This window comes from Leopardus geoffroyi, chromosome B2, assembly GCF_018350155.1.
Source record: "Leopardus geoffroyi isolate Oge1 chromosome B2, O.geoffroyi_Oge1_pat1.0, whole genome shotgun sequence".
In the NCBI taxonomy this organism is placed as follows: domain Eukaryota; kingdom Metazoa; phylum Chordata; class Mammalia; order Carnivora; family Felidae; genus Leopardus; species Leopardus geoffroyi.
In genome coordinates this window covers 119747081-119819169 of record NC_059332.1, presented here as the reverse complement: position 1 = coordinate 119819169, position 72089 = coordinate 119747081, and the positions used below count along the sequence as shown (strand labels likewise).

General features: G+C 39.8%; 5 protein-coding genes across 6 annotated transcripts; 1 reads left to right on the top strand and 4 right to left on the bottom strand.

The window, feature by feature from the left end:
* The first annotated feature begins 2664 nt into the window (after positions 1–2664).
* LOC123609816 (trace amine-associated receptor 6-like) lies at positions 2665–3690 on the top strand. Its single transcript, XM_045500879.1, has one exon. It carries the CDS (start codon positions 2665–2667, stop codon positions 3688–3690), a length of 1026 nt encoding a protein of 341 aa, XP_045356835.1.
* Positions 3691–27027: 23337 nt separating this feature from the next.
* LOC123609815 (trace amine-associated receptor 6) lies at positions 27028–28065 on the bottom strand. The gene has a single exon (XM_045500878.1). The coding sequence runs from the start codon at positions 28063–28065 to the stop codon at positions 27028–27030; it is 1038 nt and encodes a 345-aa protein (XP_045356834.1).
* Positions 28066–37764: 9699 nt separating this feature from the next.
* LOC123609953 (trace amine-associated receptor 6-like) lies at positions 37765–38911 on the bottom strand. The gene has a single exon (XM_045500937.1). It carries the CDS (start codon positions 38800–38802, stop codon positions 37765–37767), a length of 1038 nt encoding a protein of 345 aa, XP_045356893.1. The 5' UTR covers positions 38803–38911.
* A 9175-nt stretch (positions 38912–48086) lies between these two features.
* On the bottom strand, positions 48087–52259 carry TAAR8 (trace amine associated receptor 8). 2 transcript variants are annotated; one of them, XM_045500877.1, is made up of 2 exons: positions 52227–52259; positions 48087–49082 (listed from the first exon to the last, which is right to left on the bottom strand). In XM_045500877.1, exons 1-2 carry the CDS (start codon positions 52257–52259, stop codon positions 48087–48089), a joined length of 1029 nt encoding a protein of 342 aa, XP_045356833.1. The 2 variants fall into 2 exon arrangements, with proteins under 2 accessions (XP_045356833.1, XP_045356832.1); XM_045500876.1 differs by lacking the exon at positions 52227–52259 and having other exon boundaries at positions 48087–49118.
* A 4687-nt stretch (positions 52260–56946) lies between these two features.
* TAAR9 (trace amine associated receptor 9) lies at positions 56947–57993 on the bottom strand. Its single transcript, XM_045500875.1, has one exon. It carries the CDS (start codon positions 57991–57993, stop codon positions 56947–56949), a length of 1047 nt encoding a protein of 348 aa, XP_045356831.1.
* Between the last annotated feature and the right edge of the window lie 14096 nt (positions 57994–72089).

Genomic DNA, 72089 nt, shown 5'->3' with positions numbered 1-72089 from the left:
CAAGTGTTCAAAAGCTGTTTGCTACTGTTATAGTGATAGTTGCTTTAACAATACGGTAGCATGTTTTGCATACCTGAATCTGTGCCCCGTGATTCACGAAGATACTTGTGGGTTTTTCCGGCATTTCTGTAATGTTTTAGGAAGGATTTCTGTAAAACAGGTTGTTAAAAGCCATAACAATCTGATAATGAGCTATTATCCGAAATGTAAGAATATTCATACAAAGATGTTAGGTAGGTGCTCTGCAGTTATAGTAGGCTGAGAAATACCTGATTGCTATGACGAGACAGAGTTGAAAGAGAACTTCAGCATGTTTTCAATATCCTGAAAGTAATTAGCAGAGGCTGAGGGGAGGGGAGAGATGATGGAAGGAGGGAAGGAAAACTAGAGAGAAAATGACAGACTACTCTGACATGACTCAAATCTCCAAGTCTTAGCTGAGGACGCCGAAAAGGAAGGCCTTGAAGGCAGAGAACTAAGAATTAATATCTCAATTTCAACAAAAGTGGCATTTTTCTTGGAGACAGAGGAAAGATTGATGAGGGTACAGTGGCTGTGAAATCTGAAAAAGCTAAAGCAGCATGCCCCTCACTGTGCCACACGTGGGTGGTCTGGAACGCGCGTAAGAGACATCGGATTCGTAGTCTAGAGGCGGCTATTGTTAAGCACATTATGCAGAGTTTCGGGTTGTGTGTACATCCATTTTTCCATTTGGAGATAGATGGCCATTTCATCCTAGAAGACACCTACAGACACAATCCTAATCGATTCGTGTGGAAATGAGGCAGACTACATAGCTACTCTGGGAGAAGTGAGTGGGAAACCCAAATTGACTGAACTTAAGTCTATTGCATCCCATGACATGGGGGCTTATAAGAGAGGTAAAGATAAGTTACAGAAAAATCAAGAAAATTGCCTTCTGTGGTAGTTGAGATCTTCACCTGCTAATCAATATGTTTTCTCTACCTGCATGCACTAGTCATAGGATAAAATCTAAAATGATCATTGGGGTGTTCAAAGCTGTGCAGAGTTTTGAAACTTTCCCTGTTCTTTACATTAATACCTTCCTGGAAGGTATTAAGAGCCTTCTAGATCTGGCTCTCAATCTATACCCCCAGTGAATTCTATGTATTCACCCAATTCTATTAGTTTCTGATGTCATTTTTCACTTTACCCTTTTTACATGTGTCAACTTTAACTCAGAGCACAGTGAACTGTTATTGTTTTACGTCTGTCTCTCATATTAACATGGATACCCCCTGAAGTGCAGGACACATTCCTTGCTTATTCTTGTATCTTCAAGACTCTGATACAAATAGATGCTAAATAAATAAGCATGGACAATGCATGCATGAATGATTGGACTGCACATGAATTTATGGGTATTGTGGGAGGACTTACCCTCTGAATCTTGTGATTACTGAAGCATCTTTGCCTTGTCACTCAAAGAGAATGCTCTCAAATAGCACTTTGGAGTATATTATATGTAATAGGCATTTTCAGTAGAGACCTTTATACCTACAAAGATTTCTTGTATTTTTATTTTGCTAAAATTTTTAAAATGTTTATTTATTTATTTTTGAGAGAAAGAGAAGCACAAATAGGGGAGGGGCAGAAAGAGAGAGAGGGAGACACAGAATCTGAAGCAGGCTCCAGGCTCCAAGCTGTCAGCACAGAGCCCGACGCGGGGCTCGAACCCATGAACCGTGAAATCACGGATGCTTAACCAATTGAGCCACCCTGGCTCCCCGCTAAGAATTTTTTCAGTAATGAATAAGTGTTGAACTTTATATAATTTGCTTTCCTCCTTCAGATATGTTAAAATGGTGAATTGTATTATTTTACTTTCTAATGTTAAGGCAAACTTCCCTTCTTTGTGTCGACTCCAATCATGATGCATTATCATCTCGTATATTTCTAGGTTTGGTTTGTTAAACTTCTGTTCAGGATTTTTGCATTTATTTATATGAGTGAGGTGTCCTTTCATTTATGTTTCTCACATAGTCTCTGTTGGGTTTTAGTATGGAGGCTATTCTATGTCAAAATATGAATTTTAAGTGGAGAATATTAAGTTTCCGCTCTCTATTCACACCTTGCCCTACAGGGACTCCACTTGATTTGCGATGACTTGAGATATGGGATTTGGTGGTGCTTCTTGGGATCTTTTTTGTCATTAACGTCACAGACAGTTTTGTGGGGGGTGGCAGTAAAAGGTAACTAATAAAACACAAGTCACACGATTATCGCTAACTGGCAAAAAGGAATATCCCCTATATCAAAAGCAGGTAATAAAAGACGTTCGATAAGTTGCAAGATAAACAAAATCTTTTGTGGCAAAAGCAAATTTGCCACAGTCTTACGTGAAGTAAAATTCGTATTGGATTAAAAAAATTGGCTCAACTGCATGCCAAAGAGTAAAAATAAAAATGATACTAATAGCTAAGATTTACTGAGCATTTAAATTGAACATAGTACTATTTTATATGTTGTGAGCTTAAAATAAAATGCATATGACAGGGCACAGTGATAATATCTGATAACTACAACAGGGGTATCAGTTAAAAAGATCTTTTCTCCGCCTTAGGAAATAAGAAACCGCTCTGCTTGGTGCGACTGGCCAAGGGCAGAACTTCTCCACGTTTACAAGCTGTTTGCAGCAGCACCATGAGCACCAACTCGTCCCCCTCTGCATCCGAGCAGCTCTGCTACCAGAACGTGACCGGATCCTGCGTGAAAGCCCCCTACTCGCCCGGACCCCGGCTCGTTCTCTACACACTGTTCAGCTTGGGGGCTGTGCTGGCCGTTTTTGGAAACCTCCTGGTGGTGATTTCAATCCTGCATTTCAAGCAGCTGCACTCTCCAACCAATTTTCTCATCACCTCTCTGGCCTGTGCTGACTTTCTGGTGGGGGTGACTGTCATGCCCTTCAGCATGGTCAGGTCTGTGGAGGGCTGCTGGTACTTTGGGGCCAGCTTTTGTAGCCTGCACAGTTGCTTCGATGTGGCGTTTTGTTACTCTTCTCTCTTCCATCTGTGTTTCATCTCCATCGACAGGTACATCGCTGTTACTGAGCCTCTGGTCTATCCTACCAAGTTCACGGTGTCCGTGTCGGGGACATGCATCGGCATCTCCTGGATCCTGCCCCTTGTATACAGTGGTGCCGTGTTCTTCACAGGTGTTCATGATGACGGGCTGGAGGAATTAGTAAGTGCCCTCAGCTGCGTAGGCGGTTGTCAGCCACTTATAAATCAGTTTTGGGTTTTGATAGATTTGCTATTATTTGTCACACCTACTTTTGTAATGATGATGCTGTACAGTAATATTTTTCTTGTGGCTAGAAAACAGGCTATAAAGATTGAAAACATTAGTAGCAAAACAGAAGCATCAGGGACATACAAAACCAGGGTGAGTAAGAGAGAGAGAAAAGCAGCTAAAACCCTGGGTATCACGGTGGTAGCATTTTTGATCTCCTGGTTACCGTACATGATTGATTCATTCATTGATTCTTTTGGGGGGTTTATAACACCTTCTTATGTCTATGAGATACTTTGCTGGTTCGCTTATTATAACTCTGCTGTAAATCCTTTGATCTATGCTTTATTTTACCCTTGGTTTAGGAGAGCAGTAAAACTCATTATAAGTGGTCAAGTATTAAAAGACAGTTCCTCAACCATAAGCCTGTTTTCTTAATGATCCTAAATTTCAAATCGAGGAATCTGTTGCTCGAGTGCGAATTTCCCCAGAACTGTGGCATGAATCACGCTGTATGAAGATGACCCATCAAACTGCAGAGGAGAAATAATGCCACAGTTTCAGTAGCATAATTTTATGTTTTTACTTTCTCAGTGAACACCTTTACGCATTTGAAAGAAATATGTTTACTAAAAAATGGCTGACATAAGTTCATATTTTCTAGTGTCTTCAAATCTGTGCATTCCCTGCTTTGTCAATTGTTAATTATTTTCCTTTTCAAGGCTTCTCGTTAGGCTTACCCTTGTGTCACTTTCAAAGGTTGCCTGGTTCCATGTTCCCTGTGAAAGTCGCACTGTCCCTGTCATCCCTGGACTCTGAGCACTTGACTTCCATTTTAAGCAGCTTGTTTCTTGGGTCTGGTCTTTTTCTGTAGCTCCTATAGTTCTCTGAGGCTTATTTCAGACTCCGAAATGGACTCGTGTTTTATATTTTGGGGCATATTTTATGGAATAATTCTGAACAGATGATGCAATTTCCACACTGGTGATTGTTCTTTCATGGGACTGTTTTCTCACCCTACGCAGTGAGCTATTTTACCTTTCTGCTGTTGTGGAGGGCATTTTTCTGGCATTTTTTTTTCTATAAAAAATATCCAAAGTAGTACATTGTTGATGACAAAAATAAGAATGCATTGCAAGTTATGGAGAAAGAATGGATTATTTAAGAAGTGATGGTGTGGCATACAGCTTTTTGGAAAAGAATGTTAAGCATCTTGCCTCATATCATGAACAAAATCAAAACTAGTATTTCCAGATGTTAAAAAAAACTAGTGTTTTTAGAATTTTTCGTGGTAGAAATCATGACTGAACATCTGTATAGATTCAAGCACTCAATTTAATTTTTTTTTAATTCAAAGGAAACGAAGCCTAGTTCGGGAAAAATTAAAAAGTTACACTTGGAAAAGTCTGGGCAGCACACATGGTGAAAGTTAATAGATTTAAACATGTAAAGGCTTTAACATAACAGTAAGACAAGGTTAACACCTGACTGGGCATGTGACTGGTGATTCCACAGAGAAAAAATATACGAATGTTTAATAAACACATTAAAGTGCAAATCTAAAAATAACTTTTAAATGCTAATGAATGTGTGATATGGTATAATATACCAAATTGGCAAATATTTGAAGTTTCTATAATAGCCGATATTAGAGTATGGGAAATTGGATACTTTCATGCAAGTAGATTATAATTACATACATCTTGGGAGACTATAACTTAGTATCTCCTTTCTGAGAGGAATTAAAAATTTAAGGGGCGCTTGGGTGGCTCAGTCGGTTGAGCATCCAACTTCAGCTCAGGTCATGATCTCACGGCTCATGGGTTCCAGCCCCACGGCTGGGCTCTGTGCTGACCCCTCAGAGCCTGGAGCCTGCTTCAGATTCTGTGTCTCCCTCTCTCTCTGCCCCTCCCCTGCTTGCACTCCCTCTCTCTCTCTTTCTCTCTCTCTCTGTCTCAAAAGAAACATTAAAAAAATTAAAAAAAAAAATTTAAAACATATGTGTCACTTGACTCTATAGCTCCATTTCTAGAAAGTAATCTTAAGAAAGGAGCCAGCCAAGAAAGCAAACATGACAATAACATTCATTGTATAACTTTTAATTATTAACTGGGAAAAGCCAAGGTCAATATGGGATAAATTAAATAAATTATGCTCCACCTATGTAATGGAACATTATGAAACTGTTAAAAAGTGCTAATGAGTTCTGTATAAATTGACATGGAAAAACAACCACAATATATTTTTTGACTAAAATCAAAATAAAACAAGGGCGCCTGGGTGGCTCAGTCGGTTAAGAGGCCGACTTTGGCTCAGGTCATGATCTCGCGGTCCATGAATTCGAGCCCCGCGTCGGGCTCTGTGCTGACAGCTCAGAGCCTGAAGCCTGTTTCAGATTCTGTGTCTCCCTCTCTCTGACCCTCCCCCCTTCATGCTCTGTCTCTCTCTGTCTCAAAAAAAAAAAAAAAACAAAAAAACAAAACAAAAAAAAAAACATTAAAAATAAAATAAAATAAAATAAAAATAAAACAAAACCCAAACACCCTGATTGTAAAACCCCAGATTACATAACAGTATAAGTAATATGGCCCCTACATATGTATATTTCCATATGCTCTTTTAAAGTCTAACTTTATGTATAATGGACAATGTGTGTATATATGGAGGGGTTACTGTGTCATTTATCTTTATCATTGCGGTGTTTGTGATGAAAAATTAATGTATCAAAATTGACATTACTATTTCACAATATCTGTTTTACTTGGGTACTGAGTCAGGTTTGTCTGTTTGCTTGTTTTCATCAAATGAGGATTTTCATCGAGTATATATCCCAGCATATTTTGTCTTACGTAAGGAAACTAAATTGTAGCTGCATTGGTATATTTTAGGAAGTACCTCTTAAAAGTGGTTAAAGTATCTTAAGAGTTACATCTTAATGTTATCAAAATATTTTTAATATTGTTTTGAGTTGCACATTTTCATGGATCACCTTTGTACTTCTCTCTTTGGGGCTGCTGGAATTGAGTGTAATTACAGTTCTGGAGGCAAGAAAAGGTGTTAAGGGAAGTCCTGAGGAGGGTCAGTGGTGCGCTGTAAGGCAATTTCCCCAGGGAAGGCCATTATAGCTTTTTGAAACAAAGGAGAGTGACCTCCTCAGGCAGAAGTGGACCAGCTGCCTCTTCCAGCAGAGAAAGGCTTGTGAGAATTAGAGGGCAGGGGTAATCAGTTTTATCAGGACCTGCCATAGGTCAACATTCTAATATTTAGAATCTTTATTTCCTAACCAATGCCAGAATTTTAGCAAAAGATGCTCTGGGAGTTTGAGAAATCAGCTTGCATGGTAATTCAGCCAGCTATAGAATTGGGCCTGGGGCTTGGTTCTCAGAAACTCAGTGCTATGGCTATGGCAGAGAGGGGATTCTTTCGAAGTATTCAGCGAAGTTCCAATCCTTCATATGGGCCTTGAGCAAAGAATTCAAAGACTCTCAAGCTCATCATTTTCTTTCTCCAGGTTCTCCAGAGCAGTTAAAAGAAACTAACCAATGTATTACACTTCTATTTTAACTAAAATGTGGTATGGCAGCAAATCCTTGGTCACCAGAGTCTCGTCTTCTGTAGGCACTTGATTACAGGTATCTACAATAATAATTTGAGTAAATGTTTTGCCACTGTAGGCTATGGGCTAAAAATTCTCTTTCTACCTCTGGAAATGGGGTCATGAATGCATCAAAGAACCAATTCCAGGAAACCCAGAACCTATTCAGAGAACTCATCTTAAGATTCAATTCCTCTGGAATATAGTTCTTTTATCATTTTATGGACTCGGTCTTTATTTCTGAAGGTATGATCTGTCAGGATTTTTATATTGTCCAGTATTTATACAGCCATAACAGCATTCTTATGCTCATTATGTGAATAGCATATATTTTTTTAATTCTTTTTTCCTTTAAACAGTGTGTCTCTTCTAGACAGCAATAGTGGAGATTTACTATTTTTATGCAGCCTGACAATTTTTGTCTATTAATTGGAGAGTTTAATCCACTTACATCTGATATAAATTTTACATATTTAAGTTAATTCTATTATCTGATATTTGTTTCTCATTTGTTACTTTTGTATTTTGTTTCCCTGTTGCTCCTTTCTTGCCTTAGTTTTTGTTAAAAAAAAAAGAAACACTTTTAGTTACCATTATTTTCTTCTTTGGGCTTCTTATACATGGAGAAATATAATATGTAGACTTAGTAGATTCAATATTATTAGGATGTCCAATCCTTAAATGTTACCAGGAAAATATAACAATCTTAAATATGTATACAGTTAGTGGTAGAATATCTACACTCGTAAACCATAAATGACAAAACTAGAAGGAGAAATGAGCAAATTCACTGTCCTGATCAAATATTTCAGTATGTCTTTCTGTAACTTTTATAGATGAAATTTTACACCAATAACAAAACCACAGGTTTTGTTTTTTTCCTAAAAATTGACAAGGTGATTCTAAAAGTTGTGTGAAACATAAAGACAACAGAATAGCCAAAACAATTTTGGAAAGAACAGCAGGGTGGAAAGCTTACATAACTTGACTTTAATACTTACTATCATGTTTCGGTTAAGACAATCAGGTATGAACCTAAACACAGAAACAAGATCAACAGACTAGAATAGAGAGTCCAGAAACAGGTTCACATGTACATGCTTGACTGGTTTTTGACAAAAGACCAAACATCATTCACTGGAAAAAGAATAGTCATTTCAAGAAATGCTGCTGAAAGTGCTAAATACCCATATCTTACTACTGCTAATGCTACTAAACCTCAAATAATAATAATAATAATAATAATAATAAAATTCCTCACAATATATTTAAAATTAATATGACATGAATCACAAAAGTAAACATTAGGAGTAGAATTACAAGAATTTCAGAAGGAACATAGAAGAAAATAGTTGTGACAATGAGGCAAAGGCTTCTCAGGTAAGAAACAAAGTCGCTAACCAAAAAAAAGTTGAACTTCATTAAAATTAAAACCTTTACTCATCAAAAAAACACTCTCAAGAAATCGAAAAGTCCAACATTCATAACATATATTTAGAAAGGACTTGTACCCAGTCCACTCAGTAGTAATAAGAACTCTTAAAACCCAATTACAAGTGGGCAAAAATGTTAATGAATAGTTCACCAAAATGGATACATCAATGGCCAATAATAACATGAACAGATTCTTAATATCACCATTCATTTCACTAAAAGCATCGCGAGATACTGCTAATCTCCTGGACTGTTTAAAACAAAAAGAAATGGGAATACTGGTATTGAAGACAACTTGGAGCAGGTGGAATGCTCACAGATTGTTTTGGGGCACGTAAAATGGTGCAATTACTTTCCAAAACAGTTTGTAGTTTCTTGTACAGTTAAACATAAGGTTCCGATATGATCTAGCAATTCTGCTCCTAGGTATTTCCCAGAAACACATGAAAACATATGTCTACGCAAAGAATTACACATGAATGTTGATAGCGAGTCTGTTACTAATAACCCCAAAGTAAACACAATAAATGTCTATCAACAGGTACATGGATAAAGTAATTGTGATTTATTCATATAATTGATTGCTATTTAGCAATAACAACGAACCACTAAATATCGCCAATAAACGGATGAATCTCCCAGACATTAAGCTGAGAGAAAGAAGGTCACAGAAGAGTACATGTTGTGTGATTCATTCCCTGAGTGATTTTTAGACCTCACAAACTAATCTGTAGTAGTAGAATGAAGATCACTGGTTGCCTAGGGCAAGAGAAGAGAAATGGGTGAGATCTACTACAAAAGGCTCAGGAAGTTGCTGCGGCATTGAAAATGTTCTATATTTTGATGGCAAAGATGGATCTATTTATTGTAAGTCATCAGCCTGAACACTGTAAAAGTGTAAATTTTCCATACACAAATTATCCCTCATAATGAAAAAGCTGGTTTTTAAAAATGACCAGAACTCATTTATTTAAAAACAAAAATCTTTTTCAAAGCCGAAAGCTGAGCTCTGTTCTAGAAAGCTAAGACGAAAAAGAACTTTGTCAATGGTAAAATCTAAAGTATACTGTAGGAATATCCGCATTCCAAAGATTTTTCGTCTTTAATATCTTCCCAACAGTTCCCATTTAGAAACAAACTACCAAATAAACAAAAACAAAAAGCCTTGGGGCGCCTGGGTGGCGCAGTCGGTTAAGCGTCCGACTTCAGCCAGGTCACGATCTCGCGGTCCGTGAGTTCGAGCCCCGCGTCGGGCTCTGGGCTGATGGCTCAGAGCCTGGAGCCTGTTTCCAATTCTGTGTCTCCCTCTCTCTCTGCCCCTCCCCCGTTCATGCTCTGTCTCTCTCTGTCCCAAAAATAAATAAACGTTGAAAAAAAAAATTTAAAAAAAAAAAATAAAAAGCCTTAGCAGAAACCTGCTTTTTAGGTGGACATATACTTCCTTTATGTATTTCCATGAAGAAAACGCTATATTTCTATACCCCCATTTTTCCAAATCAGAATTATTAAAACTCAACCTTAGACATTCCAGATTTTAATAAATGATTATGCATTTAATTTCTTTAACACAAACCAACAATGAAAAGGAGAAAGAGTTTATTTGAAGGTTTTAGTGACAAACGGGAATCATAAATAAATGGTTCTTACAAAAATGATAATGTAGTCTCCAGTAATTGGTAAGAATGAACAATATGGCTTTCAAGTTCTATACAAAAGTTTTGAAGGAGAGGCACTATTTCTTTTTCTTTTTCATGAAAAAGTCAGATGTCATCTGGAAATTAGAAGAGTATAAACTTATTTTTAGCCTAAAGATAATCATTATTTAGATTTTTTTTTTCTTTCCACACCTTGCACTATGGGGATTCAATCTTCAGGGCTCTGGGTATTTGGAATTATTTGGCTACTTTCCTGAGGGGGCAGAGTGATTTGGGCATTGATAAAGCTCTGATAAATTTAGGGGGAAAATGCTAATAAAAAGTGGCATTATGCATACATCACATAACAGCTCTTTGATGACCAATGCTTCTCAGATATGAACCAGTAGGCGATACGGGGAAAATATTTTTTAATTAAAATAAACAGCATCTTATGTAAAGATGAAAACTAACCGCTTATTCATTACAAAGTGAAATATTTTATAAGGTGAGGATATAAATCAATCACTTTTTAAACATGAAAATAGGGAATTTTACTCACAAAAAAATAGGGAAAGAATGTACTGGCAATTACTGGTATGTTGTATGTATCTTTTTTTTTTTCCCTAAGGATTTTTGAAAACTGGAATGCCACTCTTAGCCGTAGAAGACAGTTTCCCGGGTATCGAAACGAAGAATCATGAGCAGTGATTTGCTCCCCCCTGCAGCTGGGCAAAAGTGCTTTGAGAACCTGCATAGATCCTGTGTCAAAACTGCCTACTCACCAGGCCCCCACATGATTCTCTATGCAGTGTTTGACTTTGGGGTCACGCTGACCATATTTGGAAACCTCTTGGTGATGATTTTGATTCTTCATTTCAAGCAGCTGCACACACCTACAAACTTTCTGATCGTGCCCCTGGCTTGCGCGCACTGACTTCTTGGTGGGGGTGACTGTCATGTCCTTAAGCACAGTGAGGTCCGTGGAGAGCTGCTGGTACTTTGGGGAGAGTTACTGTAAATTTCACTCTTGTTTCGAAGGGTCTTTCTGCTACGCTTCTATCTACCATTTGGGTTTTATTTCTCTCGATAGATACATGGCTGTCACTGACCCTCTGGTCTACCTGGGAATCACCTTCCTGTGATAGCTTTTGCTATCACTGATAGGCTACCAGTGATAGCTTTCCTGATTTCATGGGTGCCATGCTTCATTGATCCAATAATCAATGCCTTCTTGGGTTTCATCACACCCACATATATTTATGAAATATTGGTTTGGATTGCTTACTATAACTCAACAATGGACCCCTTAATTTATGCTTTCTTTCATCCTTGGTTTCAAAAAGCCATCAAACTGATGGTCACTTGGCAGAGAAGATCTTGAGAGAGAATTCCTCAACAATAAATATATTTTCTGAGTAAGTGTAAGTGATAGATTGAGAATAGATTCACAATGAACATGGCATTGGGAAGAAGAAAAATGAATCATAACTGTGCAAGATCTTCTCATGTGACATAATCGCAGTATGCTTCAGTTTTGACCCAAACACTTAAATTCAGGCTCACAGTTCAAGTTCATAGTTCTTTGGTAAATGCAACATCAAAACCCATTTGTGGAAGGAAACGGCACGGCCTTGGAGCCAGAAATGCCTGGACTGCAATGCCAACTTTGCCATTTAGCACCATGACCTTAGGCTGCTTCATTTCCTCTGAGCTTAACTGTACTTTTCTGCTTACTAATCACTCCCTGGTAGGATTTTTCAGAAAGATTAAGACAAGAATATAAAGGACCTAGTATATTTTTGTTATTCTAACCCTGCCTTTGATTACTTTATATTAGTTCAGCTCAAGCTATATCTTCTCTTTGTTTCCTTGTAATATTTTTTTAATAAACTGTAAATACAACTAAGAGACACTTAAGGAGGCAGTGGCTCTTTGCTCTGACAGGGTAAAGGAATGGGTCTGCACTGCCTGGTGTTCAGATTGATGGGTCCAAACGTGTGATTTCAGAGTCAGAAAAAAATCAGTCAAGAGACATATCTCTTAACTGTAATATCAATGCAGGCATTTACAATGGGAAAGATAAATGGCATCATAAAAAAACATTTATTCAGTTAGCTTCTTCCTGGTAAGTCTCCGCATAGAATTACAGTAGGCTTCAGAAATTTTGCCAGTTAACATATGTTTAAAGAAAGGGTTTTAAGATGGTCATTCATCATGTTACGATTAATATTCAAATTAATTTATGTTTTATTCATGAAATTGAACTTTGTTCCAAAAACTACTTACAGAAGCCTTCAAGGATATAGGTGAAAATGTAAATTAAAAGTATGTTCAAAAGGAGAAAGAAAACTGAAATATAGGGCATAAAAAGAAGCCAAGAAAGAATCTGCAAAATACGTTTCATATGACCCACAAACTTGGTTCATGGGTGAAAAAACAAAGCTGCACTAGTCATGCAATTCACCATGGATAAACCAAGCCAGTTATTTCAGAGACTTTTCTTGGTACTAAGACTGAAGGGTGCTTTATACCCCACGAACAATGTGATACGTCACTTGATGTTGTTACAGCTCTACTTTTATTGCCATCAGACACGGAGATTTTTTTTTAAATATTTTTTTAACATTTATTTATTTTTGAGAGACAGAGAGAGACAGAGCATGAGCAGGGGAGGAGCAGAGAGAGAGAGGGAGAGACACTAAATCTGAAGCAGGCTCCAGGCTCTGAGCTGTCCGCACAGAGTAAGACATGGGGCTCGAACTCACAGACTGAGTATCAGATCTTGGGAGCAGGAGTGAATATCTATCAGAATATTCTTGCTGTATTTTTCAAATTTCTAGAATAATTTACATCAACAGTATCTACTACACAACTTTTCTGTTCTTACACAAATGCTGTGAAGTGGGAAACCTTTCCTGAAATAGTGTATCATTTCCAATTCTACTGTGCTTATGAGAAACTCTCTTATCTCTCTCTTGTCTTTATTGGATTTTGTATATGATTAAAGGCACCCTAGAATGTTTAGTATCATTTTACCCACAACTCTTCAGTTCCAACACTGAATATCGTCAATGTCTTACGATCCCAGTGGTTTTAGTGTAACGACGTTTTCTCATTCTGTTCCACAGCTAGAGAATCCTCCTCCGGACTCATTTTAAAGATAAAGAAGCTAAAACAAAAGTGTTTAAGAACTCTGGTGAATATCATAAAGCTTCTGGATTCAAGCAAGCGCTTTCAACATCTAGTTTAATACATTTACACTTGTCTTTTCTCTCTCTCTCTCTCTCTCTCTCTCTTTTTGGGGGGTAGCCTCTCAAATAGATTCGACAAACCATTCCATTTTTACCACTTTCTTCCTAGACCAACATACTATGGTACTTTTATAAGTGTTTGAAACTTTCGCTTGGAAGACACCAGCTACTTCCCTCATTGTCCTCTGCTGTGAACTTATTCTGGTTGCGTGCTGCCTTTGCTATTGGCCTTTGCATCAGTGAACATTTATTAAGTGCTTCTGTCTGGTATGCAACATGTGGGCTCTGGAACTGGAAAGATATAACAATAAAGCCTTTTCATTTCATAAATGAATGATTTCATAAATGAAATGAATAAATCATTTCAACCTAATGATGATGTATCCATGTCACGGAGCCCTCTCACTGGGTGCATGGGATCCCTTACCTGCACTCTCAGTCTTCTCAACAACCCTGCAAGAGGGCCAATGTTATTACTTCTGTTTCCTAAGTGAGGAGCCTGAGGCTTAAAGAAGGGAGTAGAAGGCCAAGGTAGCGTATTTGTGCAACAACAGGATCTTATTCATAGCCAGGCAGAGAGTAAGTGCAGCAAACACCAACTATTCTTCCTTACAGAGGAGACTGTGGCCCGACCTCTGTATTCAGGTCATTGGGAGCCATTTGGAACACGGGACTTTCCTTCTACCAAGGGCAAGTGTGAGCATCATAAAGAAAAGTGCAAAGTTCTTTGGGGAGATGGGGACGTCGGAAGGAGTAATTGATTTGCTCTGGTGTAACACAATTTTTTTTTAACATTTATTTATTATTGAGAGACAGAGACAGATGGAGCATGAGCATGGGATGGGCAGAGAGATGGGGACACACAGAATCTGAAGCAGGCTTCAGGCTGAGCTGTCAGCACAGAGCCCGACGCGGGGCTTGAACTCACAAACCACGACATCATGACCTGAGCTGAAGTCAGACGCTTTACTGACTGAGCCAGGCACCCCTATAGTGTAACATTTTAATCCATAGTTTTCCACTCATCTATACTCCTTCATTCTGGAAATAGTATTTTTTTTTTAATGTTTATTCATTTTTCAAAGACAGAGAGAGACAGAGCACAAGCAGGGGTGGGGCAGGGGTGGGTGGGTACACAGAATCTGAAGCAGGCTCCAGGCTCTGAGCCTGTCAGCCCAGAGCCAGATGCAGGGCCCAAACTCACGAACCGCGAGATCATGACCTGAGCCGAAGTTGGATGCTCAACCGACTGAGCCACCCAGGGGCCCCTTGGAAATAGTATTTGACTGTACAAAGCTTTTCCCCCTGAGACTGAAGGGAGGGCCATTCAGATAAACTGTATCTTAACTGCTAAGTCAGGGTTGGCCTACACATCATGCACAACCATGATCTTGTTGTTTTTTTATACTATTCATTCTTTGGCTCCTTTGCACCTTTTCTCCACACAAATCCCCCCATCTCATCTAATCATTGTTGAGATTAGAAGTTTCATTTTCTTTTTTCCACGGATCAATTGTTAGTACGTTATTATGAGTAACAGTATGATTATGTTTGCTCGTGTATTTAACAGTCCCTTGCAAAGTCTCTCTTTGTTTTTCCATGTACAAAGATGAAAACAATAGAGCTTGTAGAAACATTTCTGTATGTCCTCCTTTCTCAGGAACCGCCACGATCATTGTGTCCATGACATTACTCTCTGCTTTCTAGTGATCTGTTGTTCATAGTTGTCTATCCCAAAAAACTTCATGACTTAGGAGAATGTCCCTCTTGTTCTTCTTTATACCCCCAGCTGGACCTTACACTGTACTTGGAAATAATGGATAATCAATAAATGTTTACTGAATAAATAGATGTGTATTCATTTAAATATAGAACATTTTTAATAAGTTTATATTGAGTGTGCCTGGTCACATTGAGAAAATAATAGAATTTCCTTCAAGCTCTATTGATAGGAATGGCTCTTACCTCTTTAAAAACCTTATACTAAGGGTTTTTTGGGTTGTCTTTCTCTCGACTCTGATTTTCCAGTCGATTGATCCTATCTGACCGTTCGGATTCTGTATGGATCATTCTTTATGCCTCAGTGCTTATTATTATCAATGCTGCAAAAACATACACGCTTATTTGTAGTATACGAGTGTGACCATTCATGGTTATGAATTTTATTTGAATTACCCTCTGACAAGAGTCTCATTCCCTAACTATAGGGCATTGGTGGTTGAATTCAAGGGACACAACAATCCCAAATCCAAACATGTATTTTTCTACACTCCCGTTACCACCTAGACATTAGACTGTGAAGGTAGACTCCTCATGGCTTGAAACTGAAAGTTATCTTTAAAATAATCTAAATTTGGGGCGCCTGGGTGGTGCAGTCGGTTAAGCGTCCGACTTCAGCCAGGTCACGATCTCGCGGTCCGTGAGTTCGAGCCCCGCGTCAGGCTCTGGGCTGATGGCTCAGAGCCTGGAGCCTGTTTCCGATTCTGTGTCTCCCTCTCTCTCTGCCCCTCCCCCGTTCATGCTCTGTCTCTCTCTGTCCCAAAAATAAATAAACGTTGAAAAAAAATTTTAAATAATCTAAATTAAACCATCCTCTGTTGGATGCAGGCTGCGGCTTATGTAACCCCCACAAGGTCTGATTGCAGGCATCTCGTGAATTCGTGTAGAGTGTCGGCCACACTCCAGCAGCATCCAGGTGTGCACAGGGCCGGAGTCGATGCACCCTCTTGTCCTCCAACACAGGCTCACAGTACAACCGCTCCTTCCTGAAGGTTGCCTCAACTCTCCTCCATTCGATCTGGCTCACCTGGTTCTATAGATTCATGGTCTGCTCAAATATATACACAGACACATGGGGTTCTCAGTTAGCTTTGAAGAATTTTACAGGACTTCAGTTACAATGACAATTTTAACCAGAATTAGAATCCTGGTTCAGAAAAGAAAGTCCCTGAGAACTGGAAAAGAATTTCTCCATGGCCTTCGAGGACAAGTACTCTGAGGAGCAGCGTGATGCCGGCATGATGGCCATCCCTTAATTTTAAGCTGTTTCTTGGTGGTCCCTGTTTAGGAGCTTTTAAGATTTTCTTTTTGTATTTGTTGCATTGCTGCCTGTGTGATCTTTTTTGTTTGTCTGTCCTCTTCGCATTTTCAATGTGAAGCCTCGGACCTTTCTTTTACCCAGAAAAAGCTTCCCCTACAATTGCTTTCAATATTTCCTTCCATTTACTCTTTGTGATTGCTCTTTCTGGAGCTTAGGATTTTTCCCAGGCTCTGTTGGAAAGAACAGCTCTTACGTCTCTGGTAACCTTATACTGTGTGTATCTTGGGTTGTGCTTTACTCTGGTTTTTCAATCAATTTGATCTCATCTGGTTTTTATCTTTCAGAAATACTTTTGGGGACAAGTCCTCCCCAGACTGCAAAGGCTCCTCCTGATCCAGCTCTTGAAAGATCAATGCAAGGCTGGGGCACCTGGGTGGCTTGGTCGGTTAAGCATCCGACTTCGGCTCAGGTCATGATCTCACGGTCCGTGAGTTCAAGCCCCGCGTCAGGCTCTGTGCTGACAGCTCAGAGCCTGGAGCCTGTTTCAGATTCTGTGTCTCCCTCTCTCTGACCCTCCCCCGTTCATACTCTGTCTCTCTCTGTCTCAAAAATAAATAAACGTTAAAAAGAAAGAAAGAAAGAAAGAAAGATCAATGCAAGGCTAAGGAGGACGTCTCCAGGGCTGGCTCTGCCTGTCAGCATAGCTTGCATTCTGACCGTCATTGCCTCTGTCTGCTTTACAGTTTTTTTACTGTGTTGAAATATCAACCCTGACTATTGAGCTGGAAATCAAGTGGTCACATGCTGAAGAGCACTTCATCAATGATAAATTTATTTTAGGTCATGAATGCTTAAATAGGGGAAATTTAAGAATGAATTCAGAATTACCGAATGATCGTTTAATTAATTATCATTTGTTTCTAAGAAATGAATGCGATCTCTCAAAATGTGTGGTAGGGTGGTGGGACGTATTCTTCAAATTAGTCAGGAAAAGCATGAAGGAATGAGTTTCTGGTCATCAGATTCATCCTTCCTGCTTGCTAGTTTAATTGGAAGTCTGACTCATTGAATATGTTACTAGATTTGAGACAGTCTGAGCTTGGTTACATCACAAACATCAAATGGCTTCACCATTCTATCTACTAGAGCAGGCAAACACCCTTTGACTCTCCCTTACTCATTTTTAATAACACTCTAAGCAAATCTTACTGCTTTCCACTCAACTTCCACTACTTATAAGCCCATAATAAATTCTAGCTAATTCAGATTAAAATTTTAAAATCACACCCAGTTCCATATTCTTTCAGTGGTGTCGAGGCCCAGGCCCTTGGGCCCTAGAGTACAGAGGAGTGTAAATCTACTTTTCATTCTTTCTTCCTCTCTCCTTTTCTGCTTCTGCTTCCACCCGCCCTCCAGAGCAGGGCAGCAAGGGAATAAGGAGAATATTACTAATGGGACAAAAGCTGTCCTCAAGCCTGGTAGGGTCACTGTCTTGGTGGACAATGCCCTGAATGTGCCAGGTACCTAAGTGGAGGCTCTGTGATGAGGTGTATACATGACTTCTTCTGGGGGGCCGGGGAGCCTGCCCGCCATCTGGTCCCCTGATATCGGTGAGCCACACCAGTTGAACTTCCAACTCCTCCTTAGAGTCTGTCCATGAAGGGAAACCTTATAGACCTTTCTTTCTAGGGTCTCTCCATCCAGGGAACCACTCCATTGAAGAAGGTACTGGCAAGATGATTCAAACTGATTCCCTGTTTAGATCTGCTTATCCAGTAGCCCTGCTGACCTCCCCCGTCTTCATGTCAAGTAGGGGAAAGTAGAGTTGGAGGAAGATGGCTGTGAGGCAGACAGGCCAGCAGGAAAAGAGGCCTGTCTTGTCACCTTCTCAGGTGGCACTGATGCATGCCAGGGAGCAGAAGGATGGACTGTGTCCTGCAGGGCTGCCTGAAGAACCCGCATACGCACTGCACAAGAGGGATGTTACTGGAAGGCTCACAACACCAGGGTCATGAGCATGAAGCAAATGTGACGAGGAAACCAAATTCGGTGTAAAATTATTGTTCTCCTCTTCTTCTACTCTACGTGTTCCCTATGGAGTGGAGCAGAAAAGGAGGATGCGGTAAGGAATGAAAAATCAGATGCGTCCCATCCCGAAAACCAGGCTTTTTAAGTTCAGACTTGGCTAGCATTGGAAATAGCGAGGACAGGGATATTCAATTAGATACAGAGGACAGTTTTAAACTTGAGTTTAAAATTGGAGTCATTTAATTTTTAGAAATTGAATTCAATAAAATTGAATTTTTAACACTCACGAGTGACTGTAGAGATATGCCTGAGGTTTAATGAAAGAATAAACAGGGAAGATTTGCTAGAGCCCATTTTAGAGACTGCGATTTGGGGAAAAATTAATTTCATGCTGCTTCTCATCCCAAAGTTTTCCATAAGCAATGAAGACACATCTCTAAGAAATACTTGTTAAACACAAATTAATTATGTGATGAATCAAAATGAGAACTGATTCAGTTATTCATTAACTTGAAGGATTGCTTGGACTGGCAATTGAACACATGGATTTTGTAATCAATGCCAACCACTGTTCATTTACAGTTTAACCCTCTGACTCTGATTAGTGTTTGGTTACCTCTAGCCTCTAGTCCAAAGAGACAAGAGTACAAAACATTTCTCCCCCCTTCCTCTCATTAACAAATGTATGAATGTGAGCACTGGAAAGAACACAGAGATCATTAATGCATCTTTCTCCCTGATAATGAGAATTGTCTCACACTTTCAGTCACTGGGGAGATGTTTATTTAATGACTTTTTATTTTAGGAATGTCTGAGAAGTTCAAAACTTTCAAACTGATTGTCGAGTGCAGAAAAGAGACTGAACACTTTGTATGATGCAAGATAATCAAAAGTTTGCCTCCAAGTCCTGCCCTTGATGTTAGAAAATATAATCCCTGAAAAGCATTGATTGCCACTTACCCTTGATCGTTATCTGACGCATTCCCTCAAGATGGTCTTATGAGCAAGATATGAAGACTCATACATGTGCAAGAATTGTAGATTTAGGAAATGCCTCTAATTTACATGGCATCTCAGCTCTGGGCTAGTTGCTATTTATAGACTAACCCCAGATATGAGTGTATAAAATAACCTAGATTCTGCTAATAAATTTCAATGATATAGAAGAAAGAAAAGAAAGAAAGAAAGAAAGAAAGAAAGAAAGAAAGAAAGAAAGAAAGAAAAAGAAGAAAGGAGGGAGGGAGGGAGGAAGGAAGGAAGGAAGGAAGGAAGGAAGAGAGAAAAAGAAAAAGGAAACTTGCATAAGAATCCTTTTTCTTAGTAGAAACTTCATATTTCTTTCTCTAGAAGGTTGATTTCTTGGACATCTGCTTCCATTGGATCATGTCAGATTTATCAACAGTCCTTATTACTTCATTGTCTTTATTTAGCTTAGAGTTGACCAAATGCTGCCCAGGTTTATTTGAGGGAGTAATAAAAGGCTTACCTGCTGAAAATACTATGTTTGCTATTAAAAATATCAGTGGGGGGGCGCCTGGGTGGCGCAGTCGGTTAAGCGTCCGACTTCAGCCAGGTCACGATCTCGCGGTCCGTGAGTTCGAGCCCCGCGTCGGGCTCTGGGCTGATGGCTCAGAGCCTGGAGCCTGTTTCCGATTCTGTGTCTCCCTCTCTCCCTGCCCCTCCCCTGTTCATGCTCTGTCTCTCTCTGTCCCAAAAATAAATAAACGTTGAAAAAAAAATTAAAAAAAAAAAATATCAGTGGGGAGCCCCTGAGTGCCTAAGTCGGTCAAGCGACTCTCGATTTTGGTTCAGGTCATGATCTTGTGGTTCATGAGTTCAAGTCCTGCATCAGGCTCTGTGCTGACAGTGTGAAACCTGCCTGGGATTCTTTCTCTCCCACTCGGTCTACCCCTACCCCCTCACTCTCTCTCAAAAATAAATAAACTTAATCTTTTTTAATAGTAATGGGTCAAGATAGTGGTTTCTAGAAATTTGGATCAGAAATAATAAAACTGCTTAAAAAAATTGGAGAACTAAACAGATTAATTACCAAATTTTAACTTTGCCAACTTAAGGTCATGATAAAAAAGCAGCAATAGCACCAGGGACAACTTCCAGGTACTTTGCCATAATTTCATGTGAATAATGTTTTAATATCAAAAGTTGAAGAAGAATATAACCTAAGAATAAAGGACAGTCCTGTAAATTGAATAAAATTTCCATCATGCGACACATGTCCCATTGTTATTTTTCTCATCTTTCTCCCCCCAGTGAGAGGTTTGCCAAAGTCCAGTGCTGTTCCCAGACTGGCATCTCTGGATAAGACAACACCAAAATGCATAACTGTTGAGAAATGACATTAGAGACATGTTTCCTTCTGTGTGAAGTCCCTGCACCTTCCAGAAACCTAGCCCTCACCTGATGACTGTGCTTCCCAGCAGGCAGGTGATGAGGTGGGTATCCACCTTTGTTCGTCCTCGGGGTCCTAGAACATTCTTTCTTCACCCTCCCTGAATACCCATCTCCTATGCTCTCCTCAGTATTGTCCAGCATGGACCCCAGGGTGCTCTTTCCTTATTTCACGTGAATGTTTAATACCCTGCACTCTCTCAGTCTCTCCAGCACGGCTCTCAATACATACCACATATAAAACATAAATACCTTGCTGTATTAGTGCTTGAGAAATAGTAATTCGTAAATAACATAAAAAAAAATAGAACTGTCATATGATTTAGCAATTCCCCTGGATATATACCCAAAAGAATTAAAAACAGGATCTCAAAGAAAAAAGAAAAAGAAATATTAATTCCTATAATCATCAAAATAACTCCACGAAGAAGGTAGTATTGGTATCCCCCCTTCACAGCAGAGAATACTGAGGCCCAGGAAGGCTGAGAAGTTGGGGAGAACTGGATTCTAGCCTAGACCAACTGGACCCAGAGACCATGTTCCGGTCCATGTGCTAAGCTGCCTTCGGGGTCCTGGAAATCTTCATCCCACCTCAGTCTCTCACTCACACCCTCATAGACGTTTCCAAATTAGGGCATCATGAAAAGGGGTGATTTTTTTTTCTCTTTAAGCCGCAGGATACCGTCTGGCTCTCAGACTAGAAAACACATTCACAGAAACACTAACTTTGCCATTCAAATTTCCCCACAGGACCTGAAGGGAGCCAAAGCATGCCATAAGAGTCCCCTTCCATTCCAAAGCCTTTCTTGCCAGTGAGGCAGGGTACACACGAATAAGCAACCAGTGTAGACTCACTCCGCTTTGCCTGAGTACCAAACTTAATGACGGGGGCGCCTGGGTGGCTTAAGTGTCTGACTCTTGATTTAGGCTCAGGTCATGATCTCATGGTTTGTGGGATCGAGCTCCATGTGGGGCTCTGCACTGAGAGCACAGAGCCTGCTTGGGATTCTCTCTCTCCCTCTCTCCCTCTGCCCCTCCTCTGCTCACGCTCTCATGCTCTGTCTCTGTCTCTCTCTCTCTCAGAATAAATAAAGAAACATTTTAAAACGTATAAAAAAACAAAACCCAAATGACATTCTCGGTTACAGAGGCACAGGTTCAGGCCATCTTAAAACAAGCAGTTCTTTTCTGTGTAGAGTCTGATCTGCCCACATCACCCACTGTTCAGAGACCAGGAGAAGCACGTGCTCATATGCTCCCTAACTTCATGGGCAGAAAGTAGTGTGGCCGTGGCAGTAGCCTCTCCTTCTGATGCAGCCCCTAAGGGTGCATGCATGACTGGACACGTATGCACACAAGTGCACGCACATGCGTATGCACATATGTGTGCGGAAATGGCCCAGCCTTTGGGATCTCCCTGCATGTCTTCAAGCAGAAATGCCACACATTCAGCCCCGGAGGCCCCTCTGTGCTCTCCCAGCCCAGCAGATCCTCGCGGAGTAATTCTCTCTACTCCGGCGCCCAACAAGGAAAAGAAGACCTAACCCATCGGTTGGGTGGCCCGTGCCCCTCAAGACTGTCGAGGCCGTGAGAAATGAGGCCCAGACCAGAGGTGGCTGGGGAGATGCGACAACGAAGTGCGATCCTGGATGGGATCCTGGAAGAGGAAGTCATTAATGGAGACGCTGGTGGCATCCAGATAAAGGCCGGGGTTCGGTTAACTGTATTCTACCAATGGCAGTTTCGCAACCTTGACAAAGGTCCTATGGCAATATGCTAACAATGGGGGAGACTGAGTGCACGTATTCAGAAATTCTGTACTAGTTTTGTAGCTTTCTGTAAACCTAAAATTACTCCAAAATAAATTTACTAAAAACAAAAACAAAACCAGGCAGTATGGGTGGGAAGGCCCCCTCTACTGAGGGCAGGACTTCCGTGCTGGGAGGAAGTAGAATTACCCAGGAGAGACCCCACAGCAGCCGCTTGCCTGGGGACTGCTACTGATGCCTCGTAGGGCCTCTTCCACCTCATTAGTTACAGTTTGAAGGGAAATACGTCGCTTAACCATGAAGGTTTAGGAGTTACTTATTTAAACAACATCTTTTTGGATCAGTGTCACCAGCTGGGACTTTGAAGGGAGAAGGAAAAACCTTTTCAATGTCCAAAGGATGCCATGCCATTTGAGTTCCCACAACTTTCTTCCTTCCCACTTTTAGGTGCAAAGATTGAGGTGTGTGCCCAAGCCAGAACAGCTGGCATTTCTGGCATCTATCCATGGATCCCCTCAACTCCCAAGTTCTCCCAAACCTTTATTTTCCCCTCTGCAAAAAATAGGCTAATCTGATTTACAAACATTCTTTCCCCCTGGTTAAAACCCTAAAAAACTTCAACAGCATGGCAATGTTATGGTTAACAGATAATGAAGGATCCAATGATCTAGTATCTTCACTGTTATAAAATTCATCAAGAATCAACTATAATAGCCACACTTGCTCAGCATGGAAATCATCCAAGAAGAAAATTTAAATGTCTACTGGCATGTTTATAGAAGTTAAAAAAATTTTTTTTTGTAATGTGGCCCAAACGTAACAGCTAATACATTATTGTATTTGAAATAGATGTTTAAAGAACCTGCAACAATAAAAAAAAAGAAAAAAAAAAAAAGTAGTCCCTAAAAGATACCAAGGAAGCTGCAATTTAGTTTCATTAGGTTAAGAAAAAATATAGCAAATATATATTTTCAAAAGATATTCTCCTAAAATAAAGCAAGGAAGCAAACAGGCAAATCTAATTTCAATGTTCAGATAAGAATAGAGATATGTGTTAGAATATCAATTTTAGTATGTTTATTTCATCACAAACACTAAAATGATAGAGGTAAATGCAAAGAAACCCCCCTCACAAACTGCCCATTATATATAAAGCTGGACTTTGTAAAAGCATATAGAAATATGTGCTTTAGGGGCGCCTGGGTGGCTCAGTCGGTTGAGTATCCGACTTCAGCTCAGGTCACGATCTCATGGTTTGTGAGTTCGAGCCCCGCGTCGGGCTCTGGGCTGATGGCCCAGAGCCTGGAGCCTGCTTCCGATTCTGTGTCTCCCTCTCTCTCTGCTCCTTCCCCGTTCATGCTCTGTCTCTCTCTGTCTCAAAAATAAATAAATGTTAAAAAAAATAAAAAATAAAAACAAACAAAAAAGAAATATGTGCCTTATATATATGTATATATAGAAATATACATATATGGGAGCCGTGTTACATCTACTGTTTTATAATCTGAGTCAGAGTGTTTTGCTTTTGTTTTGATTTTAATAAAAAAATACATTGTGCTTGTCTTTCCCTGTCAAGAGTTATACAAAGAATGCCCTGGTCATGCTTATTTCCTTGCCTGGCTCTTTTCTTAGGATTACTTTCTAGAAATGGAACTACAGAGTTAAGTGACATGTATGATTTAAATTTAATATAAAATATTTTAGTTCACTTCAGAAAGGAGGAATTAAATTATAATTTTCCCAGATGTGTAGGAGCATGTTCAACTCTTATGAGGGTGCATAATTTCCCACACTCTAATTAACATTGGGTTTTATGGATCCTTCTAATATTTGCCAATTTGATATATGAAACTCTAATACATTTTTATTAGTATTTTAATTATTTGTATATTTGGTATTTTAATGTATTCGTTAGTCATTTGTATTTTCCCTCTATAAAACTGTCTATTGGCATGTTTAGTGTAGTATTTGTCTGTGTCTTACTGTATTGTAAAAGGCTTTTATGTTTTGAAAGCTATTAACCCTTCTTCATCATGTAAACTGCCAATAGTGTTTTCAGCGTTGTCTTTTTTTCCTTAGCGCGACTTTGTTTTCTTTTAAAGTTTAAAAAATCTTAAAGTAGTGCATGAATCCCTGAGGGTTTTCTGTTATTATTTCACCAGTGAAAAATTATAAAAGCTTTATTTTCTTTAATTTTTATAAATCTGATAGAAATCCATTTTGATATTATGAAATACATGAAGCAGGATGCTGAACAATATTTTTATCAGAAAGTTAAATACGTCAACATTTCTTTTTTTTAATATAATTTTTAGTGTTTATTTATTTTTGAGAGAGAGAGAGACAGAGTGCAAGCAGAGGAAGGGCAGAGAGAGAGGGAGACAGAATCGGAAGCAGGCTCCATGCTCTGAGCTGTCAGCACAGAGCCCAATGCAGGGCTCGAACCCACGAACCATGAGATTATGACCTGAGCTGAAGTCAGTCGCTTAACCGACTGAGCCACCCAGGCACATCAACATTTCTTGAATCCTTTTCCCATAAACACAGTGTTACTTCTTTTTATCATGGAAAACATATAAACTTTGGATACTGTTTAATAGAAAAAAAATGACATAAATTTTCCTCCATGGTGATTGAAGATAAAAAAAAAAAAAAAACCTGGTGATAAGAAAACTATCATATCAATAGATAATCACTATTGAAGAAATTGTGCCATCTGCTCATGATTATTCCCACATTTATATTATATGCCCCCAACATGTAAAATATGAGTCTTGTCCTGAGTTTGAAATAGCTCACGTATATGGTTGGGAGACATCTTAGAAGCTTCAGAAAACTGCCCCCCCGCCCCCCACCGCTCCAAGAAACAAGCTGTTCAAATGAAAACAAGTTAACCCAGTTCAATAAAAGGCAGGAAATACAAGACACTAACAGGGAACATGGGACCAGGAAATCTTTCACAGTGAAAGAAAGGTAAGAAAGGAACGTGAGTCCTAGAAGACAAAAACAGCAACTGACAAAGCAGGGAACTGCACAGATTTAAGGACCCTTGTGCCAACCATTATTGAGTAAATACATTTCTATCAAATGCTTAAAGATGTTCACTTCACCAAGGAAGTAAAAGCCTGTAGGGTATGCTACTAAAATTGAGGTACCATTTCTCCGCCATCATTTAAAATGTCATTTTAATGTGCTATAATTCACATTTATAATTATTAGGAAATTTGCAACATGTCACCAGATTGATGTCTTTTTTTCTCAAATTAACAATTTAGGTTAATTTAGAAATTAAATTTGTGGTCGATGAATGCTCTTTTGCTTATAATAAGTTTTTCCTGCTCTCCCAAACCAAGGGTAAAGTAAAGCATATATCAAAGAATTTAGAGCAGAGTTACAATAACCAACCCAATAAAATATCTCATAACACATGAAGGTGTCATAAACCCTTAAAAAGAATCAGTGAATGAGGGGCGCCTGGGTGGCGCAGTCGGTTAAGCGTCCGACTTCAGCCAGGTCACGATCTCGCGGTCCGTGAGTTCGAGCCCCGCGTCGGGCTCTGGGCGGATGGCTCAGAGCCTGGAGCCTGTTTCCGATTCTGTGTCTCCCTCTCTCTCTGCCCCTCCCCCGTTCATGCTCTGTCTCTCTCTGTCCCAAAAATAAATAAACGTTGAAAAAAAAAAATTAAAAAAAAAAAAAAAGAATCAGTGAATGAATCAATTGCATGTGGTAATCATGAGACCAAAAATGCTACACTGTGCCAGGGTATCAGCTGTTTTTCTGTCTTTTAGCCGTCCTAGCCTCGCAAGTTCCTGATCATGATTTTGTTTTGAACTAATATTTTCAATCTCTTTAGTATGTTTTCTAGCCACAAGAAAAATATTACTAGATGTAATATTAAGAAAGCTAAATGTGAAAAATAACAGAAATTCTATCACTATCCAGAATTGATTTATAACCAGCTGGCAACCATGTATGGAACAGAGGGCACTTACTAATTCCTTCATCCCGTCCTCAGAGGCACCCACTGTATACACTGTATACAAGAGGCAGGATCCAGGAGTTGCTGAAGCAAATTCCTGACACAGACACCATGCAGACATCCAGCATAATAGATTTCACTGCTGCCCCAAGTTTTCCTTTGGGAAAAGCAGCAAAACAAAGCCAAAAACAAACAAAACAAAAGCAAAAACAAACACAAACACAAGACAACAACCATGTGAAAGCTAACCACAGAGAAATTTTTGACAAGTTGGGAGTGAGCAGAAAACTTTCTAAGGAAAAGAGGAAAGAATTTTTTTTTTAAAGGTGTTTTCAGGCTACGAAGGGAAGAATCAATGAAATAAAAGAGCAAAAGGGAGGGAGGGAAGTGTGTGCAGAAAAGGAGGTATGGTGAGCTCTGTAGCCGTTAACAAATGGGATTTGACATTTACCAGTCATGCAAATTGTGTTTTGAGAAATGACAAGGAAGTGCACCGTTAATACTGGAAAGCATTGATTTATCCTGTTAAATTTGAAGAGTAAATGGTTTTCTCTTCATTAATAGTCTTACCTGCTTTTTACCAACTCATGTCATATGGAAATTGTAAAGACTGAACTTCGTCAGTCCAAATGCTTACATTTGTTCAGAGAACAAATTCATGGTGGCTGAACTGTCCTCGAAAACCCAACCACTTATGATAATTTTTAAGGCCTTCCTGAACCACGGGTAAAATAAAGCATAAATCAAAGGGTTCATGGCTGAATTATAATAAGCACACCAACAGCAAATCTCATAGATGTAGGCAGGGGTTATGAAGCCCATATAAGCATCAATTAATGAGTCAATACTGTACGGTAACCATGAAATCATAAATGCTACCACAGTGATACCCAGGGTTTTTGCTGCTTTTCGTTCTCTCTTGGCCACTCTGGATTTATAACTAGCTGATGACAATTCTATTTTGCCCCCAGTATCTTCAATCTTTTTAGCCTGTTGTCTAGCCACGAGAAAAATATTGCTATAGAGAATTATCATAACGAGGGTAGGTATAAAGAAGGATAGAAAATCTATCAACACCCAGTTTTGATTTACAACGGTCTGACAACCTCCTACGCAGTTAACGGCACGAGACAATTCCTCCAGCCCATCATCATAGGCACCTGTGTAGAACACGGCACCGCTGTATACAAGGGGCAGGATCCAGGAGATGCCGATGCATGTCCCCGACACAGACACCGTGAACTTGGTAGGATAGACCAGAGGCTCAGTAACAGCGATGTACCTGTCGATGGAGATGAAGCACAGGTGGAAGAGGGAAGAGTAACAAAATGCCACATCACAGCACGTGTGGAAGGTACAGAAACTCGGCCCAAAGTACCAGCAGCCCTCCACAGACCTGACCATGCTGAAGGGCATGACGGTCACCCCCACCAGAAAGTCAGCGCAGGCCAGAGAGGCGATGAGAAAATTGGTTGGCGAGTGCAGCTGCTTGAAATGCAGGATTGAAATCACCACCAGGAGGTTTCCAAAAACGGCCAGCACAGCCCCCAAGCTGAACAGTGTGTAGAGAATGAGCCGGGGTCCGGGCGAGTAGGGGGCTTTCGCGCAGGATCCGGTCACGTTCTGGTAGCAGAGCTGCTCGGATGCAGAGGGGGACGAGTTGGTGCTCATGGTGCATGTGGAGACGTAAATACGCCAGGTTGTCTAAAGAAATTATCAGATACTATTACTAATGTTTTTCCTCTTTCCACTTATTATTATAAATCTTAAATGCTTTCTATATGACAAACTAAAATTGAACAAAATTATATTGTAGGGGCACCTGGGTGGCTCAGTCGGTTGAGCATCCACCTCTTATTTTTGTCCAGTCGTTGTCTGGCATTTCCTAAGTTTGAGCCCTGTGTCCCCTACTTGGGGTTCTCTCTCGGTCCCCCTCTCTCTGCTACTTCCCCACTCAGGTTTGCTCATGCTCTTTCTCTCAAAATAAATAGACATTTAAAAATTATATTGTATAAGGTTAGTGGTGTTAATTTCAACTAAATAATGCCTGGTTTCTTTAACTTGATAAAATTCCCTTTTATTCATTAAAAATACGGTTTTCTTTTTACCTCTAGTGTTCTTCTTTGCAACAACTGCTGATATGGGATGTAACTGTGGAGTTGAAGGATCACCTCCTCTTTATCTCTGTGTTGTCTGACCTGTGTTACTAAGACATGCAGTCCTTCCACATAAATAGATGCTATCAATGGGGAAATCCCTGCATGGAATCCCTATAGTATAAGGTGTGAACTTAGAAGATTATTTTCAACAGTGATGATTAGGAAAGGTATTCTATAAAACAACTCTTAACATTAAATTAGCTTAGTCATCACGCTTCTTGGGTCAAAGATATCTTTTTTCTTAGACTTGAATCTTTCCCCTATTGTCAGTCCTGATGAGGTACCTCTTTGGATTTTTGTACAGAGACACAATATGGTGTAAATAGTGAGAGTTAATACTTGGCTTTTTCTCTCTTGGCAGGAGCCATTATTGTATCTGCACTGGCTACCAAGAAACAAAAAAAGGTAACATACATTAAGGACGGCTTGAGATTGGTGAAATACATCACACAAAGCATTAAAGAACAGCATGGTATTTAGACACACCAGCACTTCTGAGGTATTATGACTATCAGTACTGGTAGAAAGGAGATCGGTTCTCTGCTCAGACATTGTCACTGGAAGCATATCTGTGATGTCTCTGTCCACGTGATAAATGGGCAGTGAGCCCTCTGACTACACACATTTGTGGTTCTAACTGATAGAACTTCTGTTCCGATGCTGAATGAATTCAAATAAGGAATAATGACCAGAAAGTTGGAAAATGGGAACACAATTCCTTGGTAATTTCCTAGCCCTGCAATGTTGAACTCCACAGAGCATTACTCAGACTTCTCGAAGAAATGTTCAAGACTCTTGCCACTGCAAGGATGTGACCTACACATGTGTGAACTTGCTTTTCAAATTATAAAGTGCCACAGGTATTATTATTAATCCCTCTGTCCATCTGCTTCCTAATCTAGAAAATTAGATTCTTTCTAATATTATTTCTAATATTTCCTGAGAATCTGGTTTTGTGAAATAATAATAATTGTTTCCATAGGCAAAGGTCTAGGCCAGGCTTTCTCAATTTCAGCACTGTTGACATTTGAGATCAGATAACTCTGATGTAAGGATCTGTCCTGTACATTGAACAGGATTTAGCAGCGTCCCTGCTACTAGATGCTGGTAGATTTCAGTAAAATTTCCCCAAGAGCGTAAATCAAAAATGTCTTCAGACATTGACAAGTGTCCTCTGGAAGATAAATGTCTCAATGACCTGTCTATTGAGAAACATTATTCTAGGCAAAAAATAATGATACATGATGCACACATTTAGGACAGAGAAATAACTTTATATCTCCCTTCATATTCTGAGATATATTCATTTATTCATTAATCAATTCAATATATATTTGTTGAGTGCCACGAGTTGGGTGAAAAGCAATGAACAAAGGAATGAACAAAAAATCTGGGTACACATGATCCCTGTCTCATGAAGTTTGCAATCTTGAGCCGGAAACAAACCTAAAGCAAGTAAACAAATAAATGGTTATATGAATACAAATTGTGAAAAGTAGTAAAAAGGTAAAAGACAGTAGCTCATGATGCAGGAAGCACTTAGGCAGGTGTGGATAAAGAGGTCTCTTGAAACAGGGTAAGGCAAACAAGCTACTTCAATATTTACAGAATTTTAATATAATATATATGGGGGAAAAGGAAATGAGAACAGAGTAGAACAATAGCTGGGGTTTTCTGATGTTTTCTAGCAGAGGGTAGCTTAATAAGAAAGGAATATTATGTCCAAAAAAGAAAAAGGCAGAGAGACGAGAGACAGAGACAGAGACAGAGAGACAGGGATGAAAGTCTTGCTGTGGTCTGGAAGCAGGAATGAGGGGAAGACCTGATGCTTCTTCCAGGAAGAACCTGGACAGAAGCCCAGATCTCCGTACCTTAGTTTATAAAACAAAGAGCTAGACATCTTCCAGTTTTCTACCGCGTCTAATTTCTAATTATTCCCTCTTAGCTAATTCTTAGGATATTCAGTTAGGATTTATATTCTTCCCCTTTCCACCTGTCCCCCACAACTTTCAGGGCCCAATTTAGGACAGGTTTATAAAATGCTACCACAACCAACAGGATCAAAACAAATTCAGAGTGTTACATTTTTTGAGCCAAGGCATAACAGAGGAAGATCTTAAAGTAGGTGCCCAGCCCCACCCCTTCAGCTCCCTTGACTGGACCCAACAATTTCTAAAATATAATCGAGAGACCAGAGAGAGGGGGAAATACCTTGTATGGTCAAATGCTATTTCCAGAATGAAGAAGTATGGATGAGTGAAAAACTGTACTCCTTCCGACGTCCCCATCTCCCCAAAGAACTTTGCACTTTTCTTTATGATGCTCACACTTGCCCTTGGTAGAAGGAAAGTCCCGTGTTCCAAATGGCTCCCAATGACCTGAATACAGAGGCGGGGCCACAGTCTCCTCTGTAAGGAAGAATAGTTGGTGTTTGCTGCACTTACTCTCTGCCTGGCTATGAATAAGATTCTGTTGTTGCACAAATACGCTACCTTGGCCTTCTACTCCCTTCTTTAAGCCTCAGGCTCCTCACTTAGGAAACAGAAGTAATAACATTGGCCCTATTGCAGGGTTGTTGAGAAGACGGAGAGTGCAGGTAAGGGATCCCATGCACCCAGTGAGAGGGCTCCGTGACATGGATACATCATCATTAGGTTGAAATTGGCTTTATTGTTATATCTTTCCAGTCCCAGAGCCCACGTGTTGCATACCAGACAGAAGCACTTAATAAATGTTCACTGATGCAAAGGCCAATAGCAAAAGCAGCACGCAACCAGAATAAGTTCACAGAAGAGAACGATGAGGGAAGTAGCTGGTGTCTTTAGAATGAAAGTTTTGAGAAACTTACAAAAATAGAACAATATGTTGATCTAGGAAAGGAAGTGGTAAAATTAGATGATTTGTCTAATTTTGAAAGGCACTAAAAAAAAGACAAGTGTAAATGTATTAAACTAGATGTTGAAAGTGTTTATTTGAATCCAGAAGCTTTATGATATTCTCCAGACTTTGGTTTTAGCTTCCTTGTTCTTAAAATGAGGCAGCAGGATGATTCTCTAGCCTGCAGAACAGGATGAGAAAAAGTTACTCTACTGAAACCACTAGAATCAAAAGAAATTGATGATATTCAGTGTTGGAACTGAAGAATTGTGGGTAAAATGATACTAAACATTCTAGGGTGCCTTTAATCATCTGTAAAATCCAATAAAGATAAGAGTTTCTTACAAACACAGTATAGTCAGAAATAATACACTATTTCAGGAAATTTTGCCACTTCGTAGCATTTGTAAAGCAGAAATGATGTGCTGGTAGATAATGTTGATTTACATTATTCTAGAAATTAGAGAAAAATAGCAAGTATTATTTTTATGTATTCATTCCTACCCCAAAGATATGATGCCCCGGTTTTGAAATCTTGGTGTCTGGTTGCCCCAAAACTAAAGCTAGAACAGAATCAAGTAGTTTAATTGCATTGTGCATGAGATGTAGAGCACCTTCCAGTCTTACTACCAAAAATAAGTCTTCATCTCCGAAATAACTATTCCATCCACTGTTAATTGCATAGCTAATCAGTTTCCCTTTTCTACCAAAACCAAATCTATGGGTCATAATGAAATACACTTACTAGGTTCTGTCTTATTATCATGTTATGCCCTTCATTTCAGTTTTATTTGACACATTTTTTGGATTAAATTTTATTTTATTTCATTTTACTTTATTTTATTCAATTTTATTCCAATATAGTTGACATATGATGTTATATTAGTTTCATGTGTACAATATAGTGATTCAACCATTCCATACATCATGGAGGAACTCATCACAAGGGTACTCCTTAATCCCCATCACCTATTTCACCCTTCATCCCTCACCCACCTCCCTTCGGTTATTTATAGAGAACATCAGTTTGTTCTCTACAATTAAGAGTCTGTTTCATGACTTTCTTTCTCTCCTTTTTTTTTCTTTGCTAATTTTTTTTTTTTGTGTGTGTGCTTTAAATTTCACAGATGAGTGAAATCATATGGCATTTGTCTTTCTCTGATTGGCTTATTTTGCTTAATATTACACTCTCTAGTTCTATCCATGGTGTTGCAAATGGCAAGATTTCTATCTTATTATAGCTGAGTGATATTACATTGTATTTGCCTGTGGTGTGTGTGTGTATACCATATCTGCTTTATTCATTCATTTGTTGATGGACACTTGGGCTGCTTCCATGATTTGCCTATTGTAAATAATGTTGCAATAAACATAGGGGTGCATGTATCCCTGTTAATTACTGTTTTTGTATTTTGGGGGTAAGTACCCAGAAGTGCGATTACTGGATTGTAGGGTTGTTCTGTTCTTAACTTTTTGAGGAAACTCCATACCGTGTTCTGCAGTGGCTGCACCAGTTTGCATTTCCACCAATGGTGCAAGAGAGTTCTTTTATGTACACATCCTTGCTAACACTTGTTGTTTCTTGTATTTTTTATTTTAGTCATTCTGATAGGTGTGAGGTGATACCTCATGTAGTTTTGGCTTGTATTTTCCTACTGATGAGTGATGTTAAGTATCTTTTCATGTGTCTGTTGGCCATCTGGGTGTCTGCTTTGGAGAAATGTCTGTTCATGTCTTCTGGTCATCTTTTAATTGGATTCAAATTTGAATGTGTATGCTCATATATTTAATATAATTGTTGATGTATTGGGGTTTAAACCAACTAAATATATTTTTCTTCACATTTTTTCTTTGTTCTTTTATTACTCTGGACTCATTTTAAATTATTATTTTTTATTATTCACCCTTTTTCTCCCATGAAATTATAAATTGGACTTACTTATACTGTTCTGTTGGAATCCTAGAGTTTTAATATGTATCCCTGATTAATTAAATTCTCCCGTAAGTTAATAATTTTGCCAATTCAGGGCAATGCAAAAGCTTGCCAGGCATTTCAATACATACTTTAACTCCGTTTGTCTTGGCCATTTTATTGCTACCGCGGTCATTTATTTTAATTCTGCGTATAATTTAAGTCAAAAAGACATTTATTTTTACTTTTGGCATTCATTTTATTTTTCTGGTATTGACACTCTGTGGCACACTTTGTTACTTCCCACACTACAGTGTTTCCTCTGGGATTATTTTCCTTCTAGGTTGAAAACTCCTTTTAGAGACGCCTGGGTGGGTCAGTCGGTTAAGCGTCGGACTTCGGCTTAGGTCATGATCTCGCGGTTGGTGAGTTCTAGCCCCACATCGGGCTCTGTGCTGACAGCTCAGAGCCTGGAGCCTGCTTCGGGTTCTGTGTCTCCCTCTCTCTGCCCCTCCCCTGCTCATGCTCTGTCTCTCTCTGTCTCAAAAATAAATAAAACTTTTTTAAAATTTTAAGAAAAAACTCCCTTTAGTTTTCTCTTTGTGTGGGTATGCTGGCAATGAAGATTCTCGGGTTTTATTCCTCTAAAAATATTTTTACTTTGCATTCAATTTTGAAAGGTATTTATGCTACCTTTAAAATTAAGGTTGTCGGTTATTTGTTATAAAGGCGTTAATGATCAGGGCACCTGGGTGCGTAAGTCGGTTAAGCGCCCAACTCCTGATTTCGGTTCAGGTCATGATCTCACAGTGGTGAGATCCAGCCCACTTCGAGCTCTGCCCTGAAAGCGCGGAGCCTGCTTGGGATTCTCTCTGTCCCTCTCTCTGCCCCTTACCCGCTTGTCCTTGCTCACATGCACACACTCTCTCTCTCAAAATAATAAAGTTTAAAAGTAAAATTAAAGAAACAAATAAATAAAGGCTTTAATAATAATACTGAGTTTTATCCAAGTGTGTTGGGAGCAAATTTACCAAGGAGATGAACTTAAAATGTGTCTAGTAGGTTAAGAAGATAGATTTATGGTAAAAACAGAATATCCAGAGGCTCCTGGTGGCTCAGTTGGGTAAGTGACCGACTTTGGCTCAGGTCATGATCTCGTGGTTCATGGGATCGATCCCTGCATGGGGCTCTGTGCTGACAACTCAGAGCCTGGAGCCTGCTTCTGCTTCTGTGTCTCCACCTCTCTCTGCCTCTCCCCCACTCACATGCGTGCTGTCTCTCACACACAAAAATAAATAAACATAAAAAAAAACAGGAGGCTATCGTCAGAGAGGACAATGTGCACTAAGGTGTAGAGAGGGGAGAGGACATACAATATACACGGTGACAGGTAGAGTTCTTGGCTACCATTTACTCAGGTGTGCTACAGTGCAATTTATTTTTCTGTAATGCTCTTTTTTAAAAAGTTTATTTATTTATTTTGAGAAAGACAGTGTGAGTGGGGGAGGGGCAGAACTCATGAAACTGTGAGATCATGATCTGAGCCGAAACCAAGAGTCAGAGGCTTAACCAATCGAGCCACCCAGCTGCCCCTTGTTTTACAATATTCTTAAATCTTGCTTAGAGGCTCATAGCCCACCAGGAACAAGAAACAGATCCCAGTAAATTTAGGGATTCTGCTCCTTCCCCCCCCGCCCACCCCCGCCCCAGGGTGACATCCAAGCTCCAGGGACCTTGGCCTCCACAGTAGCATCTATGGGTGTTCTGTGAGGTCTATTAAGGAATCTGTCTCCCTGCCTCTAAGGAGCAGACCCAGGGGCATCCCCTTCAGGAAGAGAAGTGCTCCTTCCAGCCTGCTGGGAAGCTGAGTCTCTCAAAGCAGGTGATGGACTGAACATCTGCACTGTTGCTGTTTTCGCTTTTCAAGAGGGGACCTAAAGTGTAGAAATAAAATACAAATGACAGATTGAGAAGTGACTGTTGCTAGCTCCCATAGCTCCTGAATATAGCACATTATTAATATTAGAGGGGAAGAGTTCGAGAAACTTAGAGATCTGCTGCAAAACAAACAAACAAACAAACAAACAAAAAACCCAAATGCTTAACATTAAGATGTAATTCCTAAGATAATTTAATCACTTTAAGATGTAGTCCCTGAAATATACCAACGCAGCTACAATTTCATTTCTTTAGGAAGAAAAATGTAGCAGAAATATATACTCAAAAGATCTTCCCCTGAAATAAAACAAGCAAATACATCGACAAACCTAACTTCAATGCTCAGGTAAAAGTAGAGACATGTATGGGTAGTATCTCTTTTGTTTGTTTATTTATTTATTTATTGTAATATCTATTTCAATATTTTCATCTCATTTTCATACATTAAAATGATAAAGATAAATTACAAAGCAAATTCTCCACCCCACCCCACCCCCCACCAGATACATACTGTCTATTACACATAAAGTTACACTTTGTAAAAGCATGTAGGAAGTGTATCCATATATGGGAGCATATATCAATTTATACAGAACTCATTAGTGCTTTTTTTTTTTTTCTTGACAGAGAGCTTGAGCAGGGGAGAGGCAAAGGGAGAGGGAGAGAGAGAATCTTAAGCAGGTTCCATGTCCATGATCTCTCGATCATGACTTGAGCTGAAATCAAGAGTTGGATGCTTAATCAACTGAGCCACCCAGGCGCCCCTTGTTAGTGCTTTTTAATGGCAACAAAACATCCCATTATGTGGTTAGAGCAAGTTTATTTAATTCAGTCCACACTGCTCCTAGATTATTCCAAGTAATAATTAAGAATTATACAATAAATGTCCTTGTGATGTTTGCTTCCTTGACTGACTCTTTTTTTTTTTTCTTTTTGGATTCCTTACTAGAAATGACAGGTGTATTTTAAAATTTATAAAAAAAATTTAATTCCCCTCCGAAAACTGATACTACGTTGTATTCTTGTGAGATGTATGTGAGCAAGTTCTATTTTCTCGAGAGTGCCCAATTTTCCATACCCTAATTGTTATCAGGTATTTCTTATTCTTCTAATATTTGCCCACTTGATATATGAACCACTGCCACATTTTAACATTTTAAAATTATGTGTACATTTGGCATTTTAATGTATTTATTAATCATATTTTTTTCCTCCGCAAAATTGCCTATTTATTTGTATGGGAGGTGTTAAGCTATGCCTGTTTTGGAAAAGGCCTCTATGTTTTTTAAATCTATTAACCTTCCCTTCACCATATTGCTGCCAGTAATTTCCCCCAAGTTTGCCTCCCTCCCCCCAAATTTGGCTTTGTTTTCTTTTGAAGTTTTAACATTAAATTTTTTAAATTTATTTTTGAGAGAGAGAGAGAGAGACATACAGAGCACAAGCAAGGGAGGGACAGAGAAAGGGGAGACACAGGATCGGAAGCAGGTTCCAGGCTCTGAGCTATCAGTACAGAGTCTGACCCGGGACCCCAACACACAAACCATGAGATCATGACCTGAGCCGAAGTCGGACGCTCAACTGACTGAGTCACCCAGGCACCGTTGAAGTCTTAAAATTTAAATTATGTGCAGAAAGCTACAGGCGGTTTCAGTCAGGGTTCCTCCAGTGAAAAATTATAAAATATTTTCTTTGACTCTTCTAACATCCGAAAGAAATTTGTTTTGCTTTTGTGAATGGCATGACATAAGATGTTTAACAATATTCTCCAAAGAGCTTTATACCATATCATCCCTTCTTGAACAGTTCATCCTTCTACCATAACTTATAATATATTGTTATTCAGTTCACCAACAATGTACCACTCTGGATAGTGTAATAAAGAAAAAAGAAATGACAGAAAACGGCCCTCCACAATGGCTGGAAGGAAAAACAACATACCTCATGGGATAAGAAACAATCACATAAAGGACAATCACTGGTATGCATTTTACAAGGTCTGCTCATAATTATTCCACAAAATATCTCCAACGATATAAAATATGAGTCTGGCTCTGAGTCTGGAGTGACCGATGTGTATGGCTTGGAGATCTCCAGGAGCTACAGAAAGATGGGCCCCCAAGAAACAAGCAGCTTAAAATGGACGTCAAGCACACAGAGTCCAGAGAAGACAGGGATGGCGAGATTTCACTGGAAACCTTTGAAAGCGGCTTAAAGACAAGGTTGAAAGGGAGGCCTGGACGTGAAAAATAAGTAAGAACCGACAAAGCAGGCAAGTGCACAGATTTGGGGAAACTGGGAAGTATAAACTCTGTGTCAACCATTGTTTAGTAAGCACATTTCTGTCAAATACTTGAAGATGTTTAGTTCACCACGAAAACGAAGCAGAAAAGTTATGCCCCTGAAATTGAGGTACCATTTTTCCTCCTCAATTTAATGGGTCATTAAATTCCCAATATATCAATAAATTCCTCAATTTGAAATTTAGGGTTTTTTAGAAAACAAATTCATAGTTGATGAACTGTCTACTCTTAATGCTTGACCACTTATAATGAGTTTTATTGCTCTCCTAAACCAATGGTAAAATAAAGCATAGATCAAAGGGTTTACAGCAGAGTTGTAATAACCAAGCCAGCAAAATATCTCATAAACATAAGAAGGTGTTATAAACCCCCCAAAATAATCAATGAATGAATCAATCATGTATGGTAACCAGGAGATCAAAAATGCTACCACCGTGATACCCAGGGTTTTAGCTGCTTTTCTCTCTCTCTTACTCACCCTGGTTTTGTATGTCCCTGATGCTTCTGTTTTGCTACTAATGTTTTCAATCTTTATAGCCTGTTTTCTAGCCACAAGAAAAATATTACTGTACAGCATCATCATTACAAAAGTAGGTGTGACAAATAATAGCAAATCTATCAAAATCCAAAACTGATTTATAAGTGGCCGACAACCGCCTACGCAGCTGAGGGCACTTACTAATTCCTCCAGCCCGTCATCATGAACACCTGTGAAGAACACGGCACCACTGTATACAAGGGGCAGGATCCAGGAGATGCCGATGCATGTCCCCGACACGGACACCGTGAACTTGGTAGGATAGACCAGAGGCTCAGTAACAGCGATGTACCTGTCGATGGAGATGAAGCACAGGTGGAAGATAGAACAATAACAAAATGCCACATCACAGAACATGTGGAAGGTACAGAAACTCGGCCCAAAGTACCAGCAGCCCTCCACAGACCTGACCATGCTGAAGGGCATGACGGTCACCCCCACCAGAAAGTCAGCGCAGGCCAGAGAGGCGATGAGAAAATTGGTTGGCGAGTGCAGCTGCTTGAAATGCAGGATTGAAATCACCACCAGGAGGTTTCCAAAAACGGCCAGCACAGCCCCCAAGCTGAACAGTGTGTAGAGAATGAGCCGGGGTCCGGGCGAGTAGGGGGCTTTCGCGCAGGATCCGGTCACGTTCTGGTAGCAGAGCTGCTCGGATGCAGCGGGGGACGAGTTGGTGCTCATGGTGCTGCTGCAAACAGCTTGTAAACGTGGAGAAGTTCTGCCCTTGGCCAGTCCCACCAAGCAGAGCGGTTTCTTATTTCCTAAGGCGGAGAAAAGGTCCTTTGCAACTGCCTACCTTTGTTATAGTTATCGGACAATATCTCCATGGCCTGTCACATACTCCTATTAATTTTAATGTCTGAACACTTGAAGTAATATATTCAATTCAAATGTTCAACAAATCTTAGCTTAATTCATTGTTACCATTATTTTGCTTACCTTAGAATATACGTGGAATCCATTTTCTAAGTGCAATTGTTTAATTTCAAGTACATCTTTTACCAATTTGCTAATCCCAAAGATTTCTTCTTGCCTTACAATTTGTCAATAATCTTTTATTTACCTGGTCGTGGTACAGGGATATTTCTCTTTGTCAACGTTAGTGAGATATGTGTGATTTGTTATCTATCGGTTACCTTTTATTACACCCACCCCAAGACTGTCTGAAGAGTAATGACAAAATCCCCAGAAGCACTGCTGAATCTCACACCCCAAATCCACACCCAAAAGCTAAGGTGGAATCCCTGTAGCGTAAGGTGTGAACAGGGACAAGAAACTTATATTTAATTATCTCCACTAAAGTTTATGTTTTGCTGTAGCCTCAATGCTAAAACTCCCAGAGACGATTTGAAAAAGGAAAATGAGAGAAAACTCTCACTCATAAGCAACGATGCAAAAAATCCTACACAAACTGTTACAAACTCAATCCAGAAATATATAAAAAAGATCATACATCATGATTCGAGTTGATGCCAAGAATGAAAGTTTGCTTTGAAATTAGACAATCTATTAATACAAATCAGCGTTGTAACAGATTAAAATCTAACAATCATCTGATGAAGTGAAAAAATCTATTTGATAAATTTCAAACTGTATTCATTACTAACAAGAAAAATTCTTAGCTTACTCTAAAAAACCAGAGGTCTTTTGTACCTGTAGAGGTCTGTACAAAAAGGACCTACCGCATATGATACACTCAATAGTGAAATGTGACAATATTCTCTTCAAGATGAGTAAAAAGGTTTAGATGCTTTAGTAAAAGATTCAGGGAACAGAAGTTCTCCCAAGACGCCCATAAATCTGCCTGCAGTTCAATCATTTGTGTAATGCAATATTTATATTTGGTTATTTATGAAGCATCTATTTGTGCAAGGTCTTCAACATACAGGAATAAACACAAAATATCTTCTTCCCTTAGCGGGAGTTTCCATGTTAACGTGAGAGACAGACATAACATAACAATTCACTGTGCTTCCAGCTAAAATTAACACGTGTAAAATCACAATGAGATACCGCTTCACACCTGCCAGAATGGCTAACATTAACAACTCAGGAGGCAACAACAGATGTTGGGGAGGAAGCAGAGAAAGAGGAACTTTTTTTTTGCACTGCTGGTGGGAATGCCAACTGGTGCAGTAACTCTGGAAAAACAGTATGGAGGCTCCTCAAAAAATTAAAAACAGAACTACCCTACGACCCAGCAATTGTACTACTAGGTATCTATCCAAAGGATACAAAAATGCTGATTCGAAGGGGCACATGCGCCCCAATGTTTATAGCAGCCCTATCGACAATAGCCAAATTACATTACGGAAAGAGCCCAAATGTCCATCAACTGATGAACGGATAAAGATGTGGTATATATATACAATGGAATATTACTCAGCAATCAGAAAGAATGAAATCTTGACATTTGCATCAACGTGGATGGAACGAGAGTGTATTATGCTAAGCGAAATAAGTCAGTCAGAGAAAGATAATGTCGTATGATTTCACTCGTATGTGTCATTCAAGAAACAAAAGGGGAAGGGAAGCAAAAACAATATAAAAACAGGGAGGGAGACAAACCATAAGAGACTCTTAAATACAGAGAACAAACTGAGGTTGCTGGAGGGCTAAATGGGAGATGGGCATTAAGGAGGGCACTTGCTGGGATGAGCCCTGGGTGTTACATGTAAGTGATGAATCACTGAATTCTATCCTGAAATCATTATTACACTATATGTTAACTAACTTGGATTTCAATAAAAAATAAAATAAAATAAACACATTTAAAAAGTGTAAAGTGAGAAATGACGTCAACAACTAATAGAAGTGGGATGAATAAATAGAATTCACTGAGGGTATAAATTTAGGGCCCGGATAGAAGGATGAGGAGGAAAGGAAGGTACTAATGTAAAGAACAGGGAAAGATTCAGATGTTGTGCACAGCTTTGTACATCCCAATGATCATTTCAGATTTTATCCGATGACTAGTGCGTGGAGGTAGAGAAAACATACATATTAGCAGGTGAAGATCTCACCTACCACAGAAGGCAGTCTTCTTGATTTTTTGGTAACATGTCTTTAACTCTTTTGTAAGCCCCAATGTCATGGGATCCCACTGTCTTCTTCCAAGCTTTCCTCTAAATTCCAGGGTCCTATGCAGTCTGCCTCGATGCTGCATGCATAGACTGGGATTGTCTTTGTAGGTGTCCTCTAGGATGAAATGGCCATCTATCTCATAATGAAAAAACATATGTTCACAGGACCCTAAACTCTGAATATGTGCTTATCAATAGCCCCCCTCTAGACTATGAATCTGGCAACCTCTTACACTGCTCCAGTCCATCCAGGTGTGGCTTAGTGAATGGCATGCTGTTTTGGCTTTTTCAGAATTCACAGCCTCATCAGTCTTTCCTCTATCCCCAGGAAAGAGTTCCACTTTCATTGAGAGTAAGTGATTAATTGAGGGTCTTAAACCTGAGTCTCAAGCCCCTTCCTTTTCAGTGTCCTTGACTCAGAGATCTGAGTTACATCAGAGTAGTCTGTCATTTTCTCTCTAGCTTTCCTTCCCTCCTTCCCTCCCTCGCCTCTGCTCAGCCTCTGCTGATACCTCGTGTCCGTCCATGAAATTGAAAACATTCTGAAGTTCTCTTTCAACTCTGTCTCCTCATAGTAACCAGGTATTTCTCAACATGTAACTGCGGAGCACCTACCTAACATCTTTATACAAGTTTTCTCAGAAGGGCGCCTGGGTGGCTCAGTCGGTTGAGTGTCTGACTCTAGATTTCCGCTCAGGTCATGAACTCACAGATTGTGGGTTCGAGGCCCGGGTCAGACTCTGCACTGATGGTGAGGAGCCTGTTGGACACTGTCTGTACCCCCGCTCCTCTCTCTGCCCCCCCCCCCCCCGCTCAAGCTCTCTCTCTCTCTCTCTCCCTCTCTCTCTCAAAATAAATAAATAAATAAAGTTTTTTTCTTAGAATTTGGGTCATAGCTCTTATGGCTTTTAATTGTCTGTTTTACAGAAATGCTTCCTAAAACATGGTAGTAAATCTAGAAAGACCCACAAGTATTTTCTGTGAACACAGGGCACAGGTGCGCAAAACGTGTTACTTTATTGTTTAGGCAACTATCATTTTCACAGTAGCAGACAACTTTTGAACACCTGCTATATCTTGGGAGTTTACATGTATTCAGTTATTAAACTGACACACACACAAAACCCAATGAGGTCAGCATAGCTACTAACCCTATTCTGCAGATGAAGGACTGAAACCCTGCAAGTTGATCACTTACCCAGCGTGAACTTCTAGTAAATGGTAACTGGGGATTTGTATCCAAGCAGTTTAGCTCCAGGGTTTGTGTTCTGCTCCTCTATGTTGTACAACTATAAATGAACCTAAGGTCTGTGCCATGCCCCTAACTTCCAAGTGATAAAAACTTCCTCTCTGTCCATCTGGGCTTTCCCTACTTTCTTCTCTGAGTCAACCACACATCACCAATGACTCTGTAGATTAGAGATCTGGTCTGGGTGACCATCCACTCTCCCTGATATTCAATGAGATGTCCTGCCTGGTTTCTGGACGTTGCCCCAGTCCTGTCACAGAGCAGTCATCGTTCCTACCTGGCAGTAAGGCTTCTTTAGCTCTTACATTTAGCGGCCAATTCCTTTCCCTTTCCAGAAAAATTCAGCTATACTTGTGGCATCACGGGCGGTGGAACATTTGGAGGGGTTTCTAGGACCTGTCATGACTCCAAGGCATGATCAGGGGCTCAGGAATCTTTTATTGTCCCTGTACCACGCAGAGCAATGAGGTGCTCTGTGGTGCTGTCTCAGGCTACGTGCTCAGCCAATGCAGCCATTTCTGCCCGGTGGTCTTTATACACACTGAGTTCTGTCCAGGGAAAGGAGAAAGAGTTTCCCCTGCATTTGGACCTTGTCCCCGCAAACATACTTGATATATTAGTTTCCTGTCACTGCTGTAACAACTCATCACACACTTGGGGGGTTATAACGACAGAAATTTTATCCCTGTAGAGTCTTGGAGGCTGAAAGCATGACATCCAACATCAAAGCAAGGCAGCGCGCCCTCTGAGGGGGCTTGGGGACAATCCATCCTTCTCCCTGCTTCTGCTGGCTGCTGACATGCTGTGGTCTCATCGCTCCAGTCTACCTGTGTGACCACACTGCCTTCTCTTCCGTGTGTGTCATCTCTCTCAGCCTCTTTCCTGTAAAGACTCTCGTGATGGCCTTTTGGACCCACCTGGACAATCCAGGCTAACTTCCCCATCTCAAGATGCTTAACTCAATCACACCTTCAGCGACCTTTATTTTTTTCTCCAAATAATCTTTAATATGTATAGGTTCCAGGGTCTAGATATGGATCTCTTTGTGGGGTTCTTATTCAACCCACCACAATTGCATATCAGCTATCACCCCTTTTCTCAAACCAGACCGTATCCAGGAGAAATCGGGTGCTCCTCCCTCAGAGACCTTCACTATTTTCTCACTTATTTTTGTACTCCAATTATCTTTCTACCCTTGTTCTGGGATGTAGGCAAGCTTTTCTATAGCCCTTACTTCCCCAAATCTGTTCAAGGTAGGCTCTTTTTCCTTTCTCCCAGGGCCTAGACTTTTGAGACTCAAGGGCCAGGAAAGCAAACATCTTTTTCTTTTTTCTTTAAAAAAATTTTTTTTTGATGTTTATTTATTTTTGAGAGAGACAGAGACAGAATGAAAGTGAGTTAAGGGCAGAGAGAGAGGGAGACACAGAATCCGAAGCAGGCTCCAGGCCCCGAGCTGTCAGCACAGAGCCCGACGTGGAGCTTGAACTCACGAGCTGTGAGATCATTTCCTGAGCCGAAGTCGAATGCTCAACTGACTGAGCCACCCAGGTGCCCCAAACATCTTTTTTTTTTCCTCCATTTTCAACGAAAACCATTAGAATAAAATAAATATTCTAAGGAGTTTTTTTCAAGTTTATCTTTTTGACATTTTGATTTATCATGTGGAAATATTAAATTTATAGTTAACCTGGCAATCTTTTCCATGAGAAACTATGAAAATATTCTCCAGCATTATCTTCTAAATTTTCCTGGCTTTATATTTTACACTAAGATCTGTCCTGAACAATATGTATGTAAGGGCACATGTGTGAGTAAGGGAAGAGTAAGAATCAGAACTTTTTTTTTCCCAAATAGATATCAAAATATTCAAACACAACTTCTTGACTGGCTCATCTTTCCTCATGACTATGTGACATCATAAGTTTGCATTATGATCAACTATGACAGCCGTAGATGATGTTTATAATATGCCATGATAGGGCAATTATTCCCATGTCATGAGGAAGAAATGAAGTGACATACCCCATGAAAGTAATTATGTTGAAGAACTAATTATTGTGGTGAATGTATCGTTTTGTCATGGTCAATTGTCCAATGTCCTCTAAACATTAAATGTCAGGCTTGAGCCAGATCTGAATGTGACATCCGATTCCCTTACTGTTGGAAGAGGAGGAGTAAGAGGAACTCAACTCCTCGCTAGAGCATGAAGCAGAGGGAGCTGAGGAGATTTAAGAAAAGAACTCCAGCAAAAGAAAATGTTGGAATGAAAGTTGGCTGAAAAAAACAAGAGTCTAGGGGAAGGCCAAGAGCACATGACATTAATAGAGAAGAGGAAGAAGAAAATGAGCATTGAAGCTAACAGGGAGGTAAGCATAAAAAGTGAAAATACCAAGAAATTCACCACCCTCCCGACCCCCCACCCCCACCCCCACCCCACCAAAGACAGGGAAGTAGAAAAGTGACAGAGCAGAGAAATGGGCAGAATCAGCGGTAGGAAATAGGACCTCGTTCACCACGTCAGTAAATCTGTTTGTAGATGCTTGGAGAAGCTCACTCTCAACAATATTTAATTGAACTTGAGGAACGCCTTTTTTCAAATTTGATATCATAATCAACACTGTATTCTACATCATAATACATCGGAAATTCCCAACATCCCACAATTTCCTTGATCTTAACTTAGTTTTATCCTGAAAACATATTTATGTTGATTTCTTTACATTTCTTTACTTCTTGACCAGTTATATTAAGTTTTAATTCTCTCCTAAACTAAGGATAAAAAACAACAAAGAATTTAATCCTGAATTTTTGAATCCATATCTCAGGTAGTCATTCCTAGGAAAGACTATCATGAAATATATGGAAGAATCTAATTTCTTTCTTTTCTCTCCTTTGTGACGTTTCACATACCCAGCAGATTTCAGATTTAGAATTGTATTGGAAGTCTTGGTAGCATTTGCCACAATATATTTTGCTTGCCCATAAGATAAATTTCAAAAATCCTTAATTTGCCTTTGAACTTCTGTCGTAGCCGTTGTAATTTAGCAACAATGTAATGCTATGAGACATTTATAAAATGGAACCCTTCTACTCTCTCAGTTACTTTTTTCTATGTTTGTCCTCTATACTCTAAAAATAAGGAACATGAAGTCCTTTTTATTTTTTATTTATTTTTTAATTTTTTTAAATTTTTTTTTAAAAATTTATTTATTTTTGAGACAGAGAGAGACAGAGCATGAACGGGGTAGGGGCAGAGAGAGAGGGAGACACAGAATCTGAAACAGACTCCAGGCTCCGAGCTGTCAGCCCAGAGCCCGACGCTGGGCTTGAACTTACGGACCGCGAGATCGTGACCTGAGCCGAAGTTGGCCGCTCAACCGACTGAGCCACCCAGGCGCCCCAGTGAAGTCCTTTTTAAAAGCTGTGACAGCCAATCTGATCTATTGAGTATATAGTAAGTGGCAGCATGAATTGGTCATTGTGCTATAATGTATTCATTGTCATATGGTTGGCCAAGCCAATCCTCTATTTGTGGAAATTAACCCTCCTGTCAAAAAATGTCCACACTCTTGTCTGCCTATGAAAGTCCAATGCTTGAAGACTCATCGAAAGGCGCTTCTACTAAGGAAGTAGAGTCTTTGACAATTTTTAAGCCCTCAGTTCATGAGACCACATGTCAGGGAGAAGACAATGTCCTAGAAATGCCCAACACCAAACACCATCCTTACGACAAATAGTGACAATGAGTCCTCTGTTCACAAGACTTAGCATCTCTGACACTTTTTTCATTCTCAATAACGTAATTTAAAATGTGTAGCCCCTGTTACCTACAAAATCATGTTCCTTGAGGAAAATACTATATAAAACATACTTTTTATTGTTAGCTGTTCCTAACTCAGGTACTTGCCTGTAATTTATGCTCAATATTTTCTTGAAAAAAATGAAAAATCTCAGTGAACGCCAATGGGAAAAAAAAGATTTCAATCATTTTAATTGAGTGACCCAAAGATAAACCAAAAAGAGAAAAAAAAAAGGTTTTGAAACCAGTACTCTATTACAATTTAGCTTCACTCTACAAAATACTGTACATATGCATTCCAGAATACTTTTGTTACATCAACAATGTAAAATATTCCAGAGAGCAAAATGTAGAATTAGAGCATCGTTTTTTTATATCCTTTTTATTAGAAGTTTCTGCAGCACCAGCAAAGACTTTTTCACCCCCACAACATTCTGGGAAAGGGAAGCATGCAGTATATTCAGGTGAGAAAAGTTAGTGTCACTGATAGCAATAATTGATCATTCTTTCCCTTGCAGAATTTCCAATTGCTAATGATTGCTGGGCCAGCTTTCTTGTGGCAAATTTTTCCATTTGCAGTTTTTCACTTCTGTGCAATGTCCGTAGTTAATACCTGATTCCAAGGCCGAATTACTGACCCCAGGATATTACAGGTGAATATTCCAAGATTCTGACCAGCCATTAAGCAAGAAAGGCTTACCTCCTGCCCCAAAAGCTCCTGGAAGGTACAGACAGTATCACAAATCATTTGCTGAACAGACCCTTGGGTAGTGTCACCAACTCTGGTCTTGTGCCTGTTATGGGCTGCATGGTATCCTTCCAAAATTCATATGTCAAAGTCCTGACCTCTAGTACTTTAGAATGGAACGATGTGCTGAGATAAGACCTTTTAAAAGGTAATCAAAGAGAGTTTTAAAGGGTGATCCCCAGCCCAATATTTCTGGCCTTCTTACAAGAAGAGGAGATAAAGGGATCCTGGGTGGCTCAGTTGGTTAAGCCTCCGACTCGTGATTTCGGCTCAGCTCATGATCTCACGCTTTGTGTCATTGAGCCCTGTGTCGGGCTCTGCACGGACAGCATGAGCCTGCTTAGGATTCTCTCCCTCTCTCTCTCTCTCTCTCTCTTTCCCCTTCTCTTGCTCGTGCTTGTATGTGTGGGTGCAATGCTCTCTCTCTCTCTCTCTCTCAAAATAAATAAACATTTAAAATGTGTATTAATAAAGGAGATTAGGACACAGACATACATATGCATAAACCATATGAGGACACAGAGAGAAGCTAGCCACCTATAAGCCAAAGAAGGGGGCCCTCAGATGAAACCAGACCTGTTGACACCTTGACTTTGGAATTTTAGCTATGAAATCATTAGGAACAGAATAAATTGCTCTGGTTTAAGCCACCTAGTCTGTGGTACTTTGTTATGACAGCCCTAGAAATTAATACAGTGTTGCAAAACACACGGAAAGAAAGACCATTTGAAGATACATGAGAGGTGAGAGGTGACCATAAAAGAGAAAATGATTAGAGAGATCGCAACCGAAATGAGATTCAGAATTCAATGAAATTGGAAGAGACAAGTGCGTATAACAAGGACGTGTACAGAGCACCCAGGCAGATTACGTATGTAAACCACTTCATTATTTACTGTTTAGTTCAGTAATATTTCTGCAATGATTTAATGGAGTTATCTTCTTGTGATTTTGTTCCTAGCTAATTTGAGAAATATATAGCTATTTCCCCAATTTTGAAAGGCTTTATTCATTTCTTATATCTAATTTCATCATAAATGTATCATTTTTAAAATATTTTTAAATTTCTCGACTTAGTGTTCATACTTATTCAACAAATAAACTGATGGTTGATGAGCTCTCCTTTAAAAATTCTCCACTTAAAATAACTTTGATGGCTTTCCTAAACCAAGGATAAAATAAAGCATAAATCAAAGGGTTAATGGCTGAGTTATAATAAGCACCCCAACAGCAAATCTCATAAATATAGGCAGGGGTTATGAAGCCCATATAGGCATCAATTACTGTATCAATTGTATATGGTAGCCAAGAGATCATAAATGCTACCACTGTGATGCCCAGGGTTTTAGCCGCTTTTCTCTCTCTCTTGGCCACTCGGGATCTGTAACTGTCTGAGGATGATGCTGCTTTGCTACCAGTATTTTCAATTTTTATAGCTTGTTGTTTAGCTACTAGAAAAATCTTACTGTAAAGAATTATCATAACAAGGGTGGGTATGAAGAATAACAGAAAATTTATCAAGATCCAGTCTTGATTTACAACAATTTGACAACCACCTATACAGTTGAGGGCACTTACTAAGTCCTTCATGCCATCGTCATTGACGCCTGTATAGAACACGGCACCACTGTATACAAGGGGCAGGATCCAGGAGATGCCGATGCATGTCCCCGACACAGACACCGTGAACTTGGTAGGATAGACCAGAGGCTCAGTAACAGCGATGTACCTGTCGATGGAGATGAAGCACAGGTGGAAGAGAGAAGAGTAACAAAACGCCACATCGAAGCAACTGTGCAGGCTACAAAATCTGGCCCCAAAGTACCAGCAGCTCTCCACAGACCTGACCATGCTGAAGGGCATGACGGTCACCCCCACCAGAAAGTCAGCAAAAGCCAGAGACGCAATCAAGAAATTGGCAGGAGAGTGCAGCTGCTTGAAATGCAGAACGGAAGTCATCACCAGCAGGTTTCCAAACACAGCCAGAAAAGATGCGAAACCAAACACTGCGTACAGAATCACCCTGGATCCAAGTGAGTAGGGAGTTTTAACACACGATCCGTTCACATTCTCATAGCAAAGCTGCCCAACAGGAGGTGGGGAAAGATGGCCGGGCATGGATTCTGCGGTTTGATGCCTGCTGTCTTTCTGCCCTTCCTTGCAGTAGGAAATAAAGTTTTTCAGTTCTGAGAATTAAAAACAAAAAAATCAAATCGCATATTTGAGCAATTGCTTTTAAGTATTGCCTCCTATTCTATCCTTTCCCCATTTTAAGTATAAAGAGAAGTTAAAAGAGTTTCAAAACTCAGAAATGCATCCTTTCTGACTTTAATGCATGCAATTATTTCTGTAATCACATCTAAAGTTCATAGATACTGAATTCCAAGCTAATCTATTATGAATTTTCATCAAGCCCGAATCCATAGTATCTGAAAAATTAAAGAAATGCAATTTAAATACCTGATTCTTTATACCTGTGAGGTCCTTCCTTGCAACGAATAATCACATATAATATAATGACGTATTTGAAAAGTCGCCTTTTAATAGACTTCCACCTTCACATTGTCTGAGAAGTTAACACCTAGAATGTTTTAGGAAGCCAGCCAATAAACTTCACCCATTATAAATCCTCACTAGGAATCCCTACAGTGTAAGGTGTGAATCCAGAAAGGAAACTTTTGCTAATTATAATTAGTTAAGTTTTTCTGCAGAATGTATTACTCGGTGTTCTATTATGTCGCAGAAAGACGTGATTTTCGTAACCAAGAGATTTCTTTACGTTCAACTGTCCCAAAATAGCCTCATCCAGTACTTGGCAGTATATTACCTGTTTACAAGACTGGCTGCATAATTTGTAGAGACCGGGACAAAATAAAAACATGGAGATCTTTTTTCAAAAATATGGACAAAAGTGCCCTTGAGTATAAAGCTTTTTCCTTTTTTCTGCAGTCTTTCTTGAGCTGCTATGATGTTTGATTTTTATTTATCATGTCCCACTTCCTCAGATATGGAGGTGTTTGCAGGGCAAGTGCAGACCCCCACAGATGCCTGGAGACCCTGCCCTAGGACTCAGTACACCTGGCCATTGCCAGTGTACTGGCACCCATTGCCAGTTTTCCCCTCCCACCAACTGCTGAAACAATATGCGTGCCCAGACTGGGGGGTCTAGGAAGCCGAGGAAGGCATCTGCCCTTCCCCTGGGCCTGCCACCTCAACCAAAGGCAGATTGCTGACACCTTCGGGATTGTAACCTCCACATTGGGCCCCACTCAAAACGTGGGCTGAGGGTGGGTAAAAGGATTGCACTAGCTGTGGCACCCTTCTAATGTGCTGTGGACCTACCAGCCTGGATGGGATAACAACTGCCATGACTTACCCTAAGACCATGGAGCGCCATCTTGCTTCAACCCTTCCTGCCCTGTATCCGGTCCTCCAAGAGGGCAGTCTTAGTAGGCAGGGTGAGGAAGGGGAGGCTGGACAAAGTTGAAGGTGCCAGTGGTGGAGGGGCTGGGGGACAGGTGGCCAAGAACTAGTCCAAGGGAGCAGGGGAAGTTGTATAATGCAGGATAATCGCATGTAATGTGTTTTGAGGGTTCCAAGCCCCCCATGCATGCTCTGTTGTGTCTTAGGACTTTACATACAAACTCCAAGTCAAAGATAAAATTTTTAAACATTTCAAGATGACAAAAACAGGCATCAAATCCCAATAGCAGAGTTCTGTGCCACTGGGCTGTTCATGAACCCAAAGAAGGGCCCTGCCTATTTCATTTCAGAGATTAAATGAGCTCTGCAATAGCAATTAAATGATGAAGCAAAGAAAATCCAACGGGGGTGACAGTGAAACTGCCAGATGGGAAGGTGCAGGAGCTGAGAGCCAGGGAGTTCCAATAGTAGCAGCCTTTCCTGACACAGACGTTGCCCTTGCAATATTAACAGGAATTTAGGGAGCTCAAGTAGGAAATTGAAGATACTGAAAGCTACATAAAAAGATTTCGGGTCTGAGGATATAAGCTACCTTTGATCTTATAAGGCAAATAAGAAGTGCTAAACACTTCTGTCCTCCACAACAATATATTTAAGACTTGGAAAACACAAATATGATCTGTCACTTAGGATATAGTATATTGGGGGACTCCTGTGTGGCTCAGTTTGTTGAGAGTTTGACTCATGGTTTTGGTCTAGGTCACGATCTCACACTTGGTTGGGATGGAGCCCAGGTTCCACACCGACAGCACAGAGCCTCTGTGGGATTCTCTCTCTCCTTCTCTCTCTGTCCCTCCCCCACTTGCTCTCTCTGTCTCAAAAGCAAATAAATAGATAAATAGATAGATAAATAAATAAATGAATGAATAAATAAATAAAATATTTATTTTATTAAACAGATATTAAAGGTGTGACATGAAAACAATTATTCAACTGATCATCCACCAAATTCCTCTCGGTGATACTATCTTACCTTCTCTTTATATTCTCAAACCTGACTCGATCCCATCCCACTCTAATTCAGTAACTTTGCCTCCCTGCTTTCCAAAAATGTGAAACACACAATTGAAAGGCTGAAAGTATGTAGGGCTCCAGGGATGTATGATGGAGGCAGGAAACACGGATGACTCCCAGATTTTTAACTTGCCAACAGGAAACATACAGTGTGTAGAAGAAAGATGACATTTGGTGAGGAAAGATGATGGGTTAGGTTCAGATTGGATGGCGCACAGTCTTGTGTTTTCTATGGCAAAGAAGGAAGCACATTACCTGGTAGACCTCTTCGGAATCCAAAACAACTTATTCCACCCTTAGGAATACTGTTCGGGTCCATATACTGAGTAACAAAAAAGTCTGCCAGATTTGTATAGGGATTGGAGTCTGGGTCTGGGCTACAGTTAATTGCCATGCAATTTAGTGGCCTAGTGGTGCTAGAGGTGTTCATAATGGTAAAAAAAAAAAAAATGCAGTTTAGATTTTATGGACGTTTTCAGTGGGAGAAATATAATGCATTCCTCTGGGGTTCTGAGCAAGGCTATGCTATTTACAGCGAAGGATAAAACACCTTTTGAAAGATGGCTCTTTGGGTGCTATAGAGGCCAAATAGTGATGGGACACTTGACATTGTGATACCAAGTGATCATCTGTGTCTTACTAGCCATGATTATGTAGGTCTTCTTGAATCTTCAAAGTCATAAAGTTGGGTGGGTCTGGCAAATTCTTGGTGAAATGGAAACTATACACCTGGAGCCAAGACTGAGCAAAGCCGGACAGCATGAGCCTGGAGCCCATGTTACCCACCACAGTTGCACCAGTGTCCCTTCCGTCTCACATCTCAGCAAACTGAAGAGGATGAAAAGACCTAGCATGGTTTATGGATAAGCTGTCTCAGTCTGTGGGTGCAAACCAAAAATAGACAGCAGTGGCCTTACAGACTTGCGTTGGCCCAGGGATGAAAATCTTCTCAATAGGAAGACTTTTGTTTTGACTAATTATATTAATTGAAGGACACCAAAAAGTTATTCTACCTGAACTTCACTCTTCATTAGCCTTTTATTCTTTTTCTAAAGTACTTCTCTCTGAATGTCCCCTAAAGTGTCTCTTGGGCCTTCATCCACTCAAAAGGGAAACTCTGAGAATAGTATGTTTTATTGTGAATGCTCGAATATGAACAATTAAATTAACTTAGCCAATGGTTATTGCTTAGGAGCTCAAATTACTGGTGGGAAAGGACACAGCACAAATAGTTGTTCCCAGCCAGCAGTAAAAGGGAGCTCCTAGGAGATGGTAGAAAGTAGAGGCAGGGCAGGCTGGGGACTCAAGTGGAATTTGCCTGTCCCATAAATGCAACCAGGATGAGTCATAACAAGGATCTTATCCGTTCTTACCTTTGAAATAGTCTATACTCCTTAGCTTAGTACAAACCTCAGAAGTTAATGAAATTTGTCCTTTGGCATGAGACATAGTTGAGGGCTTATCTTTACATTTGGGCTGTGTGTGTGTGTGTGTGTGTGTGTGTGTGTGCGTGTTTGAACACAATAAATATGTCAGCACCCAAGCAATGCTTGGGAAGATAGTTCATGCGTTTTCATTTCTGAGAAATATTGTTGGTTTTTCTGGTTGGGTCACAATGGTAGGAAAGCATTGGCTTTGAAGGCTGACAGACAGAGGTCTAAATACGTAGCTCCAGCATTTAGTGCATATAATTTCTGCAGAGCTGGTTTCCTCATTAATTATTCCTATGACTAATAGTAGCAAGAAAAACAAAATACTCCTCATAATCCACATAATAGGAAAGCAAGGTAAGCAGTTTATACACATGTCCTTTTATTTATGTAGATGTATGTAGTTTTTGACTCAGATTTTTTTTTTTTAATTTTTTTTTTCAACGTTTATTTATTTTTGGGACAGAGAGAGACAGAGCATGAACGGGGGAGGGGCAGAGAGAGAGGGAGACACAGAATCAGAAACAGGCTCCAGGCTCTGAGCCATCAGCCCAGAGCCTGATGCGGGGCTCGAACTCACAGACCGCGAGATCGTGACCTGGCTGAAGTCGGACGCTCAACCGACTGCGCCACCCAGGCGCCCCTTGACTCAGATTTTTAAATTTCTGCCTTCCTTGACTCTTATGAACACACTTAGAGAAGTTATTCTCCATGAAGGGTTTATTTTGACTTCACGTCATTTTCTGAACCAGCTAAGTGGTTCATTCCACAAAACCCTGCAGTTATTCCTGCATGAGCTCTGATTTCTAATCAGAAAATATTATGTTGGGTGGGTTTAGGGCAACTTTATCAGTAAGTGGCAGGGCTGTGAATAATCCATCAATAACACATTACAAAGACCGCGTAGACCAGGACTAGGTGCTTTCAGAGAGCCAGCAGTGCAACTGGGCACTGCTGTCACGGCATTTCCTCATTTATTCCTGATGTCCTAATTGATGATCACCTGAACCACAGCTATTGTTCTGTGACTTTCAATGTCTGAGCTCTCCATTTCAACTTTTTTCTTTTTTTAATTATACAAAACCTTACACAATGTAGCAGCCATACTTTCAGGATTTACTAAATTGAGAAAAATATATGTGGACAAAAGCTATTATGGATTCAGGAAGGCTTTTATGTGAATTTTTAGTTTATGAATTAAAAATAAGCACGTATTTTAAATAGTAGTACATACATTGTATTTATGTGCCCTACAACATGGGGCATAAGTGGTCTAATTAGTTCTTTGCAAGAGTTCTGCTGCCTCCCGTTGGCTGAAGCAGACAACTTGGGAACCAGAGCTCATTAGGATTAAGAGACTCAGCTCAGGAACAAGTGTCAAGGTCAGGTTTTACTCTGAGGACAGTCTTGCAGAATGAAGCCTGTTTCCCATCTCCAATGTGTCTTGTTTTGAATGGATCGATGACCCTGATGCCGTTTGGTATGCAGCTAGCCAAGAAATTAATAGCTTACTTGTATAAATAATTGAGGTGTAGAGGAGGGGACTGATGCTATAGCAATGGTCTAGTTCATTTGGGGGAAAATAAGCCAGTATTATTTTTTTATAAAAAGCTTCCTACAAGAAGAATAGAAAAATAAACAAGAGAGAGAACATTTGAAGTACTATTCTCCATTTACCGATATGTACAACAGCTTCAAAACATCACTGGACAGAATTTCTGCAATTTTATCTAAAGATTACACTCTACATAGTGCAAGTGACCAGAAGTCTAGTATATATTTTTAAGCCTTCCTGATTGATTTTTCTTATTGCTTATGAGTGTCAGTGTAAGTTTACACTTGCACTTGAGAGAAGGACACGTTTCTATGAAGACAACATTCCTGACTCACCATCAAAGGGAAGGAATGAGGGCGGGGCACCTGAGCTGTGAGCCTTTGAAAGGTGGTCAATACACCTGTTCCTTGACTTTACCGTCTCAATCACAAACAGGTACTATGCTACAAAGGCATTCATTCATATTCCTTTCATCCTCTTTAAGTTATCTTTAACTTCCCCCCAAATTCTCTGAGCTCTGTCTGAAAGATATTAACATGCCAGTATGAAACAGCTTAATTTCATATAAAATATTTCCAAACAAATTTATTTACAAAATCTGTAACATGTAAAGTTTATGTACCTCTATTTACTTAGCTATCTCTTCTTTTCATTTCATAAAGCAGATTTGTACAGAACAGTCTGTGAAAATAAGCAAAGATTTAAGGCTGTGAATCAAAGATTTGAGAAGACGAATCACCCTATTATTAGTTTCTTTCAAATTTTAACTCTACCTTAAAATAGTCAACATATATTCTTTTAGTTAAAATGAATTAAAATTCGGGGCGCCTGAGTGGCGCGGTCGGTTAAGCGTCCGACTTCAACCAGGTCACGATCTCGCGGTCCGTGAGTTCGAGCCCCGCATCGGGCTCTGGGCTGATGGCTCAGAGCCTGGATCCTGTTTCCGATTCTGTGTCTCCCTTTCTTGCCCCTCCCCCGTTCATGCTCTGTCTCTCTCTGTCCCAAAAATAAATAAACGTTGAAAAAAAAAAAGAATTAAAATTCATGTGGCTAAGGGGCATCTGGGTGGCTCAGTCAGTTAAGCGTCCGACCTCAGCTCAGGTCATGATCTCACTGTTAGTGGGTCCGAGTCCCCCGTCAGCCTTTGGGCTGACAGCTCGGAGCCTGGAGCCTGCTTCAGATTCTGTGTCTCCCTCTCTCTCTGCCCCTCCCCCACTTGCACTCTGTCTCTGTCTCTCTCTGTCTCCCTCTCTTTCTCAAAAATAAATAAACATATATTTTTAAAAATTCATGTGGCTAAGACAAGCTGTCATATGAGAAAACTGGAGCTCTTCCTAAAGTGTATAATGCCAGTTTGGGTGTTAGCTATTCCAAAATAATACTTGGTTATATTTGGGTCACTCAGCTTTATATTTCCAATGTCAAATACAGTGTCTGGTGCAAAGAAAGGACTCAAAAGTCACACATTTGTGAATGTGAAAATTATACATATTTTACTCCAAATTTCTAAACAAGAAGTCCAGAAACCATTTTTTTGTTCACCTGCTTTTTGATTGTAATAAATTATGTTACCCAAAAGTAAGATGTAGTGTGTAATCACATAATCATCACACACACTTTTTGTGAAGGCAGCCTCTGTGAAATGGAGACAAAGCACTGTCAGGGTTCAGAAAACACAGGAGTTCCAGGGTTTTTTGCACAATGTTCAGTGACTAGGAAGTTCCATATTTCAACTCTCTACAAAGTCCTTTTAGACTAAAAAAAGGTCCAAGAATTTTAATCTTGTATTTACTTTTCAAACAAAGTATATTTTAAAGAGGATTTTGGCCCCAGGGTGCCTGGGTGGCTCAGAGGGTTAAGCATCCGACTCTTGGTTTCAGCTCAGGTCATCAGTCCTGCATGGGGCTCCCCTCTCACAGCGTGGAGCCTGATTGAGATTCTCTCTCCTTTTTATCTCTGCCCCTTCCCAGCTCTCTCTCTCGCTCTCTCTCTAAGTAAATAATAAATAAACTTTAAAAGAAAAAAAAAAAAAGATTTTTGTCCCTAAAGCATCTAACTTACAAGTTAGGCAGAAACTCTTCTTTTGCTTCTCTGTTTTTTGGACAACTGAACATTGGTAATGAATGTGGGAGAAACTACAAAGCTTCAAATTGTTTGAAGAAACAAGTAGGAAATTCAGAGAAGATGTTAGAAATTACCATAGAAATTAGAAACCCATAGAGGAAAACTAAGAATACTAAATAGGAAGTAATCAGGATTTTTTTTTTTTTTTTGGTCTATAACTAAATTCAAAAAAAAAAATGCTGAAGTACATAAGGACAACAAATGCTTTAGAACAACTGAATGTTGAATATAATATCCTCCCACTTGGCAGATGATTACACTTGCCTTTCTTGATTGAAGTGCTTAATTTCACACTTGACCTTAATTCCATGTTAGTTTCCAAATCCCTGCAGCCATCTTGTCACTCTATATCTGCTTCCTCAGAAAACAAATTGATTGTTGACGAATCTCTCCTTAAGACTTTACCACTTATGATAAGTTTTATTGCCTTCCGAAACCATGGGTAAAAGAAAGCATATATCAAGGGATTCATAGCTGAGTTGTAATAAACACACCACACTAAAATCTCATAAACATAAGGAGGAGTTATAAAATTCATGTAAGCATCAATCACGGCATCAATAATGTATGGCAGCCAAGAGACAAGAAATGCTGTCATAGCAATACCCAATGTTTTAGCAGCTTTTCTCTCTCTCTTTGCCACCCGTTCTTTGTAACTCTCTGAGGAAGACTGAGCATGGCTGGCTGAACTTTCTATCTTCCTAGCCTGATGTTTGGCCACCCAAAAGATCTTACCATATATAAACACCATGGCGACAGTGGGTATAAAGAATAGAAGGAAGCAAAGTAGAACCCAATTTTGATTCAGTGGCGCCTGACACCCTCCTACACAGGTGAGAGCAACAACCAAGTCCTCGATTCCTTCCTCATTGGCCCCAGTGTAGAAGATGGAAAAGCTATAGGTGATGGAAAAGAACCAAGAGAGAACAATGCATATGCCTGATACCAAGACAGTAAACTTGGTTGGATAAGTCAGAGGATCAGTTACAGCAATATATCTATCAACAGAGATACAGCATAAATGAAATAAAGAAGCAAAACAGAAGGAAGTATCAAAACATGTATGAAATTTACAGTAACTCTCCCCGAAGTACCAGCAGCTCTCCACAGACCTCACTGTGCTGAAGGGCATGACAGTCACCCCCACCAAGAAGTCAGCGCAGGCCAGGGACACGATCAGAAAGTTTGTAGGTGTGTGCAGCTGTTTGAAGTGAAGGATAGCAATAATAACCAGTAAGTTTCCAAACATGGCCAGCACAGCCCCAAAACCAAGGACTGTGTACAGAATTGCTCGAGGACCCGGTGAGTACGAGGTTTTAATGCAGGATCCGTTCACATTCTCATAGCAAAGTTCCACAGCTGCAGCTTGGGCGGAATTGTTCACCATTGCCCTGTGGTTTGAATTACTTTGAAGTTGTCAAATTCCCTATTTAAACGATTTAAAACAAGAAGAGGTTAATTTCAAGAGTGTCTAGGAGGGGGAAAATATCCGGTTAAAATGGAGGCTAGTAATTTTCTACCTTTTTTTTTTTTTGGCATGTTAACTACCACCCCTTGATCTTTCCAAAAAGTATCCCCATGTTTTTAATATATTTAGAGTGGGAACTTGTTTCAGAAAGCCATTAAATTATAGTCAAGTATAGTACAAAATAAATAATTGGCAATACATTTAGTCCAACGATATATATGTACATCTTAGGTATTAGATTGAGATCACATAATAATAGATTAATATATATTAAAATGTAATTGGCTCATCATTAGAAAAATCCCCTTTTTTGTGTGACTTTACCTTTGGAAATTTCACCTGTAACCACCTGAGTTGAGAAATAATTAGGCTACCAAAGGTTGAGTTATATTCACTAAGTTATCTCCCCTGAGTAGCTACTTCAGCAGTAATGACAAGCTATACTCCATTTTTTCAAGAAGGGAAAAATAAATTACGTCTTCAAATTATGACCTCAAAATCCCTATAGTATAGCATGTGAAGACCAAGGAAACATTTGTTCATAATAGCTTGCTAAACTTACGTAGGTAACACGCTTCTTCTATTGCTTATATTTTCAGAGTTTGGGTGTGTGTTTTTTTTTTTTTTTTCTTTTTTATTTACTCATGGTTTGGACAGCTTGAGATGATTTGCAGAACTATTCTTAGAAAGTGATACTAATATAATTTGTGTGTAAGTATTTTCCAGGCTAATAGCTAGTGTCAGATGTCTAAATTTGATAAGATTGTTTGAAATAAACAATAATTCCCCTAGATGATAAGATCAATTAAAGTAAACAATAATTCCTCTAGACCTTCACCTCCCCATTCTTAAAAAAAAAATAGTATAGTTGTAAAACTAGCACAGAGAAGTAGGCACTCCCTGGAGTACACTGCACCTAATTTGTAGATTAGTCACGTCTCTGGCAGGAATGGATTCAAGCAAAGTTACCCAAAGTTCAAATAGAGAATAAGTTTCTTTCTTTAGGTATCTGAGAGTTTTTCTTTTAATCCTGAGACACACAGTCTTAAAACAGTTTGCAGATCTCACCAAATAACAGTGAATGATTAATTTTTACTTTATTTCATCATGAAAAGGTATAATCTTGCATCTAAATCTTAATGTTTGAACTAGAGAGTGGAGTATTTGTATTGCCATGTATCCCATATCATAGGTCTGACCTCTGTTGAAAGTGAAGGATCCTAGAAAAAGCTATATGCATGGGGCGCCTGGGTGGCTCAGTCGGTTGAGCGTCCGACTTCGGCTCAGGTCATGATCTCACAGTCCGTGAGTTTGAGCCCCACATCAGGCTCTGTGCTGACAGCTCAGAGCCTGGAGCCTGGAGCCTGTTTCAGATTCTGTGTCTCCATCTCTCTCTGAACCTCCCCCATTCATGCTCTCTTTCTCTGTCTCAAAAATCAATAAAGGTTAAAAACATTAAAAAAAAAAAAGAAAGAAAAAGCTATATGCATACATATAGGTGTGTATACCTTTTATCTACTTATCTATACTCTCCAGGTAGTAGAATTCACTAGTCTGTAAATTTTAAGTGTTTGTGTACAGGGGTATGTCGGTGTGGGGGGTGTGGGAGGCGGGGGTATACACCCATGGTGTTTTCAGGCTTTGCCATTCTGGGTGTTTTAAGTCAATTCATTTTTCCTTTTGTTTCTCAGTTTAATGCTTTATTTAGGCCCTCACTGGTTTGATGGCATAAATCTATGTCCCATCTTTACTCCTGGGATTCCCCACTTGAGTGCATCCATGTACTCACAAGTTAGTCTACCCAATAAAATCTCCATTTGACATGCTCTGTATTTTCTTCTTCCTCCTCAGCTATCCTGATAAAGTCTACCAGATCTCTTATTTTATTCTCAATCTGACTAAAGGAATTTTACCATTGCCACCATAGATGATGCCCTACCTGGAAGTCTGAGTGTCTATGTAAAAGATAATATCCTCCCCAACCTTTAACCAACCCCCCCCCCCCGCCATTTCATTGGTGTCCAAGTAATGCTTCTACTGTGCAAAACAAAAAACAAAACAACAAAACAACAAAAAAACCCTGAGCCCTTCTTCAGGTCTTCATACTCGGACCTTAGAATAACAGATTTCAGTCCTATAGAAGGTCTTAAAATGTGTCCTTCCATAGAAGCAAAGACCCTTGAGAAGTAACGAGTACTCCTAAGACCCACATCTTTGTGCTTAATACTTTTCACCATTAAAATGAAATAGAGCTTCAGAAAAACATGGTTCATCCAAGTGATGGGACAGGGAAGGTATAGGAATAAACTGGAATATATTTTTATATCAGAAACTAAGACAGAGATTTTTTTTTTAATGTTGGCATTTTATAAAGACACTGTTGCTAACTTGAATAGACTCCCACTAGTCAAATTTGGATAATTTGCGTGCCAAAATAATGAGGGAGAATACAAGGTTGTAAATGGGGGTGTTGTGTGGGGAAAGGGAATCTATAAAGCCATGCTAATGATAGATACATTAGATAGATAGATAGATAGATAGATAGATAGATAGATAGATGATAGATAGATAAAGAAGGTCTCTTCCTTACAGTAGAATACCAAGCACAACTGACATAGAGAGAGAAAGTGCTAGAGCTGGAACATCATAATTTTGGAAGCATCACATTAATATTGACTAAAGCAAGAATCATCTATTGATGCTAAATCTTAGAATAGGGGAGAAGAATTTTGATGAGAATCTGGTATTTATATGGTATAAAATGTCATCTCCTACTGACTCCTTATTAGTTGCAAGAGAAATAAAAATAGTAGCTATCCAGTGAAGAAACCAAATAAAACCTTGACTGGGTAATCAAATCAACATCACTAATGATGTTGATTGAGGAGGACATGGCCACATATACCTCTGGAGAGATATTCTGAGAGGCACACGATAAGATGTATATGGTATTCCAGTCAGGAATGCATAACCAGAATCTAATCATGAAGAAATTTCAGGTAATACCAAGTTGAGAAACATTCTATTTTTGAAAGGCAGGAGGAGGGAAGGTTATAGTCTTCATAAATGTTTGTGTCATAAAAGACTGAAGAACCTTTCCAGAATAAAGAAGACTGAAGGGCAAGACAACTAAAGGAAATGTGTGGTTTTAGAATGGAATGTATTACTGGGCCAATCGACAAAATGGAAATATGAGTGGTAGATGGTAAAAGTATTGTGTCAGTATTAAATTACTGAGATGTTTAGGGCTAATGGGCCATGATGTATACAACTTACTCTGAGATGGTTCAGGAAGAAAATTATATTCTCATATCGATAAAGATGGAGAGAGAGAGAGCAAATGTCAAAGCAAACAGGGCAAAATTTTCCTAGGTGAACCCAGATAAAGAGTACGTAAGTGTGCTTTGTACAACTTTGCACAACTTCTCTGCGGGTTTAAAATTATTTCCAAATAAAAACTTTCTTTTGCAAAACACAATTTTGAAAACTTGGACCTTTAGTAGCTTCCTTTTTATTCATCATCATGTGCAAGCCACTCTCAACCCCCCACCACCTTGCCCATAGAAAACCTCTATACCAGCAGTCGTTCTGGTGTCCTGCCTGAGTGAACCAACCTCTCCTGTTCACACCACCACTGTAAGTGCAGAAAGCCTTGAGATGCATCTCATTTTAACATAATGCTACCTTTTACACCCCCGAAACACAACGCTTCACATCTTCACTCGTATTTCTGTAACTTCATGATTTCTCTGTGAACAACAGAGAACATAAAATGAGTCTGAGTGGCTACGGTTGTAGAATAGGGAGGAATAGTTTGCCCCATCTGAGAGGCAGGGTTGTGAATCATGGAGGAACTTAGGAAACCAGAGAAAGGGAAATGGTAATTGTGCTTCTACCCAAAATTGACTTTGAAGTGGTTTTTCGGGTGCCCAGAATATAATCCTACACCAACAGAACCGGAATTTCATGTAAGGAACCTAGGCATTGTAGGCATATTCAGTGACCATATAGTGAAAGCCATTAGCAATTGCCAGAATTCAACCAAATGTCATTTTAAGACAGTATTAGGAAAGAATGCATGAATAAGGCAGAAATGAGGTGCAAAGATGTTAAGAGGTAGATGGAACATTCATGGACAGGATCTTCCTTTAGAAAAAGAATACAAAATTACAAAAGCAAAGTTAGTTATGTAACTGTGAAGTAGAGAAAAGAAATCACCACCGTTTCTTAGTTTTTACCTAAGAAACTAGGTAAACTTGAGCCTAAGTGTCCATCTTATTATCAAGCACCTGATGTGAGAGGTACTTCCATGACCATCCACTTGAAAATTGCTTCTTCCCATAATAATCACTGTGGCCCTTGAGAGCTTGGAGATGTATCATTCAATAGAAGAATCCTTCCATATTAATTTCAACAAATGTGAGTAATCATTTAATTCAAAGCTGAGATTGTTATTTGGTCATTTTGGGCTCTGAAAGCTACCAGGCATAAAAGGGGATTAGGGGGGTGCCTGGGTGGCTCAGCTGGTTAAGCATCTGACTCTTGATTTTGGCTCAGGTCATGATCTCACAGTCATGAGATCGAGCCCCACGTCAGACTCCATGCTGACAGTGTGGATGGAGCCTGCTTGGGATTCTCTCTCTACCTCTCTCTCTGCCCCTCCCCTGCTTGTGCTCTCTCTCTCTCTCTCTCAAAAATAAATAAATAAACCTAAAAAAAAAAAAAAGTTAGGATATTTGCTCCTGCAACAGTAACCCTGGGCTGTCCTGTGTAGTGAGCACAGTAAATGATATGGCTGGAACTCTTGACCAGTGGCAAAGGTTAAAGAAATAACTTAGTCAAATAAAGGTAGGATTTCTAAAGGCTCGATTTTCTCAGAAATGAAGCACCCCCACTGAGTAAATAAACCTAACAGCTAAGGTACTGGCTGAAGGCAAAGGAAGACAAAATCAGTGGTGGGAAAAAAAAGACATATGTCAACTACAACCCCATGATCAATTGTAGAAAAGGGGATTATTTCACTTAACATAATGTTCCTAGTATCTTAACTTTAAAACATGTATAGTATAATTCCCTTTTTCATTTCTTTTCTCTCCCTCTATCTCACTACTTTACATAGGGTGTATTAGTGGTGTTTAACTTTGTAATTTACTCAGTAAGCTATTGGACATTGAGAGAGGATTGTATGCCATCCAGAAATCATAAACTTGGAGCTGGAAGCAATAATTAAGAGGACCGAGTTGCCACTTGGGTAAGAGGTGAATGTGTGTGGAGTTATATAAGGAATACTATGTGAAGAGAAAATGAAGCACTTGAAAATGTAAGTATGGGGAAAAGAGAATGTTGACTGTAGGCGACATGTATTAATTTGAATGCCCAGTATTCAAATATTCTTCCTATTGTGACGATACCAAGCTAGGAGAAATCAACACCTGTGTTATGACCCTCTCCCTACACCAATGCCCAAAGGGTGAATGCACATATCCATTCAGAACTCCGATAAGAGGTTCTTCACAGCAGCTGCAGTAGAGTCCAAAGAGCAGGCAATAATGTTGTTCCATTAATAGGGTGGCAGAGGCCAGCTGAGAAAGAAAGTTCCTGCAGAGGAATCTTCCTTTGGTTCCTCTCTGAGTCTGGTTCTCCAGCCTTCCTAGAGATTTGGGGGCTTGATCTCATGACCATGAGATCATGACCTCGGCTGAAATCAAGAGTCAGATGCATAACCAGCTGAGCCACCCAGGCGCCCCCCCTAATCTCCTTTTATGCCTGGTAGCTTTTGGAGCTCAAGAATCTTCCTAGAGATCTCCTGCCTACCCTAAACCTTTCTAATTAGTTGAATTTCTCCATAAAACCACTTAAAATGAGAAATGAGAATGAGAAAAAATGAGAATTCCAGGGTGATTGCTTGCTTGCTTTGGGGCTTAGATTACCCACAGAGGAGAAAGTTGGGGTAGGAACTGGGGAGGGGAGGGGATTTTCAAGTGGGGTTTGTTGAAGCTGAGATGCCTATGGACAAACAACCTGGGACTTGTCCACTGGACAAATGGATAGATTTGTGTGGAAGCAAAAGGCTAGCAAGTGTTACTGGGGACTGTCATATGTCATCATCAATCACTGAGGAAACTGACGGTGCTAAGGGAATGATTACTTTTTATGAATATACTATGTGTCAGACATCTACTGAGAGTCACTATAACACCATAAAATTACAAGTCAGTGAATGACTTTACAATTCCACATCATGGCCTGAATAAAATTTTCCAAGATGCTAGATTTATTTTGTAGAGCATGGAACAAATTAGGTATAATGATGAAATTTCCATTATTAGATTATCTCTGGACCAAAATCTTATTGATGCAATATTTTCCATCACATAGTTCAAAGGATATTACAGGGGTTTTTTTCAGCCATTAAAAAAATTTCCATTTCTTGACTTATTGGTGTCAAACATATCTTCAGTTGAGACAGTTTCTTTGATTTTAAGAAAAAACTGTGTTTCTAAACACTATATTCTTGGTTTTGAGAGGATTTAATTTATAATCTAGAAATCATATACTTAATAGTAATATAAATTATTATGCTTGAAAATTGGATCCCCAAAATAATAGGTAAAAATGTGAAGGGGAATGGGGCATATTAACTCATTACCTCTTGGCATGTTTTTTTTTTTTTCAAATTTTTATTTAAATTCTAGTTATTTAACATATAGTGTAATATTGGTATCAGGACTAGAATTTAGCAATTCATCACTTACATATAATATCCAGGCTCATCATAACAAGTGCCCTTCTTAGCACCTATCACCTATTTAGCCCACCCCCCACCTACCTCTTCTATCAACTCTCAATCCAATCTCTATCATTAAGAGTCTCTTGTGGTTTGTTCCCCTCTCTTTCTTTTTTTTCTTTCCATGTGTTCATCTGTTTTGTTTCTTAAATTCAACATATGAGTGAAATCATACGGTATTTGTCTTTCTCTGACTGATTTATTTTGCTTAGCATCATACACCCTGGCTCCATCCATGTTGTTGCAAATGGCAAGATTTCATTCTTTCTGATGGCTGAACGCCATGTCTTTCTTACGGAACTATTTCAAAAAGTAAGGTCTCCATTCTCTTTTACGACGCTCTCATTTTTTTCCCAGATACTCTGCTGCCCCTTAGCGGTCACTCTGAACAGTACTGGGCAGCCCAAACAAAAGCTAAGTCAGTAAATGCCCAGAAGGAAGTGTCTCTTTAAAAATGAGCCCCTTTGCCAACAAAATTAGCCCCTTCCCCCCATCCCTGCACAATAAGCCCCACACCAAACACTTTGAAAGCTTGTCAGGTAGGTGGCTATCTCCACTCTCTCTTCCAAGCCAGCCCTCCATAGGAACGGACAATTTTTCAAACTTTGGTCCTCATTAGAATCATGTGAGGTTCTTAAGCTCTCCAGTTGCTACACCCCAAAGTTCCAACCTCTCTCTAGCACTGAAGTAAAACCCGAAATATGCTTCTTTAACCAAGCATCCCACACAATTCTGTCATTCTTCTACAGACCCCTTTTTTGAGAAACACTGCTCCAGGGGAATCAGCACAGTGGTCAAGGACAGAACTCCAAATTTAGGTCAGAAAAATCACGTCCATTCATTCCACTCAGACTTGCTGAGCACCTTCTAGTGCCAGGCATCCGTGCGAGGTGCTAAGAACGCAGATAAAAGCCACAATCCCTAACCTGAATAAGTTCATAGTTGAGTTTGGGAGAGGCCAAGTAAACAATTACAGTGCTCTGAGATAAGAACTCTGGAAAGAGAGACTCTGACGAGCACTCCCAGAGATGTAGAGGGGGGTAGGGGAGGGCCTTGGGGAGAGACAGTCTGATGGCATTTGCCTGAGAAAGTTCTCCAGGTAGAGACTCTGAATTGAGTTAGGAAGGATGGATGAGTGGCACTTAAGCTTCCCGTTTCTGTGACCCTGCACACATTGCCAAACTCTCTGAGCTTCACCTGGTCCCTTGCATAACTAAAGGACAGGTTATATGCCTGTGGATTTGTAATTGTGTGGCTGTTTCTGGTGCTTTTTGCTTTTACTTGACAGTGTGTCTTAGGGTTTACTGTGGTTGCGGTGTTTGTGACAGGTGAAATAAAGGACCCCAAGATGCCGTTCACTGACTCCAGATAGATCTACCCCCCTAATGTTTTATGGTCCCATTTACACATAGGGTGCAGATGCCTTATGAAGGACAGCTGCCACTCTTCCAACTAAAACAGGTAAGATCCTCACTGCTCACTGAATCTCCTTAATAATTTCACGATAATCTACCAAACGGAAAGCTGTAATGCATTTATATGTAGCCTTGTCATTGATCGTGGAACTTCAGTGAAACCCAAGAAATGTCCAAATGGAAAACAGGCTGAGACCATGTAAGATGAGAAGAAATGGGAAGGACCAGAGATGGAGGGAAGGGGTAAGGAGAAGAAGACAGAGGGAAGGATGGTAATTCTCCCTCCTTCGCAGCCCAGCACCGCAAACACCTCTTCATGAGGTCCCTCCTAAAGGAAGGTCACCAGCCATGCACAGTGTTTTTTCTGGCCCACAATTCCTGCAATAGTGAAAATTAACACTTACCCTGTGCTAGGCACTCTCACAAAAGCATCTTTTCATTGTTAACTCGTTTAATCATCACAATTCTATGAGGCAATGTTATCATTTCTACCTGACGCATGAAAATGGAGGTAGGGGCTTTGACTCACTTCCCCGGATTCACAGAGAGTAAAGTGCAGAAGTAGGATTTGTATGAACCTGTCCTAGATTTCCACTCTTTCCGTAAGCTATCTGAGGGCAAGGACTTTGTAGTGGCCTTTTATCTCCGTCTTCCTCATTTCAGTGGCTTGTGAAAAGGGAGGCACTGAAAATCATATTGATGACTTCAGGAAGGAAAAAGGAAGTTGGAGAAAGAGTGGTTTAGCAAGTTTTGAAGAGAAGAGACATTGGAACTCATAACCGGGAGAATTCAAAGCCAAGACTCAGCTGATTATCTCCTAAACTATAGATGAGCTATTGTAGGAAGTCCTTCACTATTTTTAATATTTACACTTTTTTTACAATCTCCAATAATCTTTATTCCAATCTTTAACACCATATTGCTTTTTAAATTGAGATATAATTGACATTAAGATGGTGTTAATTCTAGGTATACAACATAATGGTGATGAGAACTTTTAACATGTACTCTCAGCAACTTTCAAATATACAATACAGTATTATTAATCATAGTAACCACTCTTCCCTGGATTTATTTATTTTATAACTAGAAGTTTATAACTTTTGACCACCTTTACTCATTTTGCCCACCCCCTCCCCCCTCCCCTCCCTCTGGCCACCACCAATCTGTTCTCTGGCAACTACCAACCTATTGTTTGTACCTTCAAGTTTGTTTGTTTGTTTGTTTGTTTGTTTTCAATTCTATGTATGTGACATACAGGTTTTGTCTTTCTCTATATGATCTATTTCATTTAGCATAGTCATAGTGCCCTCAAGTTCCATCCATGTTGCAAATGGCAGAGTTTCCTTCCTTTTTATGGTTAAATAATATTTCACTGTGCATGTGTGTGTGCCTGCGCACATATGTGTGTGTGTGTGTGTGTGTGTGTGTGTGTGTATTCCAGTTTTTTTATGCATTCATCTATCAGTGAACAATTAGGTCATTTCCCTGTCTTGGCTATTGTAAATAATGCTGCGGTGGACGTGAGGATGTAGATCTCTTTTCAAACCAGTGACTTTGTTTCTTTCAGATAAATACCAAGAAGTAGCATCAGTGGATCATATGGTAGTTTTGTTTAATTTTTTGAGGATCCTTCATGCTATTTTCCATTGTAGCTGCGTCAATTTACATTCCCACCAACAGTGCATGAAGGTTGTCTTTCTCTATATCCTCACTAATATTTGCTATTTCTTGATTTTTGATAATAGCCATTCCAACGGGAGTAAGAAGATAGGTCATTGTGGTTTTGATTTGCATCTCCCTGATGATTAAAAATACCTGCACTTCATATACTTATATATGTGTCTTCTTTGGAAAACTGTGTATTCAGGTCTTCTGCCAATTTTTAAGTTGGATTGTCTTTTTGCTATCGTCATATGAGTTCCTTGTAATTTGGGGATATTAAACCATTTGTCAAATACATGATTTGCAAATATCTTCTTCCATTCCATAGTTTGCCTTTTTGTTTTATCGATGATGTCCCCTGCTGTCCAGGAGCTTTTTAGTTTGATGTGGTCCCACTTGTTTATTTTTGCTTTTGTTGCCTTTGGTGTCAAATCCAAGACTGATGCCTAAGAGCTTACTCCCAATGTTTTCTTCTAGAAGTTCTATGGTTTTAGGTCTTATGTTCAATATTTTGCATGTGGTTGTTCAGTTTACTTAACACAATTTGTTAAAGAAATTATTTTTTCCAATTATATGTTCTTGGCTCCTTTGTCATAAATTAACCGATCAGATATGCATAGGTTTATCCCTGGGCTCTGTATTCTGTTCCATCGATCTATGTATCTCTTTTTATGACAATGCCATACTGTTTTGATTACTATGGTTTCTAATATACTTTGATATTTAAACTTTCAAAGACTGCGTTCCAGAATAATCTCACCACAAATAGAATTTATGGAAAACATTCTCTCTTCAACTATAAAGACCAAAGAATATATATAATGGAATATTTTATAATATTATTATACATATTATTGTTTACATATGTATGTATATTGTGCATATGTGTATAATATTATTGCATATATAATAATACTGTAATATAGGTCATTTCATTATAGTTGCCCAAGCATTTCCTCAGTATAGATTTCTAAAGGTGAGGAGGATGTGTTGAAGAGCTAGTACATCACATTTAAAAGTTCGCAGGGTCTGTGTCAATCTGTAGAGCTACAACTTTGTAAGCGTGTCCATTCCCCCCATACACCTACACCTGTCAGTACTGTGTTATTATTATTCTTTCTCGTATTGTCAGTCTGTTAGGTCTAACAACGGTGGATTTTACCTGAGCTCTGTGATCTTGGAAAACAGCTATGGTTAAGGTCCTCGCACCTTTGGTGTTCTGGGAAATGACTTATTGAAATAACCACCCTTCCTTATATGACACAGATAAGACTCACAGATGTCTCCCCCCCCCCACCCCCCACGTTTACCTAACACAAAGGCCGGAAAGAAAAGGTTCCCATTCTTTGCTTCATAAATGATTAGCTGAACTTCTGGTCTCTACAGATCAGCTGGAACAAAATGCTTGTTAACCAAACTTTGCTTAACACTTGCTCCTTCCCCAGGTGCCTGAACTTTGGTCCACCACCCTCAGCCTGAGCCAGCACACAACCAGCCTCTCCAGCTGAAAAGACTGATCTCAGGGTAAAACATTTTCTGATCTTGTTTTCCTACCCACTCCAAATGCTCACACCCAGTTCTTTCTAGTTCTGTTTACTCCCATCTATAAAAGAAAAGTCGTATGGCCTGACTCCTGAGACACTTGCAGATCTTATGGTCAGAGGGTTCTCCCCATCACAACAGCCTCTTTCCCCCATTGCAATAACTTTTAAGTTAAGTCTCTCCTTACTTAAGTCCAGATTTGTTTTTTACTTGACACGTCAAAACGTTGACGGCAAAACAGCTTGTTTTGGTTCACTTTCCTTTGTGTAATTTTGTTTGCTTTCCAGGTGTGGTTATTGGCTATTTTGGTGTCTCTCATTCAGTTTATAAACCTCCCCAGATTCGCTCACTCCCAGCGGATTCCAGCCATTTGTTCCCAGAAGATCCAGCCACCGGGTCAACACTGGTTCAACAGTGCTGGGTCTCTCAACATGCCTACCATGAACGTGGGTTTCTGCAAAGCCTTCATTGTGGGCCCTGAGTGAGCCACAGCAACAACAGGACACAGCCACAGCCAAGCCAAGCCACAGAGGCCACAGCCTCTGTTTCACTTTTTCCTTGAAACAATGTACAGTTCTATGTTTGGGATCTGACTTTCTAGAACTTAGGTAACACAACCCGAAAGTGCAGAGGGACTTAAACGCCCCATGGGGTGACCTTTGGTCCATGAAAATCAAAAGACGAGGGCGCCTGGGTGGCGCAGTCGGTTAAGCGTCCGACTTCAGCCAGGTCACGATCTCGCGGTCCGTGAGTTCGAGCCCCGCGTCGGGCTCTGGGCTGATGGCTCGGAGCCTGGAGCCTGTTTCCGATTCTGTGTCTCCCTCTCTCTCTGCCCCTCCCCCGTTCATGCTCTCTCTCTCTCTGTCCCCCAAAAAATAAATAAACGTTGAAAAAAAAAAAAAAAAAAAAAAAAAAAAAGACGAAAGGGAAGCAAACGTAAATACTCCTCCCTCCTCCCCTTTCCCTCAAGCTTCTCCAGATTTGGTTCCAGATCACTGTGGGTATCCGAAAGGCCGATCTGGAAGATGTCCCACGCCACTGGTCCCAACTGCCTAAGCCATGCTTTCTTGGTGATGTGCCACTTTATATTTCTCTCCCTCTCTCCTGCCTGGCTTCCCCTTTCCCCTTGCTCCTGCTGCCCTAGGATTACTGTAAAGCTTTACTATGGGGATGGGGGAGGAAAGGAGATGTTGCATAAAGATACAAACTTGCAACCAGTAGATAAATAACCTGGAGCACAGTGTAGTGATTAGAGACAACAATATTGCATTATAAACATCAAACTTGCTATTAAGAAATGATTAAAGAAGACAGTTTAAGTGACAGAAACAAAAGCTATTTAATACTTCATGGAGCACCTGGGTGGCTCAAGTCAGCTGAACGTCTGACTCTTGATCCCGGCTCAGGTCATGATCCCAGGGTCATGGGATTGAGCCCCGCATTGGGCTCCGTGTTAAGCATGGACCCTGCTTAAGATTCTCCCTCTCTCTCCCTCTCTCTCTCTCTCTCTCTCTCTGCCCCTTCCCTTCTCACACACTCTCTCTCTCTCAAATAAAAAATAAAAATTAAAAAGAAACACTTCATGTAGTAGACAGTCTCCTTTCAGAGAGCTGCAAAATGGGGTGGAAGGCAGAAACTTTTATAGGATGAAGAGTAAAGAACAATGAAGAGAAAAAAAATATCCGATTGACTGGGGCCACATAGCCAACCTTGTTTGGAGGGAAGAGGCCCACAGTTGGATGGGCATTTGGGGATTGGCTGACTGGAAATGCTGCTTCTCCGGTCAAGCAGAGCATATACAAGGACACAAAAGTTAATCTAACCTTTGGTTTGCTCACATGCATCCCGGGTAGGAATGGCTTAATGTTGGGCTTAGAAATTTATTTCAATATTGCTAAGACACAAGATCTTAATTATTGGCACCACAAAATGAAATGGCAATTATGTGACATAATCTAGGTGTTGGCTAACAATACAATGGCAATATATGGCAATATATAAATGTATCAAAACAACACGTTGTACATCTTAAACTTACTCTGTTACATGTCAAATATATTTCAATTAAAAAAAAAAAGCTTTAGTATGTAAAATTTGGCCTTAGGCTCTATTTTTTAGGAAACGGATTAAGACACTTCTGTGAATTGTCATTCTGAACTTTTGTTAATTTTTCTAGTGCAATGTCTTAGGCTGTTTCTCTCAGTGCAGAAACTGAAATGAGGAACAAGACAAGTTAGGGAGAATACTCACAGGAGAGAGGGACTTAGGAAAGTTGGGTGAGCAAAGGGCAAGCTGGGAATGTGGTCTCTGCAGAGAGCTTCAGTCCATCCCAAATGGAAGATCTGGAACACAAGCCACACCACACCACAGAACCACAGAATTGGTTCCACCACAAGCCCAGGAGTTGATGTCTATCAGTCACCGACAGAGTCCTTGAGTCAGGGAATGTTGCTCTTGAGTGGGATAGCTCCCTTATGATAGGAGAAAATACAATTCAGCAGACAGAGAAAGATTAGGGCCTGAGGTCCCTGGGTGGGGAAAGACACCTATTTGGGAACAATGCTGGGAGTGTCTGACCACAGCAATCCCCCTCAGGCATGAGGTTC

Bases quoted from the DNA above. Each gene is read 5' to 3' on its own strand.
- LOC123609816 (XM_045500879.1), top strand. From the start codon at position 2,665: ATGAGCACCAACTCGTCCCCCTCTGCATCCGAGCAGCTCTGCTACCAG.
- LOC123609815 (XM_045500878.1), bottom strand. From the start codon at position 28,065: ATGAGCACCAACTCGTCCCCCTCTGCATCCGAGCAGCTCTGCTACCAG.
- LOC123609953 (XM_045500937.1), bottom strand. From the start codon at position 38,802: ATGAGCACCAACTCGTCCCCCGCTGCATCCGAGCAGCTCTGCTACCAG.
- TAAR8 (XM_045500876.1), bottom strand. From the start codon at position 49,118: ATGCCCGGCCATCTTTCCCCACCTCCTGTTGGGCAGCTTTGCTATGAG.
- TAAR9 (XM_045500875.1), bottom strand. From the start codon at position 57,993: ATGGTGAACAATTCCGCCCAAGCTGCAGCTGTGGAACTTTGCTATGAG.